The sequence below is a fragment of the Amblyomma mixtum genome, chromosome 8, assembly GCF_055824585.1.
Source record: "Amblyomma mixtum isolate Tamu chromosome 8, ASM5582458v1, whole genome shotgun sequence".
Classification (NCBI taxonomy): Eukaryota; Metazoa; Arthropoda; class Arachnida; order Ixodida; family Ixodidae; genus Amblyomma; species Amblyomma mixtum.
In genome coordinates this window covers 119,797,029-119,868,233 of record NC_143019.1, presented here as the reverse complement: position 1 = coordinate 119,868,233, position 71,205 = coordinate 119,797,029, and the positions used below count along the sequence as shown (strand labels likewise).

General features: G+C 49.6%; 3 protein-coding genes across 5 annotated transcripts; all 3 read right to left on the bottom strand.

Annotated features, from left to right (window-relative positions):
* Window positions 1–22,724: 22,724 nt before the first annotated feature.
* On the bottom strand, window positions 22,725–40,915 carry LOC149334096 (uncharacterized). 2 transcript variants are annotated; one of them, XR_016284719.1, is made up of 4 exons: window positions 40,184–40,914; window positions 33,144–33,389; window positions 30,795–31,107; window positions 22,725–22,921 (listed from the first exon to the last, which is right to left on the bottom strand). XR_016284719.1 is itself a non-coding variant. In XM_089555016.1 (3 exons), the coding sequence occupies exons 1-2, from the start codon at window positions 40,472–40,474 to the stop codon at window positions 33,186–33,188; spliced, it is 495 nt and encodes a 164-aa protein (XP_089411142.1). In that variant the 5' UTR covers window positions 40,475–40,915; the 3' UTR covers window positions 30,604–31,107; window positions 33,144–33,185. The 2 variants fall into 2 exon arrangements, 1 of the variants encoding a protein (XP_089411142.1); XM_089555016.1 differs by lacking the exon at window positions 22,725–22,921 and having other exon boundaries at window positions 30,604–31,107; window positions 40,184–40,915.
* Window positions 40,916–44,122: 3,207 nt separating this feature from the next.
* LOC149334095 (uncharacterized) lies at window positions 44,123–53,488 on the bottom strand. The gene is made up of 3 exons (XM_089555015.1): window positions 51,993–53,488; window positions 47,777–48,058; window positions 44,123–44,369 (listed from the first exon to the last, which is right to left on the bottom strand). Exons 1-2 carry the CDS (start codon window positions 52,278–52,280, stop codon window positions 47,813–47,815), a joined length of 534 nt encoding a protein of 177 aa, XP_089411141.1. The 5' UTR covers window positions 52,281–53,488; the 3' UTR covers window positions 44,123–44,369; window positions 47,777–47,812.
* Window positions 53,489–64,250: 10,762 nt separating this feature from the next.
* Window positions 64,251–70,868, bottom strand: LOC149334094 (uncharacterized). 2 transcript variants are annotated; one of them, XM_089555014.1, is made up of 3 exons: window positions 70,436–70,868; window positions 67,227–67,484; window positions 64,251–64,516 (listed from the first exon to the last, which is right to left on the bottom strand). In XM_089555014.1, exons 1-2 carry the CDS (start codon window positions 70,691–70,693, stop codon window positions 67,269–67,271), a joined length of 474 nt encoding a protein of 157 aa, XP_089411140.1. In that variant the 5' UTR covers window positions 70,694–70,868; the 3' UTR covers window positions 64,251–64,516; window positions 67,227–67,268. The 2 variants fall into 2 exon arrangements, with proteins under 2 accessions (XP_089411140.1, XP_089411139.1); XM_089555013.1 differs by having other exon boundaries at window positions 67,227–67,487; window positions 70,436–70,867.
* Between the last annotated feature and the right edge of the window lie 337 nt (window positions 70,869–71,205).

Here is a 71,205-nt window from a genome sequence, read left to right as displayed (position 1 = left end):
CAGGACTGTCCTCGAAGCCGTTCGATCCGCCAACCTCTCCCTCAAACCAGAAAAATGCCACTTTGGGTTCACCGAATTGAAGTTCCTCGGGCACGTCATTAGTGCTGACGGAATCCGCGCTGACCCAGAGAAGCTTGCTGCCGTTGCTGCCTTTCCGGTTCCCGCCCACAAAAAAGCAGTCCGACGATTCCTGGGCCTGTGCTCCTACTATCGCCGCTTCATTAGAAACTTCGCCCAGCTCGCCAGCCCCCTGACACTCCTAACCCGTGATGACACGTCATTTTCCTGGGGCAACGAACAGCAGACTGCCTTCGACGAGTTACGGCGCCGACTCCAATCGCCGCCCATCCTGGCACATTTCGACGAAGATGCTGACACGGAGGTGCACACGGATGCGAGCAACGTCGGTCTTGGCGCCGTTCTATACAGCAGCAAAATGGTGTCGACAAAGTAATTGCATACGCCAGCCGCGCACTGTCGCGCGCTGAGTTGAACCACTCTACTACGGAAAAAGAATGTTTGGCGGTAGTCTGGGCCGCCGCTAAGTTCCGCCCATACCTGTATGGTAGACCGTTTTGTATCGTCACCGACACTCGCTGTGCTGGTTGAAAAATTTAAAGGACCCTTGCGGCCGCCTAGCACGTAGGGCATTGCGCCTGCAGGAATTCGATTTCACCGTCACCTACAAGTCAGGCCGGAAGCACACCGACGCTGACAGCTTGTCACGCGCTCCCGTCGAACCTCTTCCAGAAGGCACCACCGATGATGATAGCTTTCTTGGAGCGGTCAGCACGTCTGAACTCGTTTCCAGACAACGTGCCGACGCTGAGCTGGGTCTGCTCATGAAACATCTCGAAGGCGGGCGCCCTGAAATACCACGATACCTCGCTCGTGGATTGTCGTCGTTCTGCCTGCGGAGAGGAGTGTTTTATAAAAAGAACTCTGCCTCAAGTCCGACAACTTACCTGCTCGTCATACCGTCTGATCTACGGGATGATGTCCTCCTTGCCTGCCATGATGAACCAACTTCCGGCCACCTTGGAGTTACACGCACCTTGTCCCGAATCCGGCAGAACTATTACTGACCCAACCTTACTTCAAGTGTGAAGCATTATGTCCGGACATGCCGGCAATGCCAGCGGCGGAAAAAACCCGCGCTCAAGCCTCCTGGACTGCTTCAGTGCATCGAGCCGCCACAAATACCATTCGACAAAGTTGGCATGGACCTTCTGGGGCCATTTCCTCTCTCGTCGACCGGCCACAAGTGGATCGTAGTCGCCACAGACTACTTGACCCGCTACGCTGAAACGAAGGCCCTAGCGCGAGGTACTGCCGCCGAAGTTGCCCACTTCTTTATGCACGACATCGTGCTTAGACACGGCGCCCCATCGGCCATCGTTACTGACCGAGGCAAGGCGTTTACAGCCCGACTCCTACGAGACGTCTTAACGCTTAGCCATACTGCGCATCGACCAACAACAGCGTATCATCCCCAAACCAATGGTCTAACGGAACGGCTCAACAAAACATTGGCGGACATGATCTCGATGTACGTCGACGTTGAACACAAAACCTGGGGTGAGGTCTTGCCGCACGTCACCTTCGAATATAATACCGCGACGCAGGAAACCACCCAGTTCACCCCGTTCCGTCTCGTGTATGGCAGAGAGGTCTGCATGATGCTCGAAGCCTTGCTGGCGTATGGCGACGCAGAGCTCCCCCCTGAAGCAGGCCACTTCGTGGAACAAGCAGAGCAGGCCCGTCATCTGGCCCGCTTGCACATCAAGGACCAGCAATCCGCCGATGCCCGACACTATAACCTTCGGCACAGGGACGTGCACTACGAGCCCTTCGACCACGTGGGGGTGTGGACACCCGTGCGCCGCAAGGGATTGTGCGAAAACTTTATAAATAGGTATTTTGGCCCGTACAGAGTCCTGCGCCGCCTGAACAGCGTCAACTACGAAGTTGTCCCCATGGAACTGTGATCGTCGGCCCTCAGCGTCAACGGCCTGAAATTGTGCATGTAGTGCGCTTAAAGCCGTACTTTTCGCGTGACTGAGCGGTGTGTTCACGCTGTGTTTCTTACCTTTTTCTCCTTACCCCACGTGTGACCTTGATTCTCGCCGCATCTCATCTAGCGCACATTGTATAGTTCACCCACCCTTATTCTTCTTGTTTTTGCTCCTCCTCCCCTCACTGTACATGCCCCATTCCACATCGAGACGATGTTTGCTTTCGCGGGGGGGGGGGGGGGGGGGAATAATGCCACGCGCCTAACGCGCCGCGCGGCCTCCGCACTGAATCGAAGACAACGACGAAGCGGCGGTGGACTCAAGCGGCGCGCTTGTTCTGGTTGGTGTCGTGGATGCTGGCTCTGTAATTAAAAGAAGGCTCCCAGTCTTGGGTTCTTCCCGACGTCTACCTTCACGGCTCCTCTGGTCGTGACAATATATTTCCTGACCGGAATATGCCAATGTGTAAACACTGCAATATCCCAGTAGACCTCCTTTGTATGGTCTGGACTTGTCCACGACAAAGCATGCACACACCCACACAACATACGTGGGAGGCTCGTCTACGCAGCTCTACCCTAGATGACCAACGAGCGCACATCCGTCTCGCTCTAGAGGCTGCCAGATTGCAAGGAGTCTTGACCGACCCCCTAGATCTGGGCCTTCGGCCCGTTGACGGTTTTAATAAATGTTTATCAACCAACCACCGCGGCGCGTCGAGCTGTATACGCTGGCACATAAACGACTATGTGTGGGATACTGAAAAGTGCTCCATAGAACTACACACATAAGAGGTCGCGCTCATATTCTCAAACACAACATATCGCATTAACAGCTGTCGCTGAATATTGCCTTGACACGTGGTGGCTGCCATGCCATTTGTTGCTTTTTTAATCTTAACCCCAGAGTAAGAGAGATGTGGGTTGTGAGGCGTCAAACGCGAGCGTGAAGTGCTAGCCTTCGGTCGCAAGGATCCAGATGAGCAATGGATGCAGAAATTAAAACATGACCGGGGCACTCACGCGTGCTTTACATCATATGGTGCAGGGGCGCGAGGGTGTGAAAGCAACTGGTTGAAGCATTAATGTGCTCATATGCTTGTAGAGGCACCAAGTGAACGCGGTAGCCGCATTTCCGTACCGACGAAAGTATAGTGCCTAGAATATACTGGCTAGTGTGCTGAGCGCGAGCGGCGCGGTGGCACCCGAGGTGATGCCTGCCGCGGCGGCCGCATAGCGGCGCTGTGATGCGAGAGGGTGTAGGGTGAGCGCGCGCGTCGGGGCGAGCCGGTTTCTCGCACGCGTCGCGCCGCTGAGGGTTGGAAAGGGCTAACCAATTGTAAGCACACGCGAGCGTAAGTGGTTGATGGAATTCAAGCTAAAAAAAAGCACGTTTCACAAAACACACAATTCGGTTTAATAGAATGAATGCAGTATGTTTAATCAAAGGGGAAGTGCGAGTGGGGGTAACGCTTTTTGGCCAACAAAAAGTACGAAAAAGAAATTGCAGAGGCAACAGATAGGCACTGTCAGAGATAGCCAGCAACAGGTAGACACTGTGTAGGCTTCACCTACACAAATTAACTTTGAGTGTGATAAAGTAGCACATTTTATATTCGCCACTGCGGCAGGATATCAAACTTCAAGCTTTTGACTATATTAGTACGGAAACAGATAAAACACTACGCTATTATGAATCCATTGTAGCCTATAATTTATATAAATTTTAAAAGTTCCAAGTAAAGAGAACTTGTTACGATTACGGCTGAACGTGTCCATGCTTTTGGTCCTTTCGCTTAAAGCCTCAAAAACCTTCGTGTTCAGACCAAAGCCACCCTTAAATCGTTGCAGATATTTTTGCAAGCATATTCGCCCAGGCAAAATCATAATGCTCTACTTCCGAAGGTGCTCGTAGAGCTTTGGGCTCCTCATTAGCAAACATTCCACAATCCAGGCATCATCATAAGGCATGCCTCTCAGAGACTTTCGTCTTGCGGCCAGGAAAGAAGCTCTCACAGCTAACTGCTGCCTCTTCGGGAGTGACTGTATTCTTGCCTCGAGTGCTTCTTCGCTCAGTGCATTGTTTTGCTCCTTCATTTGAGTCACATGCTGCTGAGCATTGGCCACGCTTTTCTTTGTCTTTCTCAAAGCACGACAAAAATTCTTGATTTTTTTTTTGTCACTGCAAGGATCTTTCGTCTTTTTTCTTCAGTGCATGTTGTTCTGCGAGAGCTCCCGTAAATATTTGCAGTGCAATCATGACTCTCCTTTTCCATCGGCGGTCAGCAAGCATTTCTCTGCAAAGTACATACTTCTGTATGAAGTGTGCTTGCCTGCAACAGGAATCATGCCACATCCATTACAAAGGCTACGCAGAGCCATTTCTTTGATTAATGTCTCTGCCTCATGGCGGGCTGTAAGCACTCGCTTTTCCTTTTCTCTTCCTCGGAAGTAAATTGAGGAAATTACAGAACCGTGCTCACGCAAGGTTTTCCAAAAGTCACCATTCTTTCGTTGAATAGTTTCGAGAAGTCACCAGCTTCGGTCTCGCAACAGGCATAAGTTAAAGCGCCATTTGACGCAGCAGGTAGCTTCATTCATGTCACCGGAATCAGAATTCCATCGAACGGGTGCCGAACGTCACTTGGGCACAGACACTGCAGTATCGCTTCGCTATCACACACCGGTCCTGTAGCAATGTCTGTCTGCTCGGAATCGGAACGCTTCTGGAGTTCTCTGATGCGCCTCCACGAGCGACGCAATGAGAGTCAAACCGCGTATCATCACCGTCGACTGCAGAGTACAACTCGGGATCCACCAGCTCTTCGCTTCCGTTGTTTAGGTGCCGGTCCTTGGTCGCAAATTTTTCACACCTTCTTTTTCACTGTCTTTTTAGGTACAAGATGAGGTGGATAATTTTCGAATACTGTAGGGTCAGCATCGGGCTTCAGGCGTGGCTTCATTCGGGCGAGTTCATTCACGACGCCGTCCACCGTAATCTTAAAAGATCTTTCAATGCATTCGTTCTCGAAATGTTTTTCGCATACGACAGCCTTCGGTGTCAGCCTTCTGTATGCCCTCTTGATCTTATTTGCCCATTCAGCAAGCCGTGCTGGGTCCGCCGGTGCAGTGAACACAGACACCTTTCCTTCGTTAGACCGATAACCGCTTCGACACAACGGAACAAAACACGTCCTCTCTTTGCATTGCCGCTTAGCCTTTAACATTTCAGGGTGTTTTTGCTCACGTTTAGCGTCTTCCAGCTTCACAATCCAAGAGATGATGTCTGTCAAACATTGATTTCACACGAGCAATCGCGCGAGGCTGCCGTATCGGCGCGACAGCAGACGACGGGAGTCCGGCGGCTTTCGCGCACCCTCCCGACCGGCAGCGCCCCTTGCGGCCTCTCCGCGCGGGCATCGCGGCGGGGGCCTCGCCCTCCCGTACGAAACGCGCGCGCTGCGCACACTAGCCAGTATATTCTAGGCACTATAACGAAAGTCTGCACGACAAGTTTTAAGGCGACAGCCTTTAATGGCACATGCTCCCGGTGTCCGTCCATACTCACGGTGTCCATGCGCGCGCTAGAATCGTGCCAACTGTGGCCTCCCCGCCACGCACCGGCGTAACCCCCTCCGTAATTTAAAATTGGTAAGTTGCTTTTTGAGGAACGGAAATGGCGCAGTATCTGTCTCACTTATTTCAGTGGACACCTGAACCGCGCCGTAAGAGAAAGGAGGGAGGTAGGAGTGCAAGAAGAAAGAGAAAGAGGTGCCGTAGTGGAGGTCTCCGGATAATTCCGACCCCCTGGGGATCATTACCGTGCACTGACATCGCACAGCACACGGGCGCCCCGTGCGTTTCGCCTCCATGGAAACGCGGCCGCCGCGGTCGGGCTCGACCCTGGGTACTCCGGCTCGGTAGACGGGCGCCTTACCACTGAGCCACCGCGACGGGTTAACCTCCTCCTCCGTGATTTTCTTTCCGCAAATTCATTTTCTTCAATATGGCCCCTCTTTCTGTTTCTTCTGGACGCGCCTCAGCAGTCGGGAAGAGCGGACGTGTCTCACGTCTGCTCCGCCGAATTTTATGATCCTTTCCCGAAGCATTTGCCGAAGCGCTGCGACACCATCTGGCTACACTTCCCGAACAACGAGGAGACCACCCACCCTTGTTCAGGTGGGACCGTTCTCTCAAATCCTTCGAGAATTTGAAGACTAAACGGATCGCGCGAGTTGCTAAGCCTAACAGTTAGGCCACGACTCAGCTGCCCGCCGCGGCTCCGCGGGCATATTCTGCCGCAAACCATGAGGACCCTGATGGGATACGACTCGGAGGGGATGCAGATCTTCAGCATGCCGCAGGCGATAACCCCAGTTTTCGACAAGGTTACGGAGGCGATTATCCAACGCAAGATAGAAGAGTGGGAACGCGCATCAGCCCGTGACGACCACTCGGCATGGCAGAAAGGTCGAACGCCAGATGGACGCGTCACCGCGGTAGCGGATACGCCGCTGCAGCAGACGCCCCGCACGCAAGTCAAGCGTTGGAAGCCTCCTCCGCAGCCGCGTCTGGACAAGCAAGATGCAGTGATCATAATCAAACCTGAAGGAACGTTGGATCTCAGCAAATTCAGGGGAAGACGCGGTCGGAAACGCCTTGCACATTGCAGCTGGCGTCGACAAGGGCTCAGCCGAGCTCAGCGTTTGACCCATATGGGAACAGAATATCATCGTCGTCGGGGTGCGAGACGCCCAAATAATCAGAAAGATCCTGGCAATTCAAGAAATTCAGCTTGGGGACAATGCACACGCATTGTGCTCCTGCCTCCGCCCCTCCGACGACACTAGCAAAGCAGTAATACAAGTGGACCCGAGGGTTTCCGACGAAGACATCACGAAAGCGCTTCGCTCCCCGGACGCACCAGTGGTGAGCGTGAGGAAATTAGGTTCCTCCAACGTGGCGGCCATAACGTTTGAAGGAAGAAAGGTTCCGTTTCACATCTTCTACTTCGGTGAAGCGGTTCCTGTACGCCTATACAAGAAAACAACGCCAGCCTGCGCACTGTGCGGGAAACTTGGACACCGGGCGGATGTTTGCCCTTGCCCTTCGAAGTCACGATGTCCGCAGTGCGGTCAGCAAGATGTTCCAGAATCCCACGACTGCCAACTCAACTGCACGGTCTGCGAAGGTCCACATCTCGTGGGGTCGAATCAGTGCAAGTACAAGTACCGAACATCCCAAACAACCAAGCCCAAGAAAGGACAAGTCAACCACCGGTCAAGATCCAGGTTTCGCAACCGGTCCGGCAGCAGAGGCCCATCGAGCAGCGGGGACCGACTGACCGACCAGGCCCAGTCCTCCAGCAGCAACTAAGCACCAGCCGGCTCACGCTCTTCAAGCTATGGACCTGGGACTACCGTTAAGGTGTCGCACAACAAGACAACAGGACCCCATAACAAGGAGCAACGCAACGGCACCAAGGTGAGCTGGGCAGACGTAACTGCCTCCTCCCCCGAAGCGTTGGCTTACAAACGACTTGAAGCAGAGATTGAACAACTAAAATCAGAAAAGAGCACATTGAAACAGCAGTTAGGCATCGCAGTCAATCCAAACAACACATTACCTCCATCGATGCAACAGGCATGTCCGATGGAAGAAGATAGGGCAGAGGTACACACTCCGTCTCCACACCAGTTAGATGCTAGCACCCCCGAGAGGCAAGCAACTACACCAGACGCACCCCACCAGGCACCAACTCTGCAGGCACCAACACCACAGGCACTAAAGCAGCAATATACAGAGCACCCGCAAACCCAGGAATGCACCACTCGCTTAGAAAAAACAATTCAAGACATCATTGAAAATAAATTGCAAATTATGATCGAGACGACAATCAAAAGCATGTTCGAATCAGTTATTGAACCCATGATGGAAAACCTCGAACCAGTTTTAATAAGCATGCAATCGCAGGAGATCAGAATTGACCGCAAACTTCAGGAATTATCAGATGTTTCTCACAACAAGGGCACAAAGCTACCGGGTAAGATGGGAACTCGTCGTCTGCTAAGCACTCAGCCAGATCTACAACCTGAGGGCGCACCACATGATGAGGCCCACGTTTCAAGTGTTCAGCATGGCTCCACAACGCAGACATAAACTTGCTATCCTACAGTGGAACTGCAGGGGACTAAAACGGAAGAGGGAAACATTACAGCAATACATAGACTCTCATCCCTATACGCCGCAAATAATAGCCCTGCACGAAGTCAATATGGAGGCTAAGATCAGAGGATACTGAAGACATCAATTAAATCCCTCGACATGCATCTTGGTCCACAAATCATGCACAGCAATCACTGTAGACCTTACTCAAGACAGCGACATTGAATATACCTTCATAAAAATACTGCCACAGCACAGAAACAGCAAGGGCACCTATATACTCAATATATATAGTCGCCCCAAAGAGCACCGCGTAGCCTTCGACGTGATCTTTCTTAAAGCCTTAAGGGAGGCCCAAAATGCTCCGCTAGCTATAGTTGGCGACTTTAATGCTTCTAGCCCCCTACGGGGATACCCCAGGGAGGACACGAAAGGCAGAAAACTAGCATCCGCCATCGCGGACAGGGCCCTGACTCTACTCACGGACCCGCAGCACCCGACGCGAGTCGGCACCAGCATAACGCGGGAGACTTCCCCCGACCTCACGCTTTCTTCCGCAATGCCCGCAACTATGAGTGGCTCAATACGGGAGAGACCCTAGGCAGCGATCACTACGTGCTGCAGACCATCTTCAAAAGCAACAAGCACAGCAAACCACGGGGGCAAGCCAGAATTCCACACTGGGAGACATTACGGAAGGACACCAAACTAACTACATCCGAACAAATAACCCGCTACGAAGATTAGGCGGCTTCCATTCTCGACCTTAAAGAAAAGCTCAACAAGTCCCTCGCCACCACGGAGGACCACCCAGCTGTTGACAACCAGCTCCTACACCTTTGGGAAGCAAGACGTAGTCTTATAATACGGTGGAAAAAACAAAGACAAATCGGAAACTAAGATTTCGAATAGCCAAGCTTACTATTCAAGCGGAACAATACGCATGGGACCTCGGTCGCAGTAATTGGCTATCAAACTGCGAATCCCTCAAAGGCCGTCTAGACACCAAGGCCACGTGGAACCTTCTGCGATGCCTAATTGACCCTCCAAAAGCAAAGAGTGAACAACACAGAAATTTGCATCGAGCCCTACACAGCTTTCAAGGCACGGATCACAAACTCGTGGATGAACTCACGCGTCACTATATCTGCACCGCGAGAGACCCTCAACCCTATAATAAGGAGTACCGGGGGCAACCGAACGAACACCTAGATAGAGACTTCACTTCGGAGGAAATCATTGCAGCACTAGCAGATATGCGCCGAGGCACAGCCCCGGGATAAGACAAAATTACGGTCGGACTTCTGGCCAACCTCGGCACAGAGGCTTTGCAGCAACTCACGGATTACATAAACGAATGGTGGCGCACCGGCACATTCCACAAGCATGGAAAACAGCTAATGTACACTTTATCCCGAAGCCAAGCAAGAAAATCAGCATCGAAAACCTGCGCCCCATATCCCTCACGTCGTGCGCAGGCAAACTCATGGAAAAGGCAGTCCCCACCCGTCTCTCCAACTATCTTGAGGACAACGAGCACGAGCTACTGCCACACACGATGTTTGGGTTCAGGGCACACTTGTCCACCCATGATGTGCTTCTGCAAATCAAACGCGAAGTGATTGATCCCGCCCGCACAAACAGTAACCGAGCGCTTCTAACACTTGACCTCAAGGGAGCGTTTGAAAATGTCAAGCACACCACAAGCCTCAACAACCTCCACCGCATGAACTGTGGAGAGCGAGTCTACTCGTACATCTGCGATTTCCTTACGGACAGAACCGTCAACATCAGCACCGGCACAAAACACACAACGCAAGTGAAGATGGGCACGAGAGGCACTCCGCAAGGAGCAGTACTATCACCACGTCTCTTCAACATTGCACTCCTCAATCTCCCACCTCTTCTCAATCAGGTACAGGGCATACGCCACGCCCTGTACGCTGATGATATAACCATCTGGACAGCCACGGGAAGTATGGGAATGATTGAAGAACAACTACAAACAGCGGCGACAACTGTTTAAAATTATGCCCGGGCGTGTGGACGAACTTGCTCACCCGAAAAATCCGAACTCATAGTTTTCCATCAACGCAAGAATCAAGACACCATCAACATCCGCGAACTCACCCATCAAGGTAGTTCAGACCCTGAAGATACTGGGTCTGTACATAAAAAATTCAGAGGGCACTTTGACTGTCTAAAGTGGGTAGAGGCGGAAGCGTTTTCCGCACCACCTTCGCTGTTTCTGTGGCACCGGTGGCGTCACATATGATTGAGTACTAATTACTAAGTGATGACAAATCACTAATCAATGGCTAATTACTGATTAATGCCTGAATACTAATTAACTGCTAATTAATGAGGCTTAAGATTCGCCTTTAGGAATGGAACACGACAGCGCGTTGTAGCGCTGCCAGGGAGTCCACGGAACACCACCCGTTCAGCGCGATGCCTTGCCCTTTGAACGCAACGCTTTTTGAGGAAAGGAAATGGCGCAGTAATTCTCTGTCATCTCGGTGGACACCTGAACCGCACCGTAGAGGAAGGGAGGAAGTGGGAGTGAAAGAAGATAAATAAAGAGCAGCCGTAATGAAGAAAATGAAAATTGAATTTCAGGAAAGGAAATTACGCAGTAACTGTCTCACAAATTTCAGGGGGGCACTTTTTTGACCTAAAGTGTGGTCACTGATGCCCCTAAGAGTGCAACGCGACAGCGTCTTGCAACGCTGCCAAGGAGTCCATAGAACGCCATCGCCAATTCGGTTCTACGCCTCGCTCGTGAGTAAATTGGTTTTTGAGGAAAGGAAATCTATCTGTCTCTCATTTGTCGGTGGACACCTAAACCTCGCGGGAAGGGAATGGAGGAGGATGAGAGTGAGTGAAGACACCGTATTCACTAGACGCGCCTTTGTTCATTCCAAACCATCGAGCAGGCATGGCGGAGTGGGTAGCATGCTCGTCTCTCACGCCGAAGACCGGGGTTCGATTCCTGAGCTCGACCAATTTCTTAATCGGTTGTATTTATTTATATGGCCTGACTAGTAAAGCTAATTAGGCTAATTGGGTAATTAAGCAATTAACTAAGCTCAGTCCCACTTACTTGGAGCATCACTATACGATCCCTTCAATTGGTTGCATGGTTACTAGCCAAAGTACAATTGGCCCGGTTTGAAATTCGCGCACTGTGACGTCACGACCGTTTCCACCAATTGAAAAGCGTGACATTTTCTGTCGACAACTGCTGCTTACAACGATGAGACATTAAAGGCTTCCGCCTTAATAACAGCGGCAACAACCTTCTTACCCTCGAGAAACTACGGCTCGTGAGCGAGCAAGTCGCCAGGATGATCGCCAGGATAACGACGCGCAAATCAGGATGCGAGAAGACGATACTCCGCGACTAGTGCAGGCTTTCGTTGTAAGCCGCGTCGTCTATGTAGCGCCCTACTTCCGCCTTAAGAAGCGTGACATCAAAAACCACGACATCATAATCAGAACAGCCTATAAGAAGGCCCTGGGACTCCCTCTTACGACATCGACGGACCGGCTCTTGCGACTTGGTGTGCACAACACGATCGATGAGCTGATAGAGGCACACATTACGGCGCAGGTGGTAAGGCTCTCCACAACTCGAACTGGCCGACGAGTTTTGAGTGATTTAAACATCAATTGCCCTCGACAGCTAGACACCAAAACCGACATCCCAGCCTCATGGAGAGGACAACTAAAGGCGGCTCCACTACCCAGGAATATGCACCCCGATTTTCATCAGTCAAGACGAAAAGCACGAGCCATAAAAAGACACTACGGCGGGCGCGAGGGCGTGTTCTATGTCGATGATGCGGGTCCCGAGCAGGGAGAGGAGGAGGAGGAGGAGGATAAACTTTATTTTCGTCGACAGATGTATCTGACGGTGTGGGGTTATAGCCCCATCAAGTGGCCATGAGCCCGTGGCGTTCGGCGACTTCTAGGGCTCTTGTCACAACCCGGATCTGTGTGTCCGAGTCGGAGCTGAGCAATGCGGCCTCCCACTGGTCTGGATTCGAGAGCTGCAAGCCTCTAGGGGGGTAGTCCCGAGGGCAAGCCCAGAGTATGTGGGATAGAGTGGCATGTTGGCCACACATTTGACAGGAAGGGGAGTAGACCCCAGGGTATATGCGGGCATATATCGCGGGGTTGGGGAAGGTGTTCGTTTGGAGTTGCCTCCACGCAACTTCTTGGGGTTTGGTGAGAGAACTATGTGCGGGGGGATATAGAAGTCTACCTAAGCGGTAGTGCATGGTTATGTCATGAAATGTGACCATACGATCTCTCGCCGTCCGCAGGACGGGCGACACCACAACCCGGTCGACGAATCCTCGGGCATAATTGTGGGCCGCCTCGTTGCCTGGATGCGACGAGTGCGCAGGGACCCAGATCAATTGGATCGGGCGGAGTTGAAGTTTGGTGGAGTGGAGGAGAGAGAGGGTGACAGGGGAGACCCGGCCTTTGGCGAAACTACGAATCGCCGATTTAGAGTCGCTGAAGATGGTTTCTGCAGAGGTGGAGACCATCGCCAAGGCTATGGCCGCCTCCTCGGCCTCTTCAGGCAATCTGACGGGAATGGAGCACGCAACTAGCGGCCGTCCACAGTAGTTTACAACCGCGAGCGAAAAAGCTTCGCGGTCGGGGTATTCAGCGGCGTCGACATAGACTGCTGTCTGATCTGTTACATATTTTTTGTGCAGAGACTTAGCCCTGTGCTTGCGGCGAGCGACATGATACTCTGGGTGCATATTTTTAGGAAGAGGGGTAACGATAAGGTTACTGTGGATATGGTGTGGAAGCTGGACCCTGTCGGGTGCGGTTGTTTCGAAGCGTATTCCAAGCTTGTCGAGTATGTGACGTCCCGTGGAGGTGTGAGTGAGACGCTCGTACTGAGAAGTGAGATGAGCTTCCGAGAGCTCCGTCACAGTGTTGTAGACCCCTAATGCCAGTAGTTTATACGTGGGGGTCCAGGGAATGACGGCCGTCGAGGTAGTGCACCAAAATACAACAGTCGACGGACTAGTACTGGCTCATCAGGACATACTGGCTGCGGAGGAAGTGGCGATTGCACTAGCTGCAACACACACTAGCTCAGAATACATTCTCACAGATTCACAGACAGCGTATCGCAATTACCTCAGGGGCAGGATCGCACCGCTAGCAGCTAAAATCCTGCAAGATAGATAAAACCGTGGCTACCAACCCACACACAAACACTTAATATGGGTACCAGGTCACCAGGGCCTCCCAGGGAACGAGAGCGCACATGCCTCAGCCCGAGCATTTATCCCCCGGGCACCCATTGCGGATGCCGTGGAACCTCCTACCCCACTACTAACTTACAATGAAATACTTCAGCACTTAAGATTATCCCGTCGGGTCTACCCTCCGCCGGCTAAGACACTAGATAAAGGGGAGGAACACCACCTCCGAAAGCTACACACCACCACTTACAACAACCCACGAAGGCTACATGCCATAGATCCGGAGTCATTTGACTCGCAATGAAAATTCTGCGGGGAGAAGGCGGACCTGTACCATATGGTATGGGCCTGCCAACGAAATCAGGCAATCACTGTTAATAACCAGCCAACGCAGGAGGGGTGGGAGGCAACTCTGTCCAGCTCGGACGAAAAGAGTCAAAAGCAACTCGTCGAAAGAGCCCGGACCGCAGCCTACGCCAATGGGGTTCCGTACTGAGGGCTCCAACCAGCGCTACAACCTCCTAAACTATTTCATAAAAATATTTTCACCACCATCTGTTTCTTCTTTCACTCCAACTTCCTCTCTTTCTGTAGAAACGGATGACGGGTGTCCACCGAGATATGCGAGACAATTACTGTGCAATTGCCTTCCCTCAAATTCATTTTCATTACGGCCCTCTTTGTCTTTCTTCTTTCCCTCCCACTTCCTCCCTTCCTCTAAAGGGGTGGGGGGTTCTTGTGTACACCGCGACGGTTGCTAAGCAACGGCTGATAGGGCACACAACATACAACACACAACACCGCGATTCAGGCGTCTACTGACCCAGGGAGCCAGTTTGCGCACTTTACTTAAAATTATCGGAGTGTAAAACGTCAACGCCAACGCCAATGAACGCAACGAACGCCGAACAGCAACGGCGTCGGCGACGCCACGACACGGGCGCCAGAGAGCTGCGCTGTAAAACACTGCAATAAAAAAATCTCTGCCTCTCCCGTAACCGAGAGTAGAGTAAGCATGGAATGTTTACGGGCATAACACATTGGTTGCAGATGGTACTAGTCAAAATCTTGAAATGGGTTTAGGGTTGAACACACCACACCACAGTGTGCCACACATAATGTGCACTGGTCCATGTGGACACAATCGTTTCCTGTGAGTTTCTTGGGAATCTCTCCCGCCCTGCTTCGTCAGCTGTATCCGGTTTCTGTTTCCCTTTCATCGTTGTAATCGTTGTTTTCAATCCGCGGTTATTTGTACCACTTTGCCTATGTGACACTGGTGATGTCACCACTGGATTACTTCACACATAACTGATGACGAAGTAATGACAAATTATTTATTATTGACTAATTAGTGATTAATGACTAAATACAAATAAGTGCTAATTAATGACGCTTAAACTTCGCCTTTAGGAGTGGAACGCGACAGCGTGTTGTAGCGCTGAGTCCACGGAACGCCACCACCCGTTCGGCGCGATGCCATCCCCTTTGAACGCAACGCTTTTTGAGGAAAGGAAATGGAGCAGTAATTATCTGTCATCTCCGTGGACACCCGAAACGCACCTACAGGGAGGGAAGAACGCCACCACCCGTTCGGCGCGAAGCTACCGGCGCTTATATGCCGGTCCTGTAGGTGGGCTTAGAGTGTCTCATATCTCGTACGGTGCCCGGATGCTCTCGTTTCAGTGCCCGGATGAGTGGAATTCAGTGCCCGGATGTTGTCTCCCGGTCTCGGCATGACGTCACCGCACTGCAGACAGCGGGAGCTAAAAGCATTTTTAAGACGACCGCAGTCGCCAAAGAGAATAAAAACCGCACATGCGGGAAGCCCGCCACGCGCTAAACGGTTCGTAGAAGCGGCAGTGGGTTGACCACAACGCTTTGGCCAAGCACACTTTAGAATTTCCAAAGTGTATTCGATAATTGTGTGAAGGCCGCCGCGGTGGCTCAGCGGTTATGGTGCTCGGCTGCTGACCCAAAAGACGCGGGTTCGATCCCGGCCGCGGCGGCTGGAATTTCTTTGGAGGAGAAATTCTAGAGGCCCGTGTACTGTGCGATGTCAGTGCACGTTAAAGAACCCCAGGTGGTCGAAATTTCCGGAGCCCGCCACTACGGCGTCTCTCATAGCCTTAGTCGCTTTGGGACGTTAAACCCCATAAACCAAACCAAACCCATAATTTTTGTATACGACAGGATGTCCCGGTAGTCAGTACACTAGATCAGTTAAAACTTTGTTGGGTAATCCAAGCTGCGACCCGAAAGACATTCATTAAAGCTTCTGGGATTTTCCGCTCACGGCCGACACCACCTACGACGACACCGGCTTTCAGCGACACGGGGCCCTTAGCACGCTTAACATAGTTAAAATGGTTTTTGAGGAAAGAAAATGGCGCAGTATCTGTGTCACATACCTGGGCGGACACCTGAACCGCGCTGTAAGGGAAGGCTTGAAGGTGGGAGTGAAAGAAAAAAGAGAGAAAGAGGTGCCGTAGTGGAGGTCTCCGGAATAATTTCGACCACCTGCGGATCATTAACGTGCACTCATATCGCGCAGCACACGGGCGCCTCTTGCGTTTCGCCTCCATCGAAACGCAGCCGCCGCGGTCGGGTTCGAGCCCGGGTACTCCGGCTCGGTAGACGAGCGCCTTACCACTGAGCCACCACGGCGGCATGCGCCTTCCCGACCAAATTTTGTTTTTTGAAGCGAAAAGCTTCACTAGCCTAGTCAACACCCGGTCTGGCGTATGCTTCGTGATCAGAATTAGCCACAGCTGCGCGTGGCGCAGGAGTGGCGCGGGTGGTCGGAGAGTCTGCCGCCGCAACCGCCGCTGCGACTCCGCCGCCTTACCTTTCGGCGCAGCCGCGTGCTGCCGCCTCCTCACCGCCGCTACTACTGCGTGCTCGCCTCCTTGCCACCGTTTGACCTTTCATTGCAGCCGCGTGTTTACCCCAGTTACTACGCATGCGCAAGGAGGGCTATTTAACGCGCTTGCCTACACCGTTATCGTGCTGCTCTCAGTGCATCGTGCGCGAACTGCGAGAGCCATGACGTCAAACCAAACATAACTGCAGCTTTTCTCTTGTATATCCACGCTTAACCAGAGCTAAGCCACTGCCAATTTTGTTATTTTTGTGAAGGCTCCGTGCCGCAAGATTCGATTTGATTTATGGGGGTACCAAAGTTACTCGGGCACTGAGGGCCGCCGTAGCGGAGGCCTCCTCAAATTTCGACCACCTGGGCACACACATTACACGAGCTTTTCGAATTCCGCCTCCATCTAAATTTGACCACCGCGGCCGAGATCGAATCTGCGCCTTTCGAGTCAGCAGCCGAGCACTATAACCACTGAGCCACGGCAGCGCACACACCTCACTAAGTGGACGCTCGCGGGTGGTAAGGTCTTGCGGATGTTGCAAGCTTGATTTAGCCTTCACTCTTCCGATGCGTTGGAAGTGTGTGCCGCGAGCATTGCTATCGCTGATACGCTGCGCGAGACGTTCGGATTCCAATACACGTCTCGTCTTTCTCTGCGATCTTCTCTTGAAGCAAAATCTTTACTACGCTCGGTAATGCGAAGGTCACAGTGTCTGGAAATTTCCCCTCCATTTGATCTTCAGATAAAGCACAGGAGAGGAGAGGTGCATAACAGGGACCATGAGACAGTGGACTTATCAGTAGAAACCGATGAAGAGCGGCAGCTTCGAAAGCAAATACGCATAACTAGCCCCCTTGAACAGCGGACATCTTTGTCGCGCTTTAAGCTATGTGGCGGTGGTGACAGATGTGCGCTGTATGATTTGGCGTTGACAACATTGTGGCAGGAACACTGCACTGAAGCCATAGTCCGTCGGTGTTTATTGTGTTCAATGGCGTTGGCAAGTTTGACACTCCGATGATTTTAATGAAAGGAAGTGCACAAGTCCCTCGGTCAGTGGACGCCTGAAACGCGCTTATAAGTACGTGGGGTGATGAGAGAGAGATGTGTGCTGCATGCGTTACCGCTTACAACGGTGAGCGAACTCTCGCTATCAACCTTTAACTGCCACCTGTCAAGGTTGCAGGGTGGATAGGGACTTTAATGTAGATGTAAAGACAAACAGGAATTGCTTACCATTCAAATGGGATAACATCCCGTTCCTCTCGCTCGTAACGCCTCCCACGTCTGTGACAACATCGCGAAATACTTTCGTAGACCTCTTTTTTGAGAACCAGGAATTGGTGCAGCAAGTTGAGGATATATTTCTCCGACCACAAAGCTTCCTTCATGAAAATCAAGAACTGTTAGCGGAGTGTTTCTTGAGAAAGGAACATGTGAGAAAAATAACAAGTTGTCTGTAATTGTACACACATGTCTTGCTCGAATTTTGCCTCAATCTATCGAAAAGCTGCAACAGCTGATCTGCTGCGCTCAAATTTCGCATTAGGAAGTAAGGTAATCGTCGGTAATTTCCTTTCTTGCTTTGTGGTCATGCTGAAGTTCTTTAGGAGGGAAGGAGTAAATGTTAAGAGCTTTAGGGACGTGTAGTCGGCATGGCTGGTGGCACTGAAAATTTTTATACAGAGGCGGGTTTGGTACAAGCTTGTCCCTGGGCCCCCACACGGCCCGCTCCACTGAAACGTTCCTGTCCCGGAGGTACAGTCTATCTCAAAAGTAACCAGGCTTTCATGGTTTGCTTCTTGCTCGCACAGTGGAGCCCTTACAGGTTCCCTGAAGCTGAAATAGTCGTTTAAGGTAAGGACTGGGGGTCTTCTTATCTTCCAAAACCTCTTGATCTTTAGGAAAGTCACAAGGCCACCACTATACTGACTAGAAGCAAACCATGGAGCCTGGTTACTTTTGACAAATACGGTACATAGATGACGCTGGCAGCCCGGCCTGCGGCGATTAACAGCTTGGCCGGGTTCTTAGGCCGCAAGAGGGTCTCCAAAGCCTCCCACGTGTGCACGAGGCCCCGCAAGGAAAGGTCTTCCAGGCAGAGTAAAAGGATGTGGTCGATAGTATGTCTTGGGTTGTGCCAGAGGGTACATGAGGGGTTTCTGTGCACCTATTCAGAGCGCTGAGTAAGGGGAATGTTTTTAGTTTGGTTTGGTTTATGGCGGTTTAACGTCCAGTGCGACTCAGGCTACGAGGGACGCCGTAGTGAAGGGCTCCGTAAATTTCGACCAGCTGGGGTTCCTTAATGTCCACTGTTATCACACTGTACACGGGCCTCTAGAATTTCGCCTCTATAGAATAAAGTCGACCGCCGCGGCTGCGATTCCAAATCGGCTTCCCCCATTACGATTACTCAATGGAACTGTCGGGGGCTCCGGTCCCGTTCCAAGCGGGCCGACCTCCGACTTTTCCTTTCAACCTTTCAGCATTTGCCTGCCGTAGTTGCCCTCCAAGAGCTAGGGAAAGGCGCCGTACTAACAAATTATACGACGTTCCAGCAGGACCCCTCGTCTTGTCTATTAGTCCATAGAAATTATACAGCCAACCAGGTCGACTTAGACATTCAACTTGAATGCTCCTATGTAATGGTGACCCTCCTCCCACTCCGCAAACAGGACCCACCGCTACACATACTCAATGTATACTGCAATCCGAAATTGCCGAATGTATCATTTGCGGACCTCTTTAGCCGCGCACTGAGAGTTGCGGGTCGAGACCCCCTCCTGATCTTGGGCGATTTCAACGCTCCCGCTCGGATGTGGGGTTACTGCCGTGAAGAGAAGCGGGGACGCAAGTTGGCGGAGCTTGCGTCGACGCTGGGCCTCACTCTTCACACTGACCCAGTCCACCCAACTCGTATAGGCAACTCCGTGACTAGGGATACATGTCCGGACTTGACCTTCACCCGCAACATACAATATGCAGACTGGGTCAACACCGAGGAAACCCTCGGCAGCGACCACTGTCTCCTGAATACTACGATTAGGACCCTTCCTTTCACGCGACCAACAACACAAGCCCAACTCCCAGATTGGACCAAGTTCAGGCAGAATTATAACAATGTCACACCCATACATGAGCAGGGCTACCAGTCTTGGTCACAACAATTGGTCTCTGGCCTTCGCTCCTCCGAAACTCAAATTCAGCTCTCAGAGGCGGTCTCGGATGTGGACAACCACCTGCTCCATCTCTGGGAGGCCCGGCATTGCCTCGTCCGTCGGTGGCGCCGGCAAAAGCACAACCGGAAACTTAAAGCTCGCATCGCCGAGCTCACTCAACGAGCGGCTGAGTATGCGGCCCAACTCGCCGACTCCAACTGGGTGGTCCGATGCAATACGGCCGCGCGGCAAATGTCCAGCCGGAACACGTGGCGACTCCTTCGCGCCCTAATTGACCCAACGCAAACGCGCACGGAAACTCAAAAACACCGCCAAAGAGCAATACACAGCTTTCAGGGCAACACAAATCAATTGGCGCACAAGCTCCGGGACCAGTACTTGTGCACCACCCAGGACTCCCGCGGGCCGGCGTACTCTTATGCAGGTTCTGAGAACGTTGAGCTGGATCAACCGTTCCAGCTCCACGACCTGAAGGCGGCCCTGGCAAAAATGAAACGCGGCACCGCCCCGGGTCGGGACAAAATTACAGTCAAATTGTTAGCCAACCTCCCCGACCCAGCATACATGTCTTTATTGAATTACATTAACTCAATCTGGCTTGGGGAAGTGCCACTACCCATCGAGTGGAAGACCGCCCTGGTCACCTTCATTCCTAAAGCTGGCAAGGCCATCAACACGGACAACCTCCGCCCCATCTCTCTGACTTCCTGTGTGGGCAAACTCATGGAGACGATGGTACGTGACAGGTTGTCCGAGTTCATGGAATCCAAACACCTTTTCGCAGACACCATGTTCGGATTTCGCCCACACAGATCTGCACAAGATGTCCTGCTACAACTCAATCGGGCTGTCCTCGACCCCGTGGAATGCCCTCACAATGACAAGGTCGTACTCGCCTTGGATTTGAAGGGTGCATTCGACAACGTTACCCACGAGATCATTCTCACCCACTTCTCTCAAACTAACTGCGGCAGAAATGCCTTTCAATACATTCGGCAATTTTTAACCGACAGACAATCTTACATTCGGATCCAGGATAAAGAACATGGCCCTTTTCATTTAGGAACCAGGGGTACACCCCAGGGCGCGGTGCTCTCTCCTCTCTTATTCAATTTGGCTATGATGCGCCTACCGGCCCAGCTGGATGCTGTCGCCGGTGTGCAGCATGCGCTGTATGCTGATGACATCACCCTGTGGGCCACGCACGGTTCCCTTGCAGACATTGAGGCTAACCTGCAGGAGGCGGCGACCATAGTGGACCGTTATGCTCGCCGCTGCGGCCTCCAATGCTCCACCCAAAAGTCTGAATTTGCGCACATACGCCCCTCACCAAAGTGCACAGCCAAAATTTCATTGTCTCTTGAGACAGGTCCAATCCCTGAAAATATCGAAGTCCGGGTACTGGGGCTCTTTATACATCAAGACAGACGGTCAGAAACAACATTGGCCAAACTCCGTCAGGTGGGGGACCAGGTGGGCCGCTTGGTCCGCCGGGTTTCTAACAAGCGCGGGGGGTTACGATGTAAGGACGCCTTGCGGCTGGCGCATGCATTTGTAACCAGTCGAATTCTATATTCGACTCCATACCTCCACCTGCGGAAGCAAGACGAGGATTCACTCGAAGTCATCCTCCGCAAAATTATTAAGCGGGCTCTAGGCCTCCCCGTGACCACCTCCAACAAGCGCCTCCTGGGCCTAGGCATGGTGAACACATTTCGGGAGCTCCGGGAAGCCCACTTGACTAACCAATACACACGTCTCTCGAAGACATCGTCGGGTCGCCGCCTCCTTGCCCGGCTACACATCCAACATACCACTCTCATGGAAGAGCGCGTACGTATTCCATCCCAGTGGAGATGCGCCCTCCACGTGCGCCCTCTTCCCGCGAACATGAACCGTGAGGACCATAATGGCCGGCGCCTGGCGCGGGCGGAAGCCCTGGCCCGCCACTATGGATCGAAACCCGGCGTATTCCACGTGGATGCCTCAGGCCCCCACCATGGGGGATGGTACACAGCCGCAGTCGTCCACCAATCCAAAACAGTGAACGGCCTTACTTTCCGAGCCCGTGACATAACACACGCGGAGGAGGTCGCCATTGCGTTGGCTGCATCTGATTCCAATTCAAAAACAATTATTTCCGACTCGCGAGGGGCATGTCGGAACGTCGAGCAGGGCTGGGTACCGTATCTAGCCTACCGCATTCTTCAAAACAGCGTCTACACCGGTGACCCCGCGCACCGGCGTATCGTTTGGGCTCCCGCTCACATGGGCCTTGAGGGAAATGAGGCAGCTGACGCCGCCGCCCGCGCGCTCTCTCACCGGACATTCCCCTCCGACCCTGACGATCAGGAACTCGAATTTATTCCAGCTTACACCTTCAAAGACATCGTTTTACTCTATCAATCTGGCCATGGTCTTTATCCCCGCCCGTGTAAAGGTCTGTCAAAGGCGGAGGAGCGGCTTCTGCTCCGCCTGCATACTAATACTTTGCTGTGCCCGGCAGCTCTGAAACACTTCGACCCTTCTTTCTCGGGCAGCTGTCCGCACTGTGCGAAGTCTTCGGACATCTACCACATGGTGTGGGCCTGCCCCTCCAACCCTGCTATCCCCCCTCACCCCAACCCAACCCGGGAGGACTGGGAGGCGACCCTGCTCGGCTGCTCTGACCTGCAGGCCCAACGGGCCTTGGTCGCGCGAGCCTGGGCGGCGGCCGATGCCACTGGGGTCCCGAACTGGGGACCTCCACCTAGTATTTGTAAGGGCTGGCCCCCTCTGGGTCAGCTCATGCATAACCTCCTGTATTATACCTGTACATAAATGTTTTCCACCACCACCGGCCGCGATCTAACCAGCTGAGTAAGGGGAAGGTAATGTGTACGTCTGGAGGCGGCTCTAAGGTGCCTGACGATATCTGTCAAGGAAGGAGCGGGATGAGACGATACTCATAGGTAGGCTCAGAACAAGCACACCACCCCGGCTGGCAATTACTGAACTTGTGGCACCTGACATTCTAATGCGTCGCCACGTATAAGTTTGCCGCAGAACAAGTTTTTCATGCAGGTAAGAGGACTAACATTCTAAGTATATATATATATATATATGTATATATATATATATATATATATATATATTATATATAATATACACTGAGATTATCACTAATCGATCAGAATCGATCATTTCATAAAGCAGTCAAAGGCGCTGGCAATTCTGTACCAGCTGAAACTTTGCGAGTGCACAGAGCGCGCAAGGAAATGAATGCGTGTTTTCGTGGTGAAAGTATGTTCACACCGTTTATTACACGTTAGGCTATTAATAAATAGGTCTAATCGACCAGCGAAGGGGCAGAGAGGAGACGCACTGGGGTTCTTCTAGGGGCAAGGTGGCCTTGGAACAGGCGCCTCCACATCAATTGACCCGGCACGAAATTCTGCGGACGTGTCCGGCATCCTGCGATGAAAGTGGAAAAGCATAACACGGGCTCATTTTTCCACTCAGGACCACACATGTATGGTTATCAAAAGAGCGAGCTTTCGCGTAGCACGAAGGGACGCGTTTTTTTACCACTGGATTATTTGGTGCATGGCATCTAACTGTACGAGGCGTCCGTTAATTCCAGATGCCCTTGAATTTGGCGGAGAAACTTCATGTGCTGGAACATATTTGAAAATAAAACGAAGGTCTGGTTGACGAAGAGTGTTAAAAGATAACGGTAGCTGTCTTGACGGCGGCGTGATGACATGACGATTGTGTAAACCCATGATCGCAACAGACTGTTGCAGGCAGTGGCCATAGGCTGTGGCTAGGCCGGTTAGCTTGGCTGCATTGCTGCGCGCTCGCGCGAGGCTGACAGCAGCTGGCACGTGTATCGGGCTCATGCCTTGAACAAACGTCAGGCATACAGCAAGGCAAGTATCCGACGAACGCTACTCACGTTCACGACGGCCGAGCGCACTTTGAATCAATGCCACATCTGTGTCCTGCTGACAGTGTTCCGACATTGTGTCGCTGGTGTGGAAAAGAACTACGCCCGCGTTCGCAATGCCCAGCGCGGACACAGGTAGGCAAGGGCTGCCATAAGAAGGGCGACAAGCGTCTGTCTGCATGTCACGCCAGGTAGACATCGATGAAGCATGAGGACAAGCAGCGAAGGTGAATTTCTCGGACCGTCTCGTCCTTTGATACGTCTTCATGGAAGACAACCATTCTTGTGCAAGGCGAACCTGTCAAGTGGAATAAGGGAGTAATTACTCATTGGCATCCACCCAAGCGCAGCCATACGGCTACAAAGGAAAGCTATACAGCTTTCTCAGAAACTTCGTAGTTAAAGAAAAATTCGTCCTGGTCCGGGGTTCGAACCCGGAACCACCGCCACACCGGAGCAGTCGCTCTACCAATTGAGCTAACCGGGACGGCAAGCTTATGGTAGGGCGAGAGCGAATTGATCAGTAACTCGAAGTGGGAAGAGTGTTGGTCAAAAGTTGAGGGGAATCCCCCAAGGTGGAGTAATTTTCTAATAAGGGAGTAATTACTCATTGGCATCCACCCAAGCGCAGCCATACGGCTACAAAGGAAAGCTATACAGCTTTCTCAGAAACTTCGTAGTTAAAGAAAAATTCGTCCTGGTCCGGGGTTCGAACCCGGAACCACCGCCACACCGGAGCAGTCGCTCTACCAATTGAGCTAACCGGGACGGCAAGCTTATGGTAGGGCGAGAGCGAATTGATCAGTAACTCGAAGTGGGAAGAGTGTTGATCGAGTTACTGATCAATTCGCTCTCGCCCTACCATAAGCTTGCCGTCCCGGTTAGCTCAATTGGTAGAGCGACTGCTCCGGTGTGGCGGTGGTTCCGGGTTCGAACCCCGGACCAGGACGAATTTTTCTTTAACTACGAAGTTTCTGAGAAAGCTGTATAGCTTTCCTTTGTAGCCGTATGGCTGCGCTTGGGTGGATGCCAATGAGTAATTACTCCCTTATTAGAAAATTACTCCACCTTGGGGGATTCCCCTAAACATTTGACCAACACTCTTCCCACTTCGAGTTACTGATCAATTCGCTCTCGCCCTACCATAAGCTTGCCGTCCCGGTTAGCTCAATTGGTAGAGCGACTGCTCCGGTGTGGCGGTGGTTCCGGGTTCGAACCCCGGACCAGGACGAATTTTTCTTTAACTACGAAGTTTCTGAGAAAGCTGTATAGCTTTCCTTTGTAGCCGTATGGCTGCGCTTGGGTGGATGCCAATGAGTAATTACTCCCTTATTAGAAAATTACTCCACCTTGGGGGATTCCCCTAAACATTTGACCTGTCAAGTGGAAGGTCGACAGAGGCGCCGACGAATCGGTCCTCAGTGGCAAGTTTTCGGTCCTAGCTTATGCCTCCCGGCCGCTATCTAGAGGCGGAAAAACGCTATGAGCAAATAGAGAAAGAGGCTCTGGCCTTGGTTTGGGTTTGCGGAAAACAATGGCTACCTGGTCGGCAAGCAATTCCCAATCGAAACCGATCGCAAGCCGTTGGTACCTGTATTTCTGTCAAAACGTCTTGACTGCCTTACACCGCGGCTACAAAGACTTAAAATGCGAACGATGAGGCACCAGTACGAAGTGATATACGAGGTCTGTTAGAAAAGTATCCGACCTTTGGCCGAAGAAAAAAAACTGGCATAACTGGAGCGTTAGAAACCTAATAACCTTCAAAGTAGTCTCCTTGGGGCTCCATATGCATCTCCCAGCGGTGCTGCCATTGCTGGAAGTATTCGAAAAAGACCCTTTTCGGAATGGAATTTAGCTCTGTTGTCGTTGCAGCCATAATGTCCTTTCTTTTCTGAAATCGCGCTCCTTTCAATGACCTCTTGATTTTAGGTAACAGCCAGAAGTCGTAGGGGGACATATCAGGAGAGTAAGGAGCCTGTTGAACTACAGGAGTCTGGTTTTTCGCCAGAAAAGTCTCAATCAAATGCGAGGAATGTGCAGGAGTAATGCCGCGAGGGATGCGCCTTTTGTTGTCCTGAATTCCGGTCTCTTGCGCCGCACAGCACCACGTAGGCGATGGAGGACATCCCTGTAGTACTGTTTAGTCATTCTTTGACCCTGTGGGGTGCGTACTCGTGGTGTGCCACACAGAGGGAGTCAAAAAAGCAGTCAGCATCACTTTGACATTGCTGCGCACTTGTCGGGCCTTCTTTGGTCTTGGTGACGTGGAATGCGTCCTCTGTGACGACTGGGATTTGGTTTCCGGGTCGTACCCGTACACCCAAGACTCGTCACTAGTGATTACGGCGTCGGTGAAGTCAGGGTTAAACTTCAACACGAAGCTGCTTTTTCTCCACTGTCAGCAGCTTCGGCTCGAATTTCGCTGCCACTCTCTCCATGGCCAAATCTTTGGTGATAATGGAATGTGCAGAAAAATTGCTGATGTCCACCTCTCCCGCAATTTCTCGGATAGTCACACACCAGTCCCGCATCACCACAGCGTTCACTTCGGCAATGACCTGGTCATTTCGGCATGTTGATGGCCGACCGGAGCGTGGCTCTCTCTCCACGGATATGCGGCCGTCTTTAAACCAGTTGCACCTCTGCTTAATCTGTGTGCTGCTCATAGCATCATCACCGAAAGTCGTCTGAACATTTTGAATAATTTCCACTTGGCTATCGCCAAGTTTCTGGCAAAATTTGAGGTAGTAGCGCTGCTCCTCTCGCTCCGCCATTTTCCTTGCAACAAAAAACCGACGAGAGCACTGCGCACTCCCTCACTCAAACGCTGCTTCCAGCGACTGACGCTATCGGCAGGCGGGAAAAAATTCGTGCATGCGCACGAGGGTTCAAGGTCGGCTGCTGTAAGCGCGCTTGTTTCATATCCATCAGGTGTTCGCAAAAAAAAAAAAAATAAAGTCGGATACTTTTCTAACAGACCTCGTATGTACCTGGGAGAGAACGGACCGCGGTCGACGCGCTTCCCAAAGCGCCTTTGCAGGAGACTGGCGAGATAGAGCTAGAAAGCGACATCGATGCTTTTTTTTTGCTCTGCGTGAGGACAACCCTTCCCATCCAGCAGCACTGCTTTTAGTGGCTGAAAAAATCCCAAAATTCAGACCGGGTGTGCTTTCATCTTCGAGAGCTCTGCACAAAAGAATGGCCTTCCCGACGAAATTTACCCCTCGAAGTGAGATCTTTCTATGAGTATCGTCAACAGCTTACCGTAGAGGGCGATCGGCTACTCTATGCAGCCCGTGTAGTTGTCCCACTCACGTATAAATTTTGCGCCTCTTGCACGAAGGTCACTTCGGCATCACGAAGATCCAGGCCCGCGCTAAAGTCTAGGTTTGGTGGCCAACAAGTGCCAAAGACATCAAACCACCCTAAAGAATGGAAGGAGATTAAGTCTGGGTTGCAGACTTAAGCAACGTGGTGGCGCCCGCAATGCAGCCTAGATTATACATATTCATTTTTTTATTTATACAAGTACCTGCAGCGCCCAGGGGCATTATAGCAGCGGGGACAATAACAGTAAACATATACCTAAAATGAGCATGTCAAAAATATTGAAAATAAACAAAGAAGGCACATTTGTCTAAAATAAAATAGTAACGCATCACTGTAATGGCGCTCCGAAAAAACAAGTTCTAAAAGGGTGGAAAGCTTCTACGGCAGATTGGCCGCCAGGAAAGAGTGAAAATGTTTATCCGTTTTATATTGTTCTATGCTCTTGGGAAGCCTATTCCAATGTGAAGAAGTATGAGGAAAAAAAGAATTACGAAACATATCAGATCGACATCGCGGTACAAGCACTTTCAAGGTATGATCGCGGCGTTCAGAGATAAAATGTAGAGGTAGAATGTACAAGCTCTTGTTTATTCCCGTGAGATCAGAGTATATCTGGAAAAAAAGTTCTAATTTTGCGGTTAGTCTCCGGTGAGCCAGTGTTTTCCACCTAAGATTTTCCTTAACTAATGTGATGCTACCACGCAAGTTGTAGTTGACAGAAACAAACCTGGCAGCGCGGTTTTGGATGCGTTCAAGTTTTTCCACAAGATAAAGAGCTTTCAGGGTCCCATGCCGCACAAGCATACTCGAGTACTGGACGAACATTAGTGACGTATAGCTGTTCTTTTACTTTTGTGGGGGCTTTATGAAAATTTCGTCTAATGAGGTTTAGCGTTCTAGATGACTTTAAGGTTAAATATTCTATGTGTCGGTTCCATGTCAAATTTTCAGAAAAATAGACCCCTAGATACTTGTAATGTTGAACCTTTTCAAGCGGTAGCCCGTCCAAATTATAAACTGATCTCACGGGAAGACGTTTACGGTAAAATGACACATACTGACATTTAGCGCTGTTTAAAGACATGCCCCATTTAGTGCACCAACAATGAATTTTGTTCAGATCACCATGTATACTGCTTACATCATGTTAGTTTCGTATATTCCTGTAAATGGCACAATCGTCGGTATATAATCTCACTTTACATTCAAGCCCTTCAACAATGTCATTTATAAAGACTAGAAATAACAAAGGCCAAAAAAAAACACTTGGGGCACGCCAGAGGTTACGGTGACATTTGATGAATTAGTACCATTGATTAAAACACTGAGTTCGCCCAGATTAGTAATCTCTAATCCAGTCTACTACTGCAGGGTGTATACAGAGAGAAATAATTTATATAACAACAACGCATGAGGAACTGTATCAAAGGCTTTCCAAAAATCCAAAAAGATGCAGTCTACCTGAAAACCAAGATCAAAATTATAAAAGAGATCATGGGAAAATTCTACCAGTTGAGTCGTGCACGACAGTACAGGCCTGAAGCCATGTTGAGCATTTGAGAAGAAATTATTGTTTTGAAGGTGTTTCATCACAGAGCTGTAAATAATGTGTTTCATACTCTTGCAGCATATGCATGCAAGAGAGATTGGTCTATAGTTTTGTAATGCCTTTTTGGGACCACTTTTGTGGACTGGAATGACGTTGGCTACCTTCCACTCTGCAGGTAAAGAAGTGCTGTATAATGATTTGTTAAGCAAGCCGGTTAAGAAGTGTGCAATTTCTTGCAAGATTTCAATACATACGACGGGATGGTGTCAGGTCCGCATGCTGATTTGTTTTTTAGGTTAGTAAGCAACTTGAGAACACCGTTATATGTGACAGTAACCGCGGGCATGTTCTCATAGGCTTTTTCTTGTGTTTCAGGCAATTCGCCAGAATATGCGGCAGTAAAGACGGATTGAAAATAATAATTGAAACAGCAAGCCTTCTCGTAATCGTCATACACAGTTTTCTCGTCAACTAACAAATTAGGGACACAGGTCACCTCTTTACTATTGATTTTAACAAATTTCCAAAATTCCTTTGAATTTCTCCTTAACCTTGTGTCAAGCGATGACATATAATTATGTTTATTTAACTTTTTTTCTTGATTAATTTTGTAGCTTATCTGGCGCATTTCCTGGAAAACAGACTGCCTCTTGTTTCTTAAATATGTAGCATACAGACGGCGTTTCTTATCAATCAATGCCCGAATTTTCTTATCCACCCATGGCTTATCGTTCCGGCGTCTACGTGTAATAATTTTATAAGGGATGTATTGCTCAATTAGAGCCATTAGTTTATCTCTGAAAAGAATCCAAGCTTCATCTATATCCAGTGACTGGCTGACTCCATAAAGAAGAGGGTAGAAACTAGAAAGTTCACTTGAAATTGACGTGTAATCACCTCGGTCGTAAGAAAACACTTTCCTGGAATGTTTGTGGGCAGATCTAACTGAAGTGGTAGAGCACGTGGCCACAACACTGTCATGGTCACTGATACCAGGGATGACAACTATATCGTTGATCAATGACTGAGAGTTAGCAAAAAACAAATCCAAGGTACGCTCAGTGTCATGACCTCGTCTGGTGCTCTCAGTCACGAATTGGGTCAGGTCATTAGTTGTAATAAACTCTGAAAAAGCTAGAGATAAGATAGTCGAATCAGCCAAAACAGGTTTTCCATTTTTCCAGTGAAACGGCAGGCATATTAAAGTCTCCTCCAAGAATATAATTACTATTTATGGTAGTTAAAAAACTTGATAATTCATTAAATGATTGTGGGCTAGAAGGACCAGGAGGCCGGTAAAAGGACCCATTAGCGATGTAACTGCCATGATTAACTCTAATCCTGCACCACACAGATTCAGAATAATCAAAAGAGCTAGGTAAGTCACTACTCTGAGGGCATTGATTAATAAGGACAAAAACACCGCCACCATGTGTGTTTTTATCACACCGGTACACATCATAGCCACAAGGAAAGACTTCGATATCTGCAACGGATTTATGTAGCCAAGATTCAGTCCCGATAATAACGTGCGGTTGAACAGAGGAAAGCAAAGGAGCAAATTCTTCTACGTTATTTTTCAAACTTGGGCAGTTTACTAGCTAAATACTAAGCGAAAGGCCGCACAAAGAATCAGATTTTGCACTATCACACAAAGCATTAGTCTTTGAGCAGCGCTTGACATTTAGCTATCTTTTTATTTCCCTCCCCGTGTCTTCTCCGCTATCGTAGACAAAAATTTTGTTGCCTATATGCAGCCTGTCGAAACGCAGTTTCAACGAGAGGTTTGTGGTTTGGGCATATTCGTACAGTTTTGAACGAGCGCGTCTGACAGCGGGACTGAAATCCTCACGAATTGCATATTGTTTACCCTTTAGCTTTGATCCACACGACAAGAGCAGTTCTTTAGCTTTAAACCTACAGAAATTTACAATAATCGGCCGGTTCTTTCCTTCACGAAAAGTTCCGAGCCTGTGAGCACGTTCGATATCATTTTTCTCAGAGTCTTTCCAACTTTCATTTTCACAGTCAGATAAGCCAAAAACTATCAAGTTATTTCTGCGTGTCCTGTTATTTGCATCCTCGAGGGACGATTTCGCGTTGACCAGTCTACGCCCATTATCCGAGGCGCCTTCTTTGACTGCAAGTAAATCATTTTGTAGTACAGCGACGGTGTTTTGTAGTTCCTGCAGCGAACGAGCAAGAGCATACTGTTCCCTCTTAACTTCTTCAAGATCGGCAAGAAAACGTGTCTGTCCCTGCTCTGACCTGCGCACAATTGCATAGATGCCCTCAATACTAGTACGTTCATCAATACTACCACTGTCCGGACTAGGGCCAGGATTTAATTCAACATCTCCCGAGAGGAGTAAGAGCAATGCAGAGAAATCACGATAGGACAAAGTACATAAACCCATCCATTTCTTCACCCACTCCAACAAACTGTCGGGGCACGACACCGCAATCACACATCGGTTACACCACCGGTAACAGGAAGCAGGATTTCGATAACCAACCTGGGCGAAAAGACGAGGTAAGCTCATGTCGAAAGCGATGTCGCGCCCCGGCAGCAGACCGTCGAAGTGGAGTTTAAATAGAGCCTCCGCCCTCTTGGTAACAGTTGACGAGGGTGGTCGCCAGGTCAGATAAGTGAATGTATCCAGAGTACCCGATGTTGGCATTTGGTTTGTTGTTTTCCGGGAAAGGCGATGTTCGCACAGCCTCGCGTGCGTCCCACTGTCGCGAAGAAACTGAAGACGGGGCGAAGCTTCCGGCCACGTTGAAGAAGCCGTCGCCTGGCCATGGAATCAGCAGGGCTCCGAAAAGCACCTGTGCGAAAAGACGAGGTAAGCTCATGTCGACAGCGATGTCGCGTCCCCTACATAGGGGGCGCGACAATGTCAACATATGTCAACATGTCAACAATGTCACAATGTCAACAATGTCTCATTGTCAACATAGTTGACAATGGGAACGGCACTGTAAGGCGAAATCGAACCAGACTTATCCCTTTTCTCCAGCCTGCAGAAGGGGAGAGAGACAACCAAGACGTCGTATACGAGGAATATTTGTATGGCGAAATACATGAAGACGACAAGGCACTAACCCTCCCAGGGACTTCAGTTTCTCCAGAAAATTGAGAAACACCCTGCGCTGACGCCTCCCATAGGCACATCGCCCTCTATACATTAGTGGTGCCGAACAGTCCCAGCCTAGGGTCTCAATCTGCTCTGTCCTACCGGCAAACCAGGTGTGGACGTTACGTTATTCCTCCCAAGACTGCTTTTTGTCAGGGGAGATGATGTAGGCAGTAGCCACAGTAGCTAGGCCGGTTAGCTTGGCTGCACTACTGCGGGCTCGCGCGTGGATGGCTGCGGCTGGCACGTGTGTCGTGCTCGTGCTGGTATTCGCGTGGTTGGATTAAACCTGTCCTGCTGGCATCTCAGCACAGATACCTTCTTTAGACCTGGCAGTGGGCATTCATAGAGAAAGCCGCTTGTCACTGTGTGGAGAAAAGGTTAGAGATCACTGCGGCACCCGCGTGGGAGAAGTGCCGAAGCTTGAAGTCCCACTTCATGACGTAACACCTGGACGTCGACATAACAATTCCACACTTTTCACGTCAACTGAGACTCGTGACAGGAAGTCGAGAAACTGAAACCCAAAGCCGATCCCTTATCGATCCCATTTAGATCACTTATCGATACCTTATTAATACCACAATGTTTCATATTTGGCGCCACGTTTGCTCCAGACCCGCCCATATGTTGGACATTTGTGGCTCTAATTAATCCCCCTCAACCCCAAGATTGACTGTACTAGATTTCTTATGCTCTATCCGATGGTGTCATCTTTTTTTTTGCATTCTTGCATTTTTTGCTTCCTAATCATTCCTGATATCACTGTTGCCTTAATAGCTGAATTTTTAATTATAGTTTTCCACTTCTTATTTTCTGATCTCTATATTGTTCTGTACTATCGTACTTGTTTTGGTTTTTTCCCCTGTATGTATTTCTCTCTCCTGCTTGGACATACAACATGTCCACAGTAGTTAAAAGTAAATAAATAAATACCGATTCGTTCGGAGGTAATCGTGCGGGCAAGCTCGGCTCACTTTTTGGACATTTTTGGCTGAATATAATCAACTCACCTAACCCCCGCCCTCCCGCCCATTTTTGATTTTCCGCACGAGATTTTTTGATGCTCTATCCCATGGTACCACTCTTTTTTGCATAAACCTAATCGACGTAATCGGGCGGGTAAGGTCATGATGACACGAAATCGCAAACATAGCCATTCAATGCTCATGCATTAAAACAGGAGCAAACGCAAGTATCGCAGTTGCTTCTTCCCTTGTTGTTCGTTTTGCTGCTGAAGGCAGTATTTCGGTCTTCTGTGTACCTTGAATGGAAAGTAGTTCATTCCAACTCCTTCTTAATGGTCACAGGTCTAACTCTCATAATTGTGACCTTCAACCGCAGGACAGTTCCAAAGTCATCAAGTTGGAAGTATTTCCTAGAGATCTAGCACCGCGAAATCCGCGAATTCAGCATCGTGGAGGTTATAGTACAGGGGGACATCACGTCAGTTGAGACTTGGTGGAAATATCATGCAAGCTGGTCACGATGCTTCAGTGATAGCTGCTACAACGATGAGGATTCATACTCATACTACTGGAAGTTATATATGACTAGCTGGTTGCACCTGTAAGTCTTGTCTCCAGAAGTGATCTCTCTCAGAGTTGTCAGTACTGAAAAGGGATTAAAGTTAGGGGCTTCGTAACGAGTATGTAGCAGCCCCTGTTCCAACCCTTGTGAATTCACAGCTTATGCCTCTAAGGTCTACGAATGGGATATATTACATACCTTCTCGCCAGTGCCGGCTTGGGAAGAGAATAGTGCCTTAGATCAGGCTGTCTCGGCGCCTCCTGGATATGGATGGTCACCGAGTGTCCTGGCCTCGCTGAGCAGACCTACGTCTCCGAGCTTGTGGCGCCGAGATCTGTGGTGCAAAGGGGGGCGTACGAGTCCCCTAGCACCATGAAGGCCTCGAAGTCGGAGCCGGCCGAGCCTCCCAAGGCGCTGCTGCAGCAAGTGGTGGTCTCGCGATCGCTGCGATGTTAGTGCACAGTGAGGATCCACAGGTGGTGGAAACTATTGCGCAGCACTTCATTACAAAATCTCTTTCCCCTATTTCTTCCATCCCCCTAACCTTTGTTCTTCCCTTTGTGTGGTTTCCACCGAGATTTGAGACGGTTACTGAGTGATTTGCTTTGGTTTATGGTTTATGGACGTTTAACGTCCCAAAGCGACTAAGGCTATGGGGGATGCCATAGTGAAGGGCTCCGGAAATGTCGACCGCTAGCGTTTTTTTTATATGCACTGACATCGCACAGTACACGGTCCTATAGAATTTTGCCGTCATCGAAATTCGACCGCTGCGGCCGGGAGCGAACCCGCATCTTCCGGGTCAGCAGCCGATTGCCATAGTCACTGAGCCACCGCGGCGGCGATTTGCGTTGCTCAAATGATTGGCTTTGCTCATAAACCAATCCCATTTTTTTTTCAGGAAGTCAAATAGCACGCGTAACTATGTGGAGCACATGTGAAGTGGCCTTCTCTTTTCCACCGCAGCATCCGTCACAGCCCTCTACCTGTCTACGGAAAGAGGTGCCGTTGTTGAGGGCTCCGGAATAATTTCGGCCACCTGGGGTTCTTGAACGTGCACAGATATCGCACAGCACTCAGGCGATTTTTGCGCTTCGCCTCCGCCGAAACACGGCAGCCGCGGTCGGGTTCCAACTCGCGATCTCCTTTCCAGTAGCCGAACGCGCTTACTCAGCCACCGCAGTGGGATACCACCGGCCGCATGGCTATTTTAGAGCGCAGCTCTTTGGCGTCCGTTCCTGGGTTTCGCGTCGGCGTCGGCGTCGGCGTCGGCCTCGTAACCAGCTCCGCCCCCAATATCACGCTTTTCAATTGGTCGAAATGCTCGTGACGTCACAGTGCGCGAATTTCAAATGGGGCCAATTGTACTTTGGCTAGTAACCATGCAACCAATCAAAGGGATCGTATAGTGATGCTGCAACTAAGTTGGACTGAGTTTAGTTAATTGCTTAATTAATCAATTAGCCTAATTAATATAGAGGAGAATGAAGAGGTCAGAAGAAAAGAAAAGAAAGACGCGCGCCGCAACGACAACAGCGTCCGCGGAAGGAGACGCTGCTGAAAAAAACAGATAAGTACGAAGCCGCGTTCCTTCCACCACCACGCACTTCCCCACTCAGTAAGACGTTGCTCGTTTCATATACGTTGTGTCGAACATCCTAGACAGTTCCAACAATTGACAGGTTAATGACAGAACACGATGGATAGAAATGCAAGAATATAAATATGAAATAGCCTAATTAACCTTTCTAGTTAGACCGCATAAATCAATAAAACCGAGAACGAAATTGGTCGAGTTGGGGAATCGAACCAGGGTCTCCGGAGTGCGATACGAGCACGCTAGCCACTCCGTAATGCCAGCTGAATGGTTTGGAATGAACAAAGGCGCGTCTAGCTAATACGGCGTCTTCGTTCACTCCCATCTTCCCCCTTTCCCTTACGGCGAGGTGCAGGTGTCCACCCAGATATGCGAGAGAGATACATTTCCTTTCCTCAAAAAATAAATTTACCGTCCAGCAAGGCGTACAGCCGAATTGGCGATGGCGTTCTGTGGACTCCCTGGCAGCGTTGCAAGACGCTGTCGCGTTCCACTCTTACAGGCGAAGCTTAACATGTTAACCACACATCAGTAACACACGCAGACAGCCAATGGACGCGTCATTCGCTGGCAGCGCTTGATTCATCATTCACAACCACATTCTTAACGTACGCTCCCTTGCCGCACATGCCAAAGACGTACACCACGATCACATTCTGCGCCATTCCTCTGTACTTTGCTTTGCTGAAACCTGGATGGATCCCGAAGAGCCTCTCGAAATCACAACAGAGCGGCGGGAGTCGCTATCTACTTGCGCACAGGTCTCTCTGCAATACCAGTCGAAATGTTTGGCACGTCACATGAAGTTGGCGAACTGTGCGCCGCAATGTTGCCCAACGGCTTGCTGGTAGTAGCTGCCTACTTCGCCCCTACCGCACTCACGAAAGACGTCGTGCACTTCCTGCAACTCGCATTAACCGTCCATCGATCCACACCGATGTTAGTAGTGGGGGACTTTAATGTTGACATAAAGACAAACAGCAATTTCCTAACACTTATGCGGGAGAACATCCCGTTCCTCTCGCTCGTAACGCGTCCCACGGCTGTGACAACCCCGCGAGGCACTTGTATAGATCTCGTCTTTGAGAATCAAGCATTGGTGTACCAAGTCGAACATATATCAGTCTATTTCTCCGACCACAAAGCTTCCTTCATGACTGTCAAGAACTGTTAGTGGAGTCTTTGTTAAAGGAATACGTGTGAAAAATAAAAAAAAAAAATCTGTGATAGCGCATACATGTGTTGCTCGATTTCTTTGCCTCAATCTATCGAAAAGGTGAAACAGCTTATTTGCTGCGCTCAAATTTCGCATTAGGAAGTAACGTAATCGTCGGTAATTTTTTTTCTTTTTTTCTTTAGACAGTGTCAAAGGCACGCCAAGGCATCGCCTATTTTGCTCGGTTAATGTATCGTGCGAGGTCGATGGGACTTTTTCAAACCACGGCAACCACCTTTTGTTCAATTGCAAACACCTTACTATTCGCTTCTGAAAAACCGCTGCCACCAATATGACCTCCGTCTCGTTCACGCAGGACCAAACATATTTTTAAGCATGAAATGCTTTTTGCCCCCGTTGTCGGCAGTGTGGTGACGTCACGCCGAGACCGAGAGCCATCATCCGGGCACTGAAATCCACTCATCCGGGCATTGAAATCCACTCATCCGGGCATTGAAATCCACTCATCCGGGCACTGAAACCCACTCATCCGGGCACTGAATTCCAGTCATCCGGGCTCTGAAACGAGAACATCCGGGCACCGTACGAGACAACGAGATTTAACGAGACTCTGTAAGCCCTCCTACGCGACCAGTATGCAAGCGCCGGTTGGTCTCCAAAGGAGTCACAAAAAATAACTGCTGCCAGTGCCTTCTCAATGTTTATCAAGATATCAGTGGCTGTGCGTTTGATAATGCACGGAATTATAATTTCCGATTTGTAATAACGCGTGCAAAAAGCACATAAATGCCACGATACACTTCGTTGTCATACGTGATCGCTTAGGGGCTTCGCGGATCGAAGCAGAGCCGCGCAGGCGCACAGGGGCCCGGGGGATAAGCGCTGCGTTCAAAGGGCAAGGCATCGCGCCGAACGGGTGGTGGCGTTCCTCCCTTCCATTACGGTGCGGTTCGGGTGTCCACCGAGATGGCAGAGAATTACTGCGCCATTTCCTTTCCTCAAAAAACCTTGCGTTCAAATGGCAAGGCAACGCGCTGAACGGGTGGTGGCGTTCCTCCCTTCCATTACGGTGCGGTTCGGGTGTCCACCGAGATGACATTAGGCCCGTAAACATTTCATGCTTACTTTACTCTCGGTTACGGGAGAGGAAGAGATTTTTTAGAGCGCAGCTCTTTGGCGTCCGTTCCTGGGTTTCGCGTCGTCGTCGGCGTCGGCGTCGGCCTCGTAACCAGCTCCGCCCCCAATGTCACGCTTTTCAATTGGTCGAAATGCTCGTGACGTCACAGTGCGCGAATTTCAAATGGGGCCAATTGTACTTTGGCTAGTAACCATGCAACCAATCAAAGGGATCGTATAGTGATGCTGCATCTAAGTTGGACTGAGTTTAGTTAATTGCTTAATTAATCAATTAGCCTAATTAATATAGAGGAGAATGAAGAGGTCAGAAGAAAAGAAAAGAAAGACGCGCGCCGCAACGACAACAGCGTCCGCGGAAGGAGACGCTGCTGAAAAAAACAGATAAGTACGAAGCCGCGTTCCCTCCACCACCACGCACTTCCCCACTCAGTAAGACGTTGCTCGTTTCATATACGTTGTGTCGAACATCCTAGACAGTTCCAACAATTGACAGGTTAATGACAGAACACGATGGATAGAAATGCAAGAATATAAATATGAAATAGCCTAATTAACCTTTCTAGTTAGACCGCATAAATCAATAAAACCGAGAACGAAATTGGTCGAGTTGGGGAATCGAACCAGGGTCTCCGGAGTGCGATACGAGCACGCTAGCCACTCCGTAATGCCAGCTGAATGGTTTGGAATGAACAAAGGCGCGTCTAGCTAATACGGCGTCTTCGTTCACTCCCATCTTCCCCCTTTCCCTTACGGCGAGGTGCAGGTGTCCACCCAGATATGCGAGAGAGATACATTTCCTTTCCTCAAAAAATAAATTTACCGTCCAGCAAGGCGTACAGCCGAATTGGCGATGGCGTTCTGTGGACTCCCTGGCAGCGTTGCAAGACGCTGTCGCGTTCCACTCTTACAGGCGAAGCTTAACATGTTAACCACACATCAGTAACACACGCAGACAGCCAATGGACGCGTCATTCGCTGGCAGCGCTTGATTCATCATTCACAACCACATTCTTAACGTACGCTCCCTTGCCGCACATGCCAAGGACGTACACCACGATCACATTCTGCGCCATTCCTCTGTACTTTGCTTTGCTGAAACCTGGATGGATCCCGAAGAGCCTCTCGAAATCACAACAGAGCGGCGGGAGTCGCTATCTACTTGCGCACAGGTCTCTCTGCAATACCAGTCGAAATGTTTGGCACGTCACATGAAGTTGGCGAACTGTGCGCCGCAAAGTTGCCCAACGGCTTGCTGGTAGTAGCTGCCTACTTCGCCCCTACCGCACTCACGAAAGACGTCGTGCACTTCCTGCAACTCGCATTAACCGTCCATCGATCCACACCGATGTTAGTAGTGGGGGACTTTAATGTTGACATAAAGACAAACAGCAATTTCCTAACACTTATGCGGGAGAACATCCCGTTCCTCTCGCTCGTAACGCGTCCCACGGCTGTGACAACCTCGCGAGGCACTTGTATAGATCTCGTCTTTGAGAATCAAGCATTGGTGTACCAAGTCGAACATATATCAGCCTATTTCTCCGACCACAAAGCTTCCTTCATGACTGTCAAGAACTGTTAGTGGAGTCTTTGTTAAAGGAATACGTGTGAAAAATAAAAAAAAAAATTCTGTGATAGCGCATACATGTGTTGCCCGCTTTCTTTGCCTCAATCTATCGAAAAGGTGAAACAGCTTATTTGCTGCGCTCAAATTTCGCATTAGGAAGTAACGTAATCGTCGGTAATTTTTTTTTTCTTTAGACAGTGTCAAAGGCACGCCAAGGCATCGCCTATTTTGCTCGGTTAATGTATCGTGCGAGGTCGATGGGACTTTTTTAGTTTCGAAGATTGTCACAACGGCTTACCTAAAAGGGATAATAAATCAATAAATAATGCTTAAAAGTCTATACCAACCTATTGTTACTAACCATGTAATATTTAGTTTAAATTCAAAACTGATATTCCAGCGCTCTGAATAATCTGTGTAAAAGTATGCAGAAAATGTTTTGAATATTTTAAACGGCGTTATATGCCACTAAGGATAACGATTTGCGACCTAAAAGGCAAAAAAATTAAGAAATGAAATAAAAAAAACTGAAACTACAGTACAGAGAGCGGAGTCGAACGGCCGACCTTCCATACGCAACATGTGCCTCTAATCCACTGCGCCAAAGCGGCGATGTCAAGCCGTCGTTCTGAATGAATATTTATAACCAGCCTTAATGGTGGCTGCTACCTGCCGGTGGGCGGCGCTGTCATCGCGGGCTGTACCGGCTGCATTTGGCGAACACGCATCCGGTGCGCGCCTTATCCATATCGAGAGCTAAGGAGATGCGCCGACGCAGCAACTGCTACACCCTCTGCTAGTCCCATGGTATCACAAAGGCGAAGCCAACTACTGCGTGGAGTTGCACATTCTCGTTTGCCCTCTCGTATTCACGTGACATCTCTGTGGTGGTGCCGGTAAGCGCGCGCCGCTGCCTCTGCTTGGCAAGTCACGTGGTTTGCCTGCGTTCCGCGGGCGCTCGGCTGCTGACCCGAAAGACGCGGGTTCGATCCCGGCCGCGGCCGCTGAATTTCGATGAAGGCGAAATTCTAGAGGCCCGTGTGCTGTGCGATTTCAGTGCACGTTAAAGAACCCCAGGTGGTCGAAATTTACGGAGCCCTTCACTACGGCGTCCCTCATAGCCTTAGTTGCTTTAGGACTTTAAACTCCAACAAACCAAACCAAACCAAGCCTCAAGGTGAAACGCGCAGCAAGATTGACTCTGGGAGACACGTAGGAATAGAGCTCTTGCTCTAAACAGAAATTGCACGGGCTTTACCCGCCGTGGTCGCTCAGTGGTTAGGGCGCTCGGCTGCTGAGCCGGAGTTACCGGGTTCGAAGTCCGCCGCGGCGGCCGCACTTAGCTGGCGGCGAAACGCAAAAGGGGACGGTGTGGTGTGCGATGTGAGTAGACGTTAATAAAAATCCCCAGGTGGTTGAAATTATTGTAGAGCCCTCCCTTACTATCTCCTCTCACTCCCTCCTTTATCCCGTCCCTTACGGCGCTGTTCAGGAGTTCACGGTGACGTGACAGACATACTGCGGCATTTTATATTTCAATTCGCGCCTTCGACGCAACGGATAATGTACACACTGCATTTGTAAAGTGCTTTATTGTTGGAGCTTGCTAAGTAACTCGTACCTCGAAATCATTTTTCGTCGGCAATCTGCCCATTCATTTCGCACAATGTGTCGGCCATCTGTTTCAAAGAATGCGAATAATGCACGTACCAGTTGTATCCCCCCCAAACAATGACACCAGCATAAACAATGTTTCTTACCTGCTCGCGTTCCTCCGGCTGTGGCAACTCCTGTTCGAGGGAAGAATCATCCGCCCTCATTGCTGCGCCGTGCTGCGGTTCCTCCTGAGGCCCGCGCTGCACAGCCCTCTGCATCTTGCGCCGCTGAATCGTGTCGCAGGGATTCAGGCGCTGGAAGCCGGGACGCCGCGTCTGTGGTTCGACTAGAGTGCCGCCACTGATGGCTCCGATGTGCAGAGAACTCCTTGAAGTGCTTTTCTTGGATGTGCTGGGCCGTTCTCGGTGATGGTGGTTCGGCACCCACACAGCCATGACACTCCTTCTGAAGTCGACGGGGGGCCAGTTCAAGTGAGCGCAATCGCGATCCTGTGGCCTGTTCACGCACTTATATGTGGACGATCGGAGGTGGTAACTCTCGATTCAGCGGCTGCTGCAAGCTTGATCTAGCCTACTCTCGTCCGTTGCGTTCGTATCTGTGCCGTGAGCGTTGATGATGCCCAGCGCGAGACGTTCCGAATGCAGCACGTGGCTCGTGCGCCTACCCAATCAACATCCTTTTCTTCTCCTCACTGTGAACGCTGTGATTTGTTGTTGCGGCTGAAGGAAGGATGAAAAGAAAAGTGCGCGGGCCTGCGCACTGGCTCGAGCTGAGCCACAATCACTGCCAGGAGCAGAGCACAGTTGAAAGAGGTGAGAGGATGTCCGCAGCGGCCGCTCTTCCATGTAGATGATACGGAAAAAGGCGCTCGTGGGCTGTGCAATGTCAGTGCACGTTAAAGATCCCCAAGATGTCGAGATTGTTAAGGCGAAAGCCTTTAATGCCTCATCGCTGTCTACAGAAGGTTGTCAGCAGAGGTGTAACGCTTTTCGGTTGGTCGCAATGGTTTTTGAGACAGTTACTGCGTAATTTCCTTTCCTCAGATACTATTTTCATTTTTTTTTCACTACGGCCCCTCTACTTTTTTCTTCTTGCAGTCCCACTTCATCTATAAACGGAGGACGGGTGCCCACCGAGATATGTGAGGTAGTTAATTTTCTTCATTGCGGGCTGTCTTTCTTTCTTTCTTTCACTCCTACTTCCTCCCTTCCCGTAAGGTGCGGTACAGGTGTCCACCGAGAGGCAGAGAATTTCCTTAACTCAAAAAGCGTTGCGTTCAAAGGGCAACGCATCGCGCCGACCGGGTGCTGGCGTTCCCTGGACTCCCTGGCAGTGCTACAACACGCTTCCGCGTTCCACTCGTAAAGGCGAAGCTTAAGCGACATTAATTAGCAGTTAGTTAGTATTCAGTCACTAACAGTGATTAGCCAATTAACGGTAATTTATAATCAGCAATTAGTCATTAATTATCCGTGACGTCAACCAGTGGTGATGTCACCAGTTCCACAGAGGCAGTCAAAGTGCTGCGGAAAGCGCTTTCGCCTCTACGCGCTTCAGACAGCCAAATTGCCTGCTGAGATTCTCCGCCGCTGCGATTGCCACGCCGTTGCTTCCGCAATTCTACTCGTGATGGTCATTTGTCAAACCAAAGCCAATGTTTGCTCACGGCCAACGCCACCGACGCTGACGAGGACACCGGCTTGTCTGCGACACGGTGACCTTAAAGGACAACTGATTACCTTCTGGTCGAAAGCGAAGTTACAGCCATGGCAATCAACTACTTCGTCATGCTCCTCTCCTTCCGTTCCCTCCTCGAAATTTTTCTCTCTCGCACCTCGTCCAATAGACTCCGCTAAGGAAAAGCGCCCTTTCTTCTCGGATGGTAGCGGGAGGCATGGTGTCTGGTGGAGTGCGTCACGTGTCTACATCATGGCCCCGCCTTGAAAAGAATTCTTCTCAGTTAGACACCCTATCTCAGTTGTTGCTACCCGGTCTATTGGATTGGATTGGAGAAACTTTATTGATCTAAAAGATCAATGGGGCGGGATCAATGGCCACTTAACGGAGGTCGACCTTTCCCACCCAGTCATCAAGTTTGGCTTGCATGTTCTTGTCAGGCTCCCTCAGGAGCTTCAGCCAGGCCTCCCGGGAGGGAGCCGGTAGAAGGTCTTTTGGAGGTGGATTTTCCTTACAGTTGCATAGGATGTGTTCGTCTGTTGCTATGTTGCCGCGATGTATGCAGTTGGGATCGATGAGTTGTGTGGTAATTCGACATAAGAATGGGGGTCATGACTGTCCAAGTTTGGGCCCTACGAAGGTTTCTGGCCTGTGGCCTGGTAAGGTCCGGGTGAGGTGCACGGTAAAGTTTCCGCGCCTCACGGAGCTGATTGGCCATTTCTCGGTAACTGAAAGTTTCGTTCATGTGAGACTCCGAGACACTCCCCGATCCCTCCCGGTTTGCTAGAGCTGGGGCATATCGGTTCGCCTTCTCATTTCCCGCATTTCTCTCGTGTGCAGGGAGCCAAATAATTTCTAAGCGGTTTATTCTTTGGCTCTGTTTGATTAGACCTCCGGCTGCAGAGCAAATCAGCCCTTTGGTTTAATTTTGGATTGCAATCTTAGAGTCACTAATTATTGTGTATACGAGCTCGTCCCTGAGAACTAAGTCAATGACTACTTCTTCGGCCTCCGTTGTTGAAGTTACTGTCGCTACAGCAAAGAACCTGGGCTGGTCTTTTGTCGTTCGCACTATGGTGGAGAATTGCTTTGAGCACGGTTCGCTCCCCTAGCTGCATGCCTTTCCACTGTCATGTTGTTGGGGAGGGGTAGGATTTTAATGTGCTCTCAGATTGTGATCGGCAGCGTCTCCCTGCAGCTAGAGTCGTACACCGGCTCTATCTCTAGCCTGTATAGTACCATGCGGCCTGCAGTAGAGGCTGAGAGACTCAATATTTATGCTTCCATATGCGCCTTTATCAGCTCTCCAGTGTGTTGTATATGCCTAGTTCGAGTAGCTTTTCAGTGTTGGTGTATCTAGGAAGCCGTAGAACTTTATACACCGTTCGAATGTTCGCATTAACCGATTCTACGTCTCTTGGAAACTGCAGTAGGGTAGATAGTATGTAATGCGTCTGATCATGAAGGCTTGCTCTATGCGGCAGAAATCTTGCTCCTTCATCCCCGTATGTTTATTCGTAACTCTTCTGGGCAGTTCTAGTACTTGTTTACTTGTGGCCTGAATGGCCTTTAGGGTATCTTGACCTCCGCCATTTTTGTGGAAGGTGAGGCCAAGGAGACTATCCACTTCGGCGATATTGTTTCCTGCCAATTTGTTGTCCAAGAGTTTCCTCGCATTAAGGTTTTTTCAGTGATCGCTCTTGCCACTGGCGAGCGCAACGGTTAGGTGACGTCATGCCAGATGGCGCGGCGAAGCGCTGAAATGCAGGCCCAGCGGTTGCTAGGCAACGGCTCTTGCGCCGGCTCCGGCGCCAAGCTGCACCCACGGGCATACGGACGAGGTGCGACCACACTCGACGAGGCGAAGTGGCTGGCGTAGTGAAGCTTTCGCTTCAAAAGCTCCCAGACTTCTGGTTGTCCACTGAAGTGTAACTTTCACTTCACCTGCACAATGGGCAACCACAGGAATAGAACCAGGCTACCGCGCTCTTGAGGCCACATTCCCAGGTCTACTGAGAACTACTTAACGACCCGACAGTCCAAGGTGGCGGAGTTCTTGGTTTTGAAAGGGGACACTGGAGCTTACCATTCGAGCAAAAATCCCAGTGGGGCAATCTGAATGCATTGCTTCTATGTATTGCAACAAAGCCAACCGAATTCGTAAAGCTGCTTATACATTAAGATGAGAAGGGGCGAAAAAAAATAAGGAAACAGAAAAAAAAAATGTCCTTGCGAACACTATTGTCATGAACAAACAAGTAGCGTCGACGACAGTGAAGTTGACACAGGAGAGGCGAAGGCAGGGAGCAGAAAGGTGGACCCTTTGCGCTGTCTGGTCTTAAGGCTTGGAAATTACATCAAGCGCGTCGCTATTCGTGTGTACCGAGCAAATAAATATGCATTCACCCAGATTCACACATTTAATTCGTACAATAAAATCAAAGCAATCCATAAAATCAGACGTATATTTATGATATGGGCCTATCGGGCGCTGTGGAAGGTTGAACTGCGCAGCCTTGTGGGGATGTCATGTGTCCGAGTGAAGTCACGAAAATGGCCAAGGACCAGGAGAAGGTTGCTGTGCTCAGAACCGCCTTGAATCGCGGGTTCATGTGCCAGTCTGCCCAAGTGGAAGGCACCACCTCTCCATTCCTGCAACAGGGAAACGTTACAGAAATACGTGATTTTGCAGCAGAACGCATCAAACTTAAGCACTCAAGACATCGCAGTATTGTATGTTTATCTGTCAATAATACACAGGGCGACTATGGGGCAATATACGGTGCACTATATATTTTCTAGAGCTTTCGTTTTCTAATACTCGCGATCACCAGAGAGAAGAAAAGTTTTAGAAAGTCTCTAAGGTGCTTTGCCCGTATTTAGTGCTGTGACGAGTGGCGACGAAATTAAGTGCATGCCAGATCGTCATGGCTTTGTGTTGCCCCGACATGCCTTTATGTACAGTGTTTGACTGATTAAGGCGACTTCACACAGAGGCGCGGTGTGCGGCTTTCAGATAGGAGCACGGGGATGTTAGGAATGAGCAACAATTCCCGCGATTACAATTCCTTGCTATTCTTCAAGACGCAGAGCAATAAAGCAAGACAGAAAGCCCCATTCCTAGAGTGGCGCTTGCAAAACAGGAGCTCAATAAACGCTGTGGTTCATTCTAAAAGCGAATTAGTATCAACCACCATATATAATAAACTGTTGCGTGTTTCTGCGTTCAACCACGTGTGAACAGGGGGATTTCTCCCTTTTCACATAATAAGCAAGCGTAATAGATGCACGCGATTAATTATATATCAATATATTATGATAAACGAACACCCAGTCATGATGCTTGTTCGCGTTCCAGTGCATTCGCAGACTTACTCGCCATCAGAATATGCACTGAAAAATTCCCACCTATACTCCCTGGCATTTCTCTTTGGAGTGTAAAGAGAATGCTATGCTCCCGAAGTGTCACATTAATCAAATGACGGTTATAGAAAGTTAGAATCCTATGCCGTATGGGCTTGAAGACATTTCCTTGTTCCGCACTTGTAGATACCCCTTTCGCGCACCACCCACTTATAAGACCACTAGCCAAACCATTCTGAATGTCCAGGTAAGGGAGTAGGCACTCTTTCTTCTCTACAGGTTGCTTGTTTCATGAAGGACACATATTCATCAAGCTGTTTCCCTGAAATAAGGTTGTGTTCTTACTCTTTTCAAGCAGACGTGACTGTATCCCTGAAAGACGCTATAGCTTCGCCTTAAGGTGTGGAACTCGACAGCGTGTTGCAGCGCTGCCAAGGAGTGCACGGAACCCCATCGCCTGTCTTGCGCAACGCCTTGCCAGTTGGAAACAGCTTTGGACGCAACGCATTTTTGAGGAGAGCAAATGACTAATTTTCTCATATCTCGGTAGACACCCGAACCTCTCCGCGACGAAAGGGAGGTAGTTGGGAGTTAAAGAAGAGAGAGAGAGAGGTACCGTGATGAAGGAAACGGAAACTGGATTTGAGGAAAGGAAGTTGCGGACTGTTTCACACATCTCGATGGACACCCGGCGCGCCGATTATAGGGAGCCAGTTCGAATTCCTAAGGAAGTTGCAAACTGTTTCACACATCTTGGTGGACACCCGGCGCGCCGATTATAGGGAGCCAGTTCGAATTCCTGCCGAAAGCTCTCTAACTTAGCTGGTAAGTTCATGCTGCTCGAAAAACTGAATGGTATTACACCACCTCGAACGTTCTGCGGCAAACAGTTGCCATGATACGACGTTTTTCCGACGAGCGGTGCCGGCAACTACACTGGTGCGTAAACGACTGCTTGTGGGATACTGAAAAGAGCGCCGTAGAACTGCACAGATGAGAGGTCGCGCTCATATTCTCAACCACAACATATCGCATTGACAGCTTTCGCTGAATATCGCACTGTTACGTGGTGACCATCTTGTCATTTGTTTTTTTTTTTAACCTTAATCCCAGAGTAAGAGATATGCGGGCTTGGAGGCATCACACGCAGCCGTTGAGTGCTAGCTTTCGGTTGCAAGGATGCAGATGAGCAGCGGATGCAGAAATTAAAACACGGCCGGGGCACTTAGACGTGTTTTACATCATGGCGCAGGGGCGCGAGTGTGTGTGTGAAAGCGACTGGTTGAAACAGCAATGTGTGAAGTTTGTTCGGCTGTGTGCTTGCATCACCTCCCCTCCCCACATTAGGCTTAGAAACTTGCGGAGGCAGTCGACGAACGCTGTAGCCGTATTTTGTACCGACGAAAGCCTGCACGTGCTGGTAGTCAATACACTGAATGAGTTAAGACCTTGTAGACTAACAAAAGCTACGACCCGAAAGAATTTTGTTTATTAATGCTTCTGGGAATTATTGCTCACGGTCAACGCCGCCGACGACGGCACCGGGCTTTTATGCGACACGGGGCCCTTAAACGCTATTTAGTTAAGAGATACCAACTACCTTGTGACTAAGCGTTCGCACGCCTGTGTCGCTGCTCACAAATTTCCAGAGAGCAAAACAGGCTTGAGGGTCTAAGCGCCGCTGCTAGGAGCATAAAAAATGTCACTTGTTCTCATAGGCGCCGACTGCGGGAGGGTGGGTGGCAAAGCGATCACGACATCTTGCATTTCCCGTTCGATTGATTTCATGTACCATAGCCAACGCTCCAAGACCACTAAAAACAAATCAGTTTGCAAGTTTGGCATTTCATCTTGCTTGGTTGTTCCTGGTGTTCGTACAGCCAGCAGTATTTCCTGCTACATCTGCTACCAATAGCCCGGCTTCAAGCTGCTGCCGTTGCATGATTTTAGAGAGATTAGGGCTTGTGGAGTTTAAACTTCAAACGCTCAGAGGTCAACTCCCCATTGTTCTAGTCAGCGAGTCCCAATATCTAGCACTATACATGTCCCTCATATTCGGCATGGCGTATCATTCAATGGGCTGGTGCCGAGCCACGGAAGGCGCCGAGATTTTTCAGTTCGGTGGCAAGCAACCGCTCAGTGCACCATGTAACTCTCTGTGGACAGTGCACTATGCAGCTCTCCATATCTAAAGCCCATTACGGCCCTTTTTTCCCCTACGCAAGGAATTGTAAGATGCCCATTTGCCGAGCATTTCACACCAATGCAAGCAAACATCACAACAGGTGGAATCTAGTACTTCCTTAAGCTGACAGATTGGTGAAACACCGTGTATATAACTCACATTACGCACTAACATTGTGATGCTATGAATGTTTCCGACCCAAGGAAGGAATTGAAATTTTCATTTAGGTGGCAAACAGTAGCACAGTGCGCCTCGTGTCTCCCTTCACAGTCTGCAGTACCTCGAAGCTACATGAGAAGCTTTGCCGGTAGCTCCTCCGCAACACCGATCGAATTCAGGTGTTGGGAAAGCGTTCGAGAAAAATTCCTGATGAATATTTGTGTTAAGCCTAGCAATCTTGTAAAAGACCAGTAGCAGACCGGTCTCAAAGTGCACGAAAAAAAAGCAAGCAACACAAGCAGCTCTTACAACTAAGGATCTTATTGATTGTAGGTTATCGGCTTTTCTTTACCTGCGCGCTCAACGCACCCTCGGGGAGCATCTCTTTTCAAAGTAAAGGCGCTGCCGTGTTTGCAGCGCCGCCAAGAGCGGCCTCCTTGGATGCGCGCTGCGGGCACCAGAGTATCCTTCGAAGACGAATCAGCTCACGGAGCTCGGAGCACCGGAGGCCAAGACGCGGCGCAGGACGTACAAAGCGCCTGCCGTCCGAGAAGGCCGCCTGGTCCGAGCCCGCGAAGCTGGCCGGGGTGCTGTAGTAGGCCGTAGCGGCTCCAGCTTTCCCTGGATATGGCACCTAGAACAATGACGTCAAAAGAGACAGCTCGTTAGGCGTACAACGGCAACAAACGTCGATTTCGGCCCACAGAAGAACAGAAAAAATGTTCTAATGACTTAATCTTAAGTGAAATTCTTCCCGATGTTCCGCCGAATTGCGCTTCAGGTCGATTCAGGATCATATAAACAAGACGCAGCTTCAGTTCAGAGCTTATGTTTTGTGGCAGAGACAAACAAACCGTCAGCAACGTCAGATATGGAAAAAGAAAGAAATCGTGCCAAACTGTATTGTGGCTTCAGGGTTTACAGGGTAAATAAATTGTGTTAATTTGTGTTTGCGTACGAATTGCGCTCTTAAGACAGTGCGTGGTGAAAGGCTTCAGATTAATGTCTATTGGGAGGGAACGAATGGAAAGTTCAAGCAATAAACCTTTCTCGCCGCCGAGGCGGCTCAGTCCTCATGGTGTTCCAATCTCGACCCAAAAGACATGGGTTCGGATCCTGGCAGCGTGAGGTACATTTTGTTGAAGACGAAATGTTAGAGGCCCACCTACTGCGCAATTTGAGTGCATGATAAATATCCCCAGGAGGGGCGATATTATCCGCAGCCTCCAACACTGCGTTCCTGCTACCCTGAGTTGGTTGGTTTGGTTGGTTTATGGGGTTTAACGTCCCAAAGCGACTAAGGCTGTGAGAGACGCCGTAGTGGAGGGCTCCGGAAATTTCGACCACCTGGGGTTCATTAACGTGCACTGACATCGCACAGCACACGGGCCTCGAATTTCTCCTCCAAAGAAATTCAGCCGCCGCGGCCGGGATCGAACCCGCGTCTTTCGGGCCAGCAGCCGAGCACCATAGCCAGTGAGCCACCGCGGCGGCCCTAGGCTGAGTTGCTTCGGGTCGTTGAACCACATAAAACGAAATTTTTGTCCGCCTGCTTAGCGAGGCAACGATTTTAATAACGCTGTACAAGGCATAGTTGAACCTCTCGGGCGCTGATCTGGCATCTTGATGATCACCCACTTCTCTACCGAGATGACCTTTGAGAGCCGAAATCGCCTGGGCAATGCAGTATTTCGAGATATTGACAGCGGTGCAGTTTACCTTAGAGAACGTCCATGGTATGAGTTGCAACAGAAAGCCTCGGATTCTTTTCGTTCGCCCTCTCGTCGAGAAAAAAATGGCTGGCGGTTTAGCATTGCGAAGAACGAAATAATCTGCGAAGGCACCGTTTAACAATAAGTTGGACTGGGCTAGTGGGTAAATATTCATGGTGACACTGCGCAGAAAGACCATGAACCAGAGTAGGAAAGACACAGGGCAAGCACTGTCCTGTGTCTTTCCTACTCTGTATCCTTGTCTTTTTGCGCGTTGTGTTACCATGAATGCACGGTTATTTGTAGGTGGACACCACCACCACCACCACGAAGCTCAAAGCAATGTTGAGGCATGCACTCACCTAGCGAGCCAGTGCCTCAATTTTAGGTGGACGCCACCGCGTACTCACTACGCTATTGAGGTCTCCTCTGACTGAACGGGCCAGTTATACTTTTTTACTCACAGGCTAGAAGATACCGCTGAAGCGTGGGGAGCGGGGCTAGAAGTGCGTTCGCAGCTAAGTGTGTGAGATAGCGCTTTTACTGAACGCCCGCCTGCGCAGGTTGCACCAGAAGGCATGCAGGACCACAGGACTATACCTGACAGGCCCTGCTGGGAAACAGTCGCGACAACATAGGTTTTATATTTGCAGAACGCCAGGACCGCCGCGGTTGCTTAGTGGTCAAGGAACTCTGCTGCTGACCCGAAAGGGTAAGCTTCCATCCTGGCCGCGGTGGTGGTAATTTAATGGAGGCGAAGTTCTAAAGGCCTATGTACTGTGTGATATCAGTGTACGTTAAAGAACGCTAGGTGTTCGAAATTTCCGGAGGCCTTCACTACGGCGTCCAGACGACGCGGTGGCTCAGTGGTTATTGAGCTCGGCTGCTGACCCGATTGTCGCGGGCTCGATCCTGGCCGCTGCGGTTGAATTTCTTTGGAGGAGAAATTCTAGAGGCCCGTGTGCTGTGCAATATCAGTGCAAGTTAAAAAACGCCACGTGGTCCATGTTTCCGGAGCCCTCCACTACGGCGTCTTTCATAGCCTTAGTCGCTTTGGGACGTTATACCCCATTACCAACCAACTACGGCGTCCCTCATAGGCTCGTTCGCTTTGGAAAGGTAAACATTCATAAACCATAAACTAATCAATTGCAGGTTTTTACCAAAGGACACCAACGCCACGTACTACATGAAAGCGAGACTGAGGTGTCCACTGACCCAACGAGCCAGTTGTGCGCGTTTCCTCTCGTCAAAATCAACGGACCCTACAACGTTGCCAGCACCAACACTAATGGACCCAAAGAACTCCTGAGGCCCACTTTTTTGTTTTGTTTGGTTTGGATAAGCAGCAATGATTGATTGGTCATCAGGAAATGAAGCCGCGGTAACTGTTCGCGGTAACTGTCCGGTAACTGACAGCCGCCGCGGTGGCTCAGTGGTTGTGGTGCTAGGCCGCTGAGCCGGAAGACGCGGGTTCGTTTGCGACCGCGGCGGTCAAAATTTTAGGTGGATGCTAAATTCTAGAGGATCGTGTACTGTTTTGAGTGCACGTTAGAGGTTCCCAGGTAGTCAAAATTTCCGGAGCCCTTCACTACGGCGTCCCTCATAGCCTGAGTCACTTTGGGACTTTGAACCCCCATAAACCATGACCGTTACCGTGCACTGACATCGAACAGCACACGGCCGCCTTTAGCCTTTTGCCTTCAGCGAAATGCGGCTGCCGCGGCCAGGATTCGGTGCCTCGCTTGTTAGAACACTCGACTACGGAGCCGAACTTCCGAGTTCGAACCTGGCAATGGCGGCCGCGTTTCGAAGAAGGCTACGAAACAAAAGGCGCTCGTGTTCTATGCGGTGTAAGTGCCCGTTGAAGGTCCCCAAGCGGTCGAAATTATTCCCAAGTCCTCCACTACGGCAGCTCTTTCGTCTCTGACTCCCTCCTGTATTCCTTTCCTGACGGCGCGGTTTGCGGGTCCATCGAGATGCGAGAAAGACACTGCGTCATTTTCTCTCCTTGAAATCCAGTTTTCCTGCGTCCTAGTGCGCAACAACGGAACGCCATGCCCTTAAGTCACCACGGAGGGCGCTAAACATCGTCGGGAATCAGAAAATTCTTTGATTGTATTCCCACACCATATATGGAACCGCTTGAATCAAAAATCACGAAAAGATAATTATATCTTAGCCTGTTGGCAGGCACATTATGAGGTTCATAGGAAACTTCCCGGTTGGAGTCTCACAGGCGTTTTCGCGTCTATAAGCTCACATGCGTAGCCAGCATTGTTCCGTTTTCAGTGTTCGGCCGGCACACTAACTCCAGGGCCTGCTGGCACGAAACAAATAATCAGTTCCCATATTGGTCTCATTCGCAGTGTTAAACCCTTCGTTGGTTTTGAGTAAAGAAAAAAATGCATAACTGACTCGCTGGGCCAGTGGACACTTCAAGCACACCTTAGCCGTGTGGCGGTGGTGTAACGAACGCTAAACGCGCTACACGGCTGTCGTTGTACCACCCAAACTGATTCTAAAAAATGGCTTTTGCACAAGGCTATTGCATATTATGGTTTATTGGGCTTTTAACGTCGCAAAGAAACTAAGGCAATGAGGCACGCCGTGGCGAAAGGCTGCGGAAATTTCGTCCACCTGGGTTTCTTTAACGTAAGTGCAATGACATCGCACAGTACACGGGCCTCTAGAAGTTCGGCTCCAACGAAATACGACCGCCGCGGATGGGATCGAGCCCGAATCTTTCTGGTCAGATGCCGAGCGCCATAAGCTATTGCAGTTTTGGCAATAAAAAATGCGCGGAACACTTAAGGCGTTTCAATCGCTGGCTAAGAATGCGATATGTTTTCTTACCTGGTCGCTTTCTTCTGGCTCGGGCAATTTCCTCACCACGCAAGAAGCCCTCGCGGCGTCCGCGGAATCGTCCTGGCACGCTTCCCGACCTACGCGCTGCGGAGGCTGCCCCATCTCGCTGAGATGCGTCCTCTTGAGGAGGTTCAGGCGCTGGAAGCCCGGGCGCAGCGTCCGCAGTGCGAAGCCTGCGCCGGCCTCTGATGTTTCCAGGTCGGAGTCCCAGGTACTCGCCGTGGGGTCGCGGCTGCGTAAGAGGCTTCCACCCTCCTCGGTGCTGAACGCTGGCATGTGCCGGTGACTCAAAGTGTCGCTGGAGAGTGGGCGCCCTCTCTCGGTCAGCCCTACAGCGTTTCTGCTGGCCGCAGCTTATGGCAGCGTCTGATGCCCCCAGTGCCACGTTCGCAATACCCAGCACGTCAACGCGATGATGATGATGTCCTCAGGCTTAATGGTTCAAACCCATGGTGGGGCCACGTGAATGTGCTGCATTGCGTTCCGCTTCTTTTTTTATTATTCGAATTAGGAACGGCCCAACGTAGAGAGTGTTTACATCAGAAAAGCATTCGAGTATTGGGAAGATAAATAATGTTATTGTCCTCTGGGTGGAAGGAGTAAACAGAATAGCGAGTTAATGAGCAATAATATCATGATTGCAATGATTAAGAACAGTATTAGAAAATCAACTGGTGGTGAAAAGAACAGAGATAGTTCAAAATGAGGTAGTGCTGGCAACACTGATCGGCTGACAGGACTTCTCCAATTGTCTCTGTGGTTAAAGATATAGTGTACTACACTCCGTCTCACAAGATGTTTGCAGCACTACGAAAGGTACAGCTCTCTCGTCCAATCAGGATGGCGCGCACTAGATTAGTGTGTTCCTACGCGCCTGTGGCTCGATCCACCTGATGTGCAGGTGGCTTCTTTCTACCTCTAGCAGGTGGCGCGTGATGTCTTTTTATTCTTTTTTTGGTTTGTTTTTGGACAGGCGGACGCCCGTTCCAAAGGGACTAGCCCCACTTTTTTTTTTGTCGCAACCTGTTCTCATCAGCTCCTCTGTTGTCGCGTCGCAGTAAATTTCAGTAATCGTGTCATGGACACGGTCGGTAGCGTTTCGTCCTCTTCGGAACGCGCAACCACCTTCGAGATAGTTCGAATTTCCCCTCTCTGGAAAAAGGTGTGTACCACCCTTCGCAACACGCTCAGGTCAAAATCGTCCAGCTTCTTCGTCCGCTCGCGGCCTCTTTCGCCAGAACGCTTCTTCGGTGACAACACTCGGCCCGCGTTCAACGTCTCCGTTGTCCACTTGTAAAGCGTTCGCTCGCTCACCTGCGTGAGTTTTGCCGTCCTCTTGATGAGCGCATTTGTACTCCAACTGCCCCCGCACTCGACGCGAAGCGCTTCAAGAACATTTAAAGCCACCTGCTTCGCCTGCTTGGGGAAACAGCGCACTGTCGGTGTAGAGCACACAGGAGACACAACAGACTCGACCGACGCCATGTTGGAAAGCGGCGACGCATCACTACCTCGCAGCAGGCCTCCGCAGAGCTGTGTCCGTACGGGCTTTGTCTGGTAATTTCACCAGTGATTGAAACACTTCCTACCATTTAAATATACCTGTCCAAATCATGTTTTTAGTTGCAATGCTTATTGTTTTGATTAATAGTCATAGACTCCTCAAATATTCGAGGGACTATTTTCTGCGTTTCTGCAGCCCTGATTGGACGAGAGAGCTCTACCTTCCGTAGTGCTGCAAACATCTTTTGAGGCGAAGTATAGAATTCTAGTACACTATAGTTAAAGATTCATTACCCAAGTTTTCGCATTGTAAGACATGCAAATTTCTAGCTTTACGGATTGTCCAAACGAATTTGTCGAGATATTTTTGAAAACAGTTGCCAGAAATAAAGAAACAATAGATAGCCTCATAAGTTATTAAACCTGAAGATTCAATTCGATCAATATTATGCTGGACCCATGCTTTCATGTTACACATATTTATAACCAGCAGGTATACTTCGAAAGCGCATATTTCGAGGTCTTTCAATTGCTCATGCTTGCTTAACAAACATAAAAAAATTGCCGACGATTACGTTACTTTCTAGTGGAAAGTTTGAACGCACATCATGAGCTGTTCCATCTTTTCGATAGATTGGGGCATCACCTAAGAGTTCTTCATTGTCATGACTGAAGATTCGTGGTCGGAGAAATAGATGGATAAAGGCTCGACTTGGTGCACCAAAGCCTGGTTCCAAGACGAGGTCTAAGCAAGTATTTCGTGAGGTTGCCACAGCCGTGGAAGGCGTTACGACCGAGAGGAACCTGATGTTCTCCCGCATAAGTGGTAAGAAATTCCTGTTTATCTTGATATGTACATACCCGCCGCGGTGGCTCAGTGGTAAGGCGCTCGTCTACCGAGCCGGAGTACCCGGGTTCGAACCCTACCGCGGCGGCCGCGTTTCGATGGAGGCGAAACGCAAGAGGCGCCCGTGTGCTGTGCGATGTCAGTGCACGTTAAAGACCCCCAGGTGGTCGAAATTATTCCGGAGACCTCCACTACGGCACCTCTTTCTCTCTTTCACTTCTGCCTTCCTCCCTTCTCTTACGGCGCGGTTCAGGTGTCCGCCGATATATGTGAGACAGATACTGCGCCATTTCCTTTCCTCAAAAAAACCAATTTACAATTTACAATGATATGTACATTAAAAAATTGCGAAAACTTTAGCGGCTAAAGTGGTGAAATGCGAAAGCGTAAGTGCTGCATTCTGCTACGTGATTCTTCAGTTCACATTCTGTTGGTGCATTAATTAACTGCCAATTATTGACGCTTAATCTTTGCCTTTAAGAGTGGAACACGACTGCCTGCTTTAGCGCTGCCAGGGAGTCCACGGAACGCCACCACTTGGGAGGATTGGGAGACCCTACAATATCTTTCTCTATGACCCTACTGCGTTCTGAGGACCCGGTCAAGCAAGCCATCGCCACCGGCCGGGCTGCCAGCGTCATGAGCCTCCGGGACATGAAGGTTTGAGTGCAGTGGGGCCGTGCGGGGGCCCACGGACCTGTGTGTCCCAAACTCCCCAGTTGTAAATAGTTTTAACCACCACCATCGCCACCCGTTCGACGCGATGCCTTGTCCTTTGACCGCAACGCTTTTTGAGGAAAGGAAATGGAGCTGTAATTCTCTGTCATCTCGGACACCTGAACCGCACCGTACAGGAAGGGAGGAAGTGGAGTGAAAAAAGAAAGAGGGGCCGTAATGAACAAAATGAAAATTGTATTTGAGGAAAGGAAATTACGCAGTAACTGTTTCATATATCTCAGTGGGCACCAGTCGAAAATTGTATTGCAGGAAAGGAAATTGCGCAGTAACTGTCTCACATATTTCGGTGGACACCCGTAAAAATTCGCACGTAGTGACGTCACGACCATTTCGACCAATCTGAAACGCGGACAAATTTGCTAACACATCTTGGTGATGACAGTATCAGCCATTAAGGGCTTTCGCCTTAAAATCCTCACCCACCCTTCCACCCTGTCAGGATGCAGCTGATGGTTGATCGCCAGAGACCCTACTGTTGTCGGCACTCAGCATGCAGCCCCCCATCGCTCTGTCTCTCTCATCACCCCACCAACCTATAAGGGCGATTCAGGCGTCCACTGACCAAGAGAGCCAGTTATGCGCAGTTCTCTTGTCTAAAATGATCGGAGTGCAAAACGTTGTCGATGCCTACAGCAATGAACACAATGAACGCCGATGGCCTATGGCTTCAGCGCTGCGTTTCTGGCACAACGCTGTCAATGCCTGCTACCCACATCTCTCTCATTACCCCACGTACCTACAAGCGCTGTTCAGGCGTCGACTGTTACAGGGAGCCAGTTATGCGCATTTCCGTTCTTTAAAATTATCGGATTGTAAAACGTTGTCTTTGTCAACGAACGACGAAGGCCTATGGCTTCAGCGCCGCATTTATGGCACGTCAGCAATGACAATACATGCAGCGCACATTTCTCACTAGGGCCACGTAGCTCAAAGCACGATTGAGGTTCCCACTGTTCCGAGAGGGCAGTCATGCGCCTTCTCTCTGGTTCAGGCGTCCACCAATATGTGTGAGACAGATGCTGTGGGATTTCCTTTTCTCAAAAACTAATTTACGCATTTTGCCCTCTGCTTTCCAAGCTCACGCTCCAATGGATTCGCAGGATAAAGCGCGACTAAGGTGTCCATTGCTGGTTAAAACGGACAACAGCGACGGCGACGCCGCGACACGCAGAAACGGGCACCAAACTGCTGCGCTCTGAAACAACAATAGGCCGTAGCGTTCATTGGGTGAGCAAACTCTAGCGATCAACCATTGACTGCCGGCAAGGATGGCAGGGTGGGCGCGCTGCCTATCCAGTGTCCGGAACGCACTCAAGTTAGACACCAAGCCGTTTATTGTGTCTGTGATATGCGATAGTTTTCGCCCTCTAGCCAGGTTCATGAATAATTCAACCGGAAGTAATTTTAGAGCGCAGCTCTTCGGCGCCCGTTCCTGCGTTTAACGCGGCATCGCCGTCGCATTTGTCCGTTGTAAGCAGCAGTGGACACCTCAGCCGCGCTTTAAGCTGCGAAAACAATGAAGCGGTGGCTTGGAAAGCAAAGGAAAGGCGCATAAATGCCCTCTTGGAAAAGCGGACACCTCAGACATGCTTTCAGCTACGTGGCGATAATGAGAGGTGTGCGCTGCATGCGTGGACACACAGCCGTCACTGTATTCTGTGGATCCCTGCCCACGAAGGCGTAGAGGCCAAAGGAGCTTTCGACAATGTTAAACACGGAAGCATCCTGGCCAACTTGAGTTCTACCGATTGTGGGGCTAGGGCCTACGCTTATGTAAGAGATTTCTTGACTAATCGCCAGGCCTTTCTTCGGATTGAGGGCGAGGAATACGGCCCTTACATGATGGGAACACGGGGTACCCCTCAGGGAGCGGTGTTATCACCGCTCCTGTTCAACATAGCTATGATCCACCTCCCAAGCCAACTGGCCCGGGTGGAAGGCATTCAACACGCGTTGTATGCAGATGACATTACAATTTGGACCACTGAGGGGAGCCTTGGGGACATGGAGGCCCGCCTTCAGCAGGCCGCTTCCATAGTCGATGCGTATGCCATTGACTGTGGGCTCCAATGTGCTCCAGCGAAATCAGAGCTTTTGCATGTCAGAGCGGACCCAAAGGATAGGACAGCAATTCACATCTCTCTGTCAGGAGGTCCTATTAGAGAGGTGGAGGAGCTCCGTATTCTGGGCCTTTTCATTCACCACAGACTCAGACCGGACTCCACCATTCTGAAACTCAAGAGAGTAGGCGAACAGGTAGGGCGCATGATCCGCCGCGTTTCCAACAAGCGGGGCGGTCTGCGGGGCAGGGACGCGCTTCGGCTCGTCTATGCCTTCGTGACTAGCCGGATCCTCTACGCCGTGCCATATCTCCGCACTACTAAACAAGACGAGGCGCGAATAGACGCCGTCATCCGCAAGGCAACTAAGCGAGCCCTGGATCTCCCGGTGGCTACCTCTAATGCCAAACTCAAGGCATTGGGGGTGCTAAACTCCTACCAGGAGCTGCGGGAGGCCCACCTCGTGAACCAATACACGCGGCTCATGCAGACGGCCCCTGGGCGCCGCCTGCTAAACCGCTTACACATCCAACACGACTGCACTCCAGAGGAGGCGGACCGTATCCCAGTACTGTGGCGCCATATGCTCTGGGTCTCCCCGCTCCCCCGTAACATGGACGCCGACATGCACGTAAACAGGCGACAAGCGCGGGCTCGGGCTCTTGAGAGACAACACGGCTCCCGACCCGGTGTATATTATGTAGACGTAGCAGGCCCATCGCCCACGGGATTTTACACGGCCGCTGTCGTTCACCAGGAAATGCACGTTGATGGACTCTCTTTTCGAGCCCCGAATTCAATGCGAGCCGAGGAAGTAGCGATAGCGCTTGCTGCCGCCCACGCCAATTCGAGAATCATCATTACGGACTCCCGAAAAGCATGTGATCATTACTTGGCAGGGGAGATCTCCCCCTTAGCTGCTTGCATTCTAAGACGGACTGCCACTGATCCAACACCCAAAAGAATCATTTGGGCTCCTGGCCACCAGGGCTTACGAGGTAATGAGGCCGCTGACGCGGCTGCCCGAGCGCTTACTCACCGGGCTCCTCATCCCAGCTCTTCTGGCTCGGAGACTAACCAGCCGCTGCTGCGATTCAAGGAAATTATAACGCATTATAGCGACATCCACCGCCTTTTCCCGGCCCCTGCAAAGGGGCTGAGTAAGACGGAGGAGCGAACTTTAAGGCGCCTGCAGACAGGTACTCTACTCTGTCCTGCAATCTTAAAGCATTACGATCCTAACACGGATGGGCGATGCCCACACTGTGGGGAGACCTGTGATATCTTCCACATGGTGTGGGCATGTACTCAAAATCCCCACCTCCCCCCTTCCCCTACCCCTTCCAGAGAGGCATGGGAGACTGCCCTTCTCAACTGCTCCTCGCTTGAGTCCCAAAGGGCTCTGGTGAAACGGGCTAGAGACGGGGCATTGTCATGCGGTGTCCCGGACTAGGGACGCCGACCATGTAGCGTGGCCACTCTGTGGCTCCCAAACTCTATTTCTGAAATTAAAAGTTTTCACCACCACCACCAATGAGGCAGCTGACAGGACAGCTCGAGGCCATACATTCCGAGCCCCGTCGCTGTTCTCCTCTGAACCTTCGTCTCCACTAACATACAGTGAAATTATAGACTACCACAGCCTTAGTCGCAGGAAATACACAGCCCCTCACAAACACCTCACTCGTCAAGAAGGCACTGTATGGCGAACCATGCAAGCGCGCACACTACCAAACTTAGCCCGACACCATGAGATTTGGCCCGCGCTATACAAAACAAAGGCATGCCCGGCCTGCGGAGAGATTTCAGACATCCTTCACGTGGTTTGGAACTGCCGCGAGCAACGAAGATTTACGAGGATCTTTAGCGGCTGAAGTGATAAAAGGCGAAAGCCTGAGTGCTGCATTCTGCTCCGCGATTGTTCACTTCACATTCTGTTGGCGCATTAATTAACTGCCAATTAATGAGGCTTAATCTTTGTCTTTAGCAGTGCAACGCAACTGCGTGTTGTAGCGCTGCGAGAGAGTCCACGGAACCCCACCACCCGTTCGGCGCGATGCCTTGCACTTTGAACGGAACGCTTTTTGAGGGAAGGAAATGGCGCTGTAATTCTCTGTCGTCTCGGTGGACACCTGAACCGCAGCGTACAGAAAGGGAGGAAGTCTAGTGAAAGAAGAAAGAGAAAGAGGGGCCGTAATGAAGAAAATCAAAATTGTATTTGAGGAAAAGGCAGAAACTGTCTCACATATCTCGGTGAACACCAGTCTAAAATTGTATTTGAGAAAAGGAAATTGCGCAGTAACTGTCTCACATATTTCGGTGGACACCGGTCAAAATTCACGCGCGGTGACGTCACGACCACTTCGACCAATCTGGAACGCGGACAAATTTGCTGACTCCTATTGTTCACAACATTATGAGACAGGGCTGCCGACACGGATTGATAACGAAAGCATGGGGCATTAAAGGCTTTTGCCTTAATACGTGTCTCGTGTGTCTCTGCGATCTTCTCTTGAAGCAAAATCTTTACTAAGCTCGGTAAAGCGAAGGTAACCGTGTCTGGAAGTTACCCCTTCATTTGATCTTTAGATAAAGCACAGCAGAGGAGGGGTGCTTAACAGGGCCACTGGTACGGTATATTCATCATTAGAAACCGATGAAGAGTGGCAGCTTCGAAAGCAAAGATGCATAACTAGCCCCCTTGAACAGCGGACATCTTAGTCGCGCTTTAAGCTACGTGGCGGTGGTGACTGATGTGCGCTGCATGCGTTGGCAGCGTTGGCATTGACAACGTTGTGGCAGGAACGCTGCACTGAAGCCATAGCCTGTGTTTATTGTGATCAGTGGAGTTGGCATTGACATCGTGTTACGCTCCGATCATGTTAAGGGAAGGAAGTGCGCATAACTGGCTCCTTGGGTTAGCGGACGCCTAAAACGCGCGTATAGGTGCGTGGGGCGATAGAGAGATGTGTCCTGGAAGCGTTAGGGCTGACAATGGTAAGCTAACTCTCGCACTTACCATTAACTGCAACTTGGGAGTGTGGCAGGGTGGGTGGGGACTGTGATGTACAAATAAAGAAAAACAGGAATATCTTACCACTTAAGTGGGAGAACATACCGTTCCTCTCGCTCGTAACGCCTCCTAAGGCTTTGATAACGTCGCGAAATACTTGGTGCAGCAATTCGAGTCTATATCCATCTATTTCTTCGACCACAGAGCTTCCTTCACGACAGTCAAGAACTGTTAGTGAAGTGCTTCTTGAAAAAAGAATATGTGTGAAAAGTAACAAGTTGTCCGTAATTGTACGTGAATGCCTTGCTCGAATTCTTTGCCTCACTCTACCGAAAAGCTGGAACAGCTGATGAGCTGCGCTGAAATTTCCCAGTAGGACGTAACGTAACGGTCAGCATTTTTATTTATTACTTTGTACGGTGTCGCGGTTTCTGATCAATATTTTGCGGCAAAATTCGTCCAAGAGGAGTGAGGGTTGGTGATGCCTCTATGGTGACAAAAGAAATTAAATCGTGGGAGGAAAAGGGAGAATTTTGAGCTGAATACTGCGCTAAGGAACATGAACAATGTGCTAAAGTGGTTTTGAATGCCTTAAAACAGCCCCGACAACCGTTCCGATCACTCGGTGGCAAGAGTGGTCATAATGTGTCTTCTTCACACATCTAAGAAACGTCTATTGCGAGGCAAATAACATCCTCAGTGCGAAATGGCGCAGAGATTGTAGTGTGCCGCAGCTGCTTCAATTGAAATATTGTGACATCTCATTTTCATGGGTGATATGGCGTGGAACGTTATCGGGTGGGCCCAGTGTCTAAACCACTTGACGTGAAGGCTGGAACTTGCAGTGTAAATTAAATTCATTTTGCATAATCAAGAACTAAAGGCCACTTTTTCAGCCTGTGCAAATAATAGTGGGTTCAATTTAGCTTGTGCTAGCTCTCTTATGGAATTAAAATTCAGGGGACACTTTGTTGAGCTAAAGTGCGGTGAGGCGAAAGCCTTAAGTGTAGTGTTGCTGCTTGTGTCACTGACGTGTGGTTAAGATGTTAAGCTTCGACTCTAAGAGTGGAAGGCGACAGCGTATTGCAACGCTGCCAGGGAGTCCACAAAACGCCATCGCCCCTTTGGCTGTACGCCTTGCTCATCGGTAAATTGGTTTTTGAGGAAAGGAAATGTATCTGTTTCGCATGTCTCGGTGGACACTATAACATCGCCGTAACGGGAAGGGAGGAAGATGGGAGTGAACGAAGAAACCGTATTCACTAGACGCGTCTTCGTTCATTCCAAACCATCGATCTGTTTGCAGTTTTTCTTTGGGCGTCGACCTGGGAGAAAACCAGGCGACCAAACTTGTTTATTTCAGTCAAAAGCGGTGGCGTTGGACTGGTTCATTTGTTTGTGCGTCAAGTGGCGTCGCGCTTTATTTTCCTTCGTGATCAAAATGACATATTTTTGAGAACTGTTATGCAAATGCGGTTTCAAAGGCTGCTCCCCGGAATCATAGTGTCATCGTGTGAAAACATGTGTGGTGCTTTAAACGGATATTTGCGTGAGGTTGTCCTTTCCTTCAGGTGGTTGGAAGTGCGTTTTTCACTAGAATACCTATATAACGTTCCCAAAAAGAAGCTGTATAAGGATCTGGTTGATATTATGCTGCCGCCACCTTTGTAACGTGCACCTTACCGTGGAGGCCCAGGGCAGGATATTTTAAAACGGGTGAAAAAGATGCCGGTCCGGCCGACAGTGAAAACATTCTTTTTCAAATTGCACTTTAATACACTACCCGTTAAAACCTTGCTCCATGAAAAAGGAATCTTTGTCCCATGGTCAACAAATTCCCTGTTATGTAAGTACCTGGAGACAATTGAACATGTTTTCCTAGACTGCTGGGACGCCAACTTTTCTGGGATGTCCTGCAGAGAACCATCAAGAAAGAACTACCACTGCACCCTTATGGTATCAGATTTCTACGAGTTGACCGCAAAGAGGTACCCTATGACTTATTAATGCTTCTTGGCCTCCACAGCTTGTGGAAAACGCGAATGCAAATAAGGCATGCGGATATAAACACTCGTAGTACACGTGAGAAATTTGTTAAAAGTGCTGTTTATCTGCTGGAATCTTACCAGGCGCAGCGTGACCCACCCCAGTGGGTAACACAACTAGATGATCTAGTGAACCTGATCATCTAGTGAATCTGATCTGAATTTTAACTTCACCCGTATCAGCTCAAGTGTAGCTGAATTGTTTATTGTTTTCATGTCAATTTCGAAAATGAAGAAAAAAAAAACTGGCATGGCGTAGTGGTAGCGTGCTCGTTGCGCACTCCGGAGACCCGGGTTCGATTTCCCAACTCGACCAATTTCCTCCTCGGTTTTATTTATTTATCTGGTCTGACTATAAAGGTTAATTAGGCTAATCAGTTAATTAAGCAATTAACTAAGCTCAGTCCGACTTGGAGCATCACTATACGATGCCTTTAATTGGTTGGATGGTTACTAGGCAAAGTACAATTGACCCCGTTTGAAATTCGCGCAACTGGGACGTCACGACCCTTTCGACCAACTGAAGAGCGTGACATTTCTGTCGACAACACCTGCTTACAACGATGAGGCATTAAAGGCTTCCACCTTAAAACTCTGAGAGATGTTCGTTTCTTTATGGGGTTTAACGTCCCAATGCGACTCAGGCTATGAGAGACGACGTAGTGAAGGACTCCGGAATTTCGACCACCTAGTGTTCTTTAACGTGCGCTCGCATCGCACTGTACACGGGTCTCTAGAATTTCGCCTCTATCGAAATTCGACCGGCGCGGCTAGGATCGAACGCGCGTTTTTCGGGTCACAGTCGAGCACCTTAACCACTGAGCCACCGCGGCAGCCAAAACTCTGAGAGAGGCTTCTCCGCAATGTAACACAATGGTTTGGTTTGTTGGGGTTTAACGTCCCAAAGCGACTCAGGCTATGAGGGACGCCGTAGTGAAGGGCTCCGGAAATTTAAAACACCTGTGGTTCTTGAACGTGCACTGACATCACAGAGTACACGGGCCTCTGGAATTTCCCCTTCATTGAAATTCAGCCGAATGAGGAAAATATTTAATGCTCGGACAGAGGAGTGCATATTGCAACCGCGGAAAACCCCCGTCGTTTTGCGCGGTTGGAATATGCACTTCATTGTCAACCACCAACTAGTCCGCCTTCGCCTCTTACATGCGCAGACAAAATCGTGGTCGGTTGTGTGGGATCCCATTCCAGGCACCTTTAGCATTTGCAGCCGCTCTTGCACATTGAACCTAGTATAAATAGGTTGCCAGTTTTGTGACAGTGCTTACGAGAGACTGTTTCTGCCAAGCTGCGGGGAAACCGCATGCTCTCTGTGTTTTTTTTTTTGCGTACTGAAAGTTTTGTTCCCACGGAACATGCAAATTGAGGTTGCACTGCGAAAGCGGTTACCAGTTGGTGTGTCTCATTTTCTCGACATCATAAGCACTGGTATTCCTGCTCAATGCTTTAACAAAAAAAATGCAAAAAAAAAGCTCCCAGACTTCTCGTTGTCCACTCCGACAAGGAAGCAGACGCTGTAGCTTCAGCGTTACTTCCACTTCACTTGCACAATACGCAACCACACGAACAGTACCTGGGTAACACGATATTGAGACCGAAATCCTACGTCTACAAGCAACTTTGTATTGACCAACAGATGCAAGGCGGAGTTTTTGTTTTTGAAATGGGATGCCAGCGCTTACCATTCGAGGGAAACTGCCAAGGGGAGCAATCTTCGTGCATTGCTCGTATGTACTGCTATAAAGCCAACCGCATTCTTAAAGCTATTTATATAATAAGATTACGCGTGCTTCGCGATAGGGTGGGAAAAACAAATAAGGAACCACACCAAAATAAAAGATGTTCTTGCGTACCCTCTTGCCAATAACACGCAAGTAGCAGCGACGACAGTCATGTTGACATAGAAGAGGCGAAGGCAGGGCGCAAAAAAGAGGGCCCTTTGAACTATCTGGTCTTAGGGCCTGGAAATTACATCAAGCGAATCCCTATTGGTGTGTACCGTGTAAAGAAATATGCATTCACTCAGATTCGCATATTTAATTCAGAGAATAAGATCGAAATCAATGCAGAAAATCAGACGAGAGATTAACCGATATAGGCCCATGGGATGGTGGGGCAGGGTGAACCGTGCAGCCGTGTGGGGATGCTTTATGTCCAGGTGACATGGAAGGCAGGAAAATGGCCATGGACCGGGAGAAGGTCACTGTGCCCACAGCCAACTCGAATCGTGGGTTCATATGCCAGTCTTCCCCGACGAGTGGCACGCGCACGGCACCCCTCATCCGTTCCTGCAAGAAGGAAACGTTACAGAAAGACTTAAAGCACTCAAGAAATCATAATATTGTATGTTTAATTGTCCGCAATATATATGGCTACTTTTAGGCAATATACAGTACGCCAATTAATTATTTTCTAGCGCCTGAGTTTTCTAACGCTCGCCGATGTTCAGAAACAAGGAGGTTTTTAGAAAGCCTCTAACCTATTTTGCCCGAATTTAGTGTTATGACGAGTGGCGAGGATTTTAATCGTAACCCAGATTCGCAATATTCTTGTCTTGTCCCGGTACGCCTCTATGCACAGTGTATGTGATTAATTATTTATGAACCTCGTACTATAAACTGAAGGCACAGGTATGGTGCCTGTCAGCATTCCAGTGGGCTCTCGGATATTGTCGCCATCATAGTATGCATAGAAAAACTCGCACCTGTAGGCCCTGTCGTTACCTTGTTGGAGCTCGTACAGAGCACTGTGCTCATGCCGCATTTACGAAATAAAGGTTAGTAAATGTTGGAATACTATGTCGTAAGGGCATGAAGACTTTTGAATCTATTTCCGCACTTGAGGATGCCTTTTCGCGCGCCACCTAGTTATCATAACGCCACTGACGATAACAATCTATTCTCCTCGTAAGAGAATAGATATTTGTTGTAGACTACAGCTCTCTTTTTTCATGAAGGAGAAATATATATCAAGTTGGTTTCCCGAAATAAACTTTTGCGCTCTTATTCTTTTCCAGCAGATATAAGCAGGCTCACAAAACATGCGAACTACCTTGTGACTAAGCCGTTGCTCGCTTGTGTCATTGCTCACAACTTTGCAGGGAGCAAAACAGACATCAAAGTCTTGTCCCGCTGCTAAATGTCCGCATAAAGAGTCATCCTGACGCCACTTCTCCTGCTCCTGTTTCGTATTTGATGAGCAACAGCGAGTATCAATCGGTATTCGCGCCAGGTTATTTGTATTAATATATTCAGCGCCGCGTCGTGTCTGCACTCCTGCCTGGCGGCCTGTCCCTGCACTGGTGTGTAACGTTATGAGACAGGCGGGGAAGAGAGCGGGTGAGGAAAAACCCGGAATAAACGATATTCCAGCTAAAAAACAATATTACAGCAAGGGCAGGCCTTTCAGCGTGAAGGGAAGATAACCGATACTTCCTTAGTGCAATGTAGGGGGTTTCGAGAGCAAGCAGCTTTATAACGGCGCCAGGAGAGAGTCAGTTGGGCGAATGCGATTAGCATGTTTAAAGGAAGAAAGCTATGCAGCTGGCATAGAGCCCGTTTAGTTGCAGGTTCATGCAAGGGACCTTTTTAGCGCAGTCAAGGTAGTGAGGCCGATGATGATAGTGATGTCTTTTCATCAGCAGTTATACTAGCAAAGGTTGCCGCGTTTAAGGCATCGCGTTACAGTAATGCACGTAGGGCATGAAAATGAAAAGTAATTTGGCATCACCCCGCAAACACGCATGATGATGATGAGGATGAATTGTTATGGCGCAAGGCCATCTGTGGCCAAAGAGTGCCATGTCAAAAGGTATTTCCCAAGCATTTCACCTTAAATAAGCCGAGCACCAGTCGCGGGGGAAGCTACACCCGGCTACACTGGGGATCGAACCCTGAACCTCCTGCATGCGAGGCGGACACTGAAACCACCAAGCCACCGCTGCGGTTGCACAAACGTGGGTCTACAATCTGACAGCGGCAAACTGACTGCTGCCTGGGTAATTACTATTCGGCAAATGAAAATGTGCCATATGTATTATCTGTTACGTTTCTGTGGTATTTGGACTTGGCAGTGGGCATTTATAAAAGAAAGCTACAAAGCTACCTGTCTCAGTATCAGAACGAAATGAGAGAAAAAGGCAGCATTACTTTCTGCCGTGTACCCAGAACACAATCTACTTCATTCCATCTCTATGGCATTAAAGACAGATAGTAGTGTCATAATGCTGAGAACTGAATCGAACAATTCCAAGGTCGTTGCGTAGGAAGCATTGCCAGAAATCTAGCAGCACAAATTCCGCGAGTACAGCGTTAAGCACGTCATAGTACAGGTATACCTCATGTCGCACAAGCCTTGAAAGAAAATCTGAAGTGGTAACCAGCCGTAGAGTGAAATTTGTGACATCTTAGCCTGCAGTTCCTGGAAGTTACAGAGATCCTTTGGCGCCAGCAACAGAAAGCCTCACCTCCAAAGGTAAGCTTCCTCTGAGAGTCTAATATTGAGAGAGATACAGAGAGGGGGGAAAGGCAGGGATGTTAACCAGACAGGATAACGGTTGGCTACCCTTCACAGGGGAAGGAAATGAGGAGATTAAAGATGGAAGAGAGAAGGAACGGGAAACAGTCACAATCTGTCAATCAAGGCAGTCTGTCTCAAAAAACAAAACAGTGTCTTGTAAGTCTTCATGGCAGTCGACTGTTGTGGCCATGGACCGAGGATCTTGGCCTCTATGAAAGGGCGAGAATCAAGACAGTCCAGAGCACAAAGGAGCTTATTTCTTTCGGTCACAAAGACGGGGCACTCACACAAGAGATGAGTGATTGTCTCTTCACAGGCGCAGTTTGTTCGAGAAGGGTAGCCGGTCATCGCGATTCTGAAAGCATACTTATTTGTGAAGGCAAAGCCCAGCGAGTTCCTGGCAACAATGTTGCAGCCACCCTCAAACGCCTGTGAACAAGTTCATATTCGTACGGCTCATCAAAAGGACAAATTATATACCTGCACTCCAGGGCCGACTTGAGAAACCAAAAGCGCACGAAATCAAGCGCCCTCGACGCAGTCTTGGGCCGTGGGCTGTGCAGCACTCCACGACTCGCTGAGCAGGAACGCGGCGCGAGTCTTGAGGCGCTGGAGGTGCAGGATCTGTGCGGGGTGTACGAACACCCTGCCGCCGTCAAAGGCTTCCAGGTCCGTGCGCGCTGACCTCGTGCAAGGGCTGCTGCAGGACGGGGTGGCTTCGTCATCGTTGCGTTGACGCTGCTAGAACGAGGAAGTAAATGAGATAGTTAGCTTTGACAGAACGGTGAAACATTCTCGGTCAGGGCAGTGACTTAGTGTATGTATTAAAACTTCGATCATGCGGCAGTATTGCTCTTACTGGTGAAGTATTTCTCGTGATTTAAAATGTAATGAACTGGCTTTCTGCGCAATCCCAAGATCCTGTCAATAACTTATGATCATCACCACCATCTTCTGTCTAACTACGTCCACTGCAGGACAAGTGATTCTCCGCGTCTCTGCCGCCTGCGGCAGCCTTATACGGAGCTTCGACATAATGTGCTTTTTTTTGCTGCGATGTTGAAATTAAAAGGTGCTGCAAGGTTGGAGTCACCGTTACGGTGATATAGAGGAACTTGAAGTAGCTCGATGCATGCAAGAATATAGAACAGCCTGTTTTCCGGACATTGCTGAACTTGCTGTTTCTTTGAATTCTGGAATGCAACAGACATTATGCACTACTGCACGGACGTATTCTCCAGAAGCAGGGACTCATGCTCTGTTGCATACGCCAGAAACATTTCCTGGAAAGAGAATTTCTTTTGAAATTCGTAGTTTCGTAAATACTGGACCAGAAAATCTGATATTCACAGGAATAGTTTTAGGTTCATGGAGGTTTACCGTCCCAAAGTGACTCAGGAACGCCGTAGTGAAGGGCTCCGGAAAGTTCGACCACCTAGCGTTCTTTAACGTGCACTGACATCGAGCAGTACACGGGCCTCTAGAAATTCGCGTCCATCGAAATTCGACCTACACGGCCGGGATTGAACCCGCGTCTTCCGGGTCAGCAGCCGAGTGCCATAACCAGTTAGCCACCGGTATCATTCTATAATTATTGGTTTTGTAGCTCGGTCATTACAGTTGTAGTGCACATTAGAAAAGAAGTAATTGGTGCCTACTACTGAGTTCGTTAGCTAAATTACAATAGCGAATTTTCTGACCGTCAGTTATAAGCCTTGTTGCTGCTCTATTTTTGCTCATGGCTGCATGGAATAGCAGTGTAATTTACTACAATTTAGAAAAAGTTCCACTGTGAGGCGGAGTGGGCATAGAATCGTTTCCCTCAAAAGCGATAAAGCGAAGCCGCGACTCAGGCTATGAGCAACGCTGTAGTGAGGGGTCCGGATAATTTGGACAGCCTAGGCTTCATTCACGTGCACTGACATCGTAGAGTACACGGGTCTCTAGCATTTCGCCTCCATCGAAATTCGAACCCAGCGGCCGATAACGAACCGCCGTATTTCGGTACAGCAGTCTGGCCTCATAACCACTCTGCCACTGCGGTATTTTTTTTCGACAAAAAAGAATATGCACTTTTTACAGCGAAAGTTTCACTATGGAACCTGGGGGCTTCAATCGCGAACCATTAAAATTTGAACTAAATGACCTTGACGTTGGAAAGCAAAGATCCATAACTGCCCTCTCGGAACAGAAGACACCTCAGTTGTAGGTGCTTTGAGCTACGTTGCGGTAGTGCCAGTTGTGTGCTGCATGCGTTGGCATTGAAAATGTTGTGGCAGAAACGCAGCACTCAACCTACAGGCCATCAGCGTTCAATGTGTTCATTGGCGTTGGCGCTGGCGTTGAAAACTTTAACACTACGATCATTTTAAGGAAAGTAAGTGCGCATCGCCGGCCACGTGGGTCAGTGGACGCCTGAATCACTGTAATAGGTACGAGGGGGGATGAGATTGTATGTGTATGTATGTATGTATGTATGTATGTATGTATGTATGTATGTATATATATATATATATATATATATATATATATATATATATATATATATATATATATATATATATATATATATATATATATATATATATATAATGTTTGGTTTGGTTTATTGGGGTTGAACGTCCCAAAGCGACTGAGGCTATGAGAGCCGCCGTAGTGAAGGGCTCCGGAAATTTCGACCACCTGGGGTTCTTTAACGTGCACTGACATCGCACAGCACACGGGCCTCTAGAATTTCGCCTTCAAGAAATTCAGCCGCCGCGATATATATATATATATATATATATATATATATATATATATATATATATAATGTGTGTGTGTGTGTGTGTGTTGTGCATGCGTTAGTGCTGACAATGTTGTGGCAGACACGATGCACTGCTGCAATAGGACGCAGCGTTCATTGGGTGAGCGAACTCTCGCGATCAGCCATTAAATGCCACCTGCCAAGGCCGCAGGGTGGGTGCGCTGGCTATACAGTGCCGGAACGCACTCAAGGTTAGAGACGCCACGGCGTTTATAATTGCCCGATACGCCATAGCTTTCGCTCTACAACCAGGTTCAGCTGTAGTTGAACCGCGCCATTTTTTTTTCGGTAGTCACAGCAAGCAAGCGTTAGGTTCATGTGCCACGTGGTTTTTCCGCTTTTACATCGGCTTCCACGTCAGCTTTCTATAGAAGATAGCCATCTACCCGCCGTGGTGGCTCAGTGGTTAAGACGCCCGACTACTCAGCCCGAGCAGCTGACCTCGAGCCTACCTCAACGCAATGGCCGGGTTTGGATGAAGGTGAAACGCACAAGGCTCCCGTGTGCTGTACGATGGCCATTGCAGAGGTTCAGGCGGTGGAAATTATTCCGGAGCCTTCCACTGCAGCCATCTTCCCCCTTTCTTAGTCTACAACCTTCATCTCTTGCGCGGTTGAGGCGTCCGCCCAGTAGAGAAACAGTTCTGTGTCTTTCCTTTCCGAAGCCGCAATTTTATAAAACTCCGCCCTATTCGACTCAACAAATTTGCTTGCATTGCTATGGTAAAGTGCGTTATTGATAAAACTTTTTAAGAAACTCTTGCCTCAAAATCATTTTTCGTCGGCGATCTCTACCATGTGATTTCGCACAATGTCTCTAGCATCCTTATTTCAGAGCACAAAAAATTCAGGTTTGATGAGTATTCGCTACTAATGTTTCTTACCTGCTCGCGTTCCTCCTCCGCGGAAATTTCCCGCCCGAACATAGAAGCCTCCGCTGTAGTTGCGACGCCGCGCTGGGACTCTTCGCGAGGCAAGCGCAGCAGAGCCGCTCGTATCTTGTGCTGTTGAACCGTGTCGCAGCAATTCAGGCGCTGGAAGCCACCAGGTCGTTCGAGTCGAGCGGCACCACCGATGACTCCTAGGTACAAACAACAGGTGGAGGTGGTGCTTTTGGATGTGCTCAGCACATTTTCAGCCATGATGGTGCTGGCGAAGTCGACCGTGCTGCCAGATCGTCTGACCGCGATCACAACCTTGTGCCCTGTTCACGAACCTAAGGAGACGATCGGATGTGGTAACGTTCTGCGGCTAAGGCAAGCTTGACTAGTCTGTCACTCTACTGATGCGTTCGGAGTGAGTGCCGTGAGCGCAGCGGGACGCGTTCTCTCACTGATGCGCAGCGGGACGCGTTCGGAACGCAGCATGTTGATTGGTTGGTTGGTATAAATAAAAATGACACATACAGACTACGGGGGGAGTGGCTAAGACACAGGTTGGAAAGAAGCGTTTAGAGGTAAAAAAAAAAGAAGACGCTTAAACTTCACCTTAAGGAGTGGAACGCGACAGCGTGTTGCAGCGATGCCATGGGAGTACACGGAACGCCATCGCCCGTTCAGCGCGACGCCTTGCCCGGTGGAAAGAGCTTTTAACGCAACGCATTTTAGAGCGCATTTTAGGAAAGGGAGGAAGGTGGGAGTGAAAGGAGATAGAG

Bases quoted from the DNA above. Each gene is read 5' to 3' on its own strand.
- LOC149334096 (XM_089555016.1), bottom strand. From the start codon at position 40,474: ATGGCTGTGTGGGTGCCGAACCACCATCACCGAGAACGGCCCAGCACA. The intron at 33,390-40,183 runs GTAAGAAACATT...CTAACATCGCAG, and splicing joins AGCCGGAGGAACGCGAGCAG to CGATCGCGAGACCACCACTT.
- LOC149334095 (XM_089555015.1), bottom strand. From the start codon at position 52,280: ATGCCAGCGTTCAGCACCGAGGAGGGTGGAAGCCTCTTACGCAGCCGC. The intron at 48,059-51,992 runs GTAAGAAAACAT...TCATTGTTCTAG, and splicing joins AGCCAGAAGAAAGCGACCAG to GTGCCATATCCAGGGAAAGC.
- LOC149334094 (XM_089555013.1), bottom strand. From the start codon at position 70,693: ATGGCTGAAAATGTGCTGAGCACATCCAAAAGCACCACCTCCACCTGT. The intron at 67,488-70,435 runs GTAAGAAACATT...TCCTCGTTCTAG, and splicing joins CGGAGGAGGAACGCGAGCAG to CAGCGTCAACGCAACGATGA.